General features: G+C 44.7%; 3 protein-coding genes across 4 annotated transcripts; 2 read left to right on the top strand and 1 right to left on the bottom strand.

The window, feature by feature from the left end:
• Window positions 1-16,754: 16,754 nt before the first annotated feature.
• On the top strand, window positions 16,755-32,018 carry VASH1 (vasohibin 1). Of its 2 annotated transcripts, XR_007509125.1 has the most exons (8): window positions 16,755-17,050; window positions 21,923-22,011; window positions 23,104-23,160; window positions 24,250-24,324; window positions 25,354-25,735; window positions 26,104-26,216; window positions 26,813-27,016; window positions 27,239-32,018. XR_007509125.1 is itself a non-coding variant. In XM_049825154.1 (7 exons), the coding sequence occupies exons 1-7, from the start codon at window positions 16,775-16,777 to the stop codon at window positions 26,883-26,885; spliced, it is 1,065 nt and encodes a 354-aa protein (XP_049681111.1). In that variant the 5' UTR covers window positions 16,755-16,774; the 3' UTR covers window positions 26,886-32,018. The 2 variants fall into 2 exon arrangements, 1 of the variants encoding a protein (XP_049681111.1); XM_049825154.1 differs by having other exon boundaries at window positions 26,813-32,018.
• Window positions 17,483-47,968, bottom strand: ANGEL1 (angel homolog 1). Its single transcript, XM_049825153.1, has 11 exons — window positions 47,796-47,968; window positions 45,450-46,049; window positions 44,692-44,918; window positions 44,034-44,103; window positions 43,188-43,621; window positions 42,367-42,493; window positions 41,383-41,493; window positions 40,532-40,601; window positions 39,928-40,091; window positions 38,899-39,063; window positions 17,483-17,876 (listed from the first exon to the last, which is right to left on the bottom strand). The coding sequence occupies exons 1-11, from the start codon at window positions 47,857-47,859 to the stop codon at window positions 17,866-17,868; spliced, it is 2,043 nt and encodes a 680-aa protein (XP_049681110.1). The 5' UTR covers window positions 47,860-47,968; the 3' UTR covers window positions 17,483-17,865.
• Window positions 47,969-48,798: 830 nt separating this feature from the next.
• On the top strand, window positions 48,799-69,154 carry LRRC74A (leucine rich repeat containing 74A). Its single transcript, XM_049825999.1, has 15 exons — window positions 48,799-48,879; window positions 50,527-50,623; window positions 54,396-54,506; window positions 55,739-55,914; window positions 56,487-56,594; window positions 57,322-57,418; window positions 57,850-57,899; window positions 58,694-58,775; window positions 60,393-60,478; window positions 60,822-61,016; window positions 62,685-62,780; window positions 65,662-65,805; window positions 66,955-67,062; window positions 67,687-67,772; window positions 69,070-69,154. The coding sequence occupies exons 1-15, from the start codon at window positions 48,799-48,801 to the stop codon at window positions 69,152-69,154; spliced, it is 1,602 nt and encodes a 533-aa protein (XP_049681956.1).
• The last annotated feature ends 1,536 nt before the right edge of the window (window positions 69,155-70,690 follow it).

The following is a 70,690-nucleotide window of genomic DNA, read 5'->3' as shown; positions in this document are numbered from 1 at the left end:
CGGAGATCAGTGACAAGTGGTGTCCCTCAGGCGTCTGTATCGGGACCAATACTGTTTGATATCTTCATCAAAGACATAGATAGACAGCGGGGTCAAGTGAACCCTCAGCAAGTTTGCAGATGACACAAAGCTGAGTGGTGCGGTTGACATGCCTGAGGTACCTGGACAAGCTCGAGAACTGGGCCCATGTGAACATCATAAGGTTCAACAAGGCCAAGCACAAGGTCCTGCACCTGGGTAGGGGCAACCCCCAGTATCAATACAGGCTGGGGGATGAAGGGATTGAGAGCAGCTGAGAAGGAGGACTTGAAGGTACTGGTGGATGAAAAGCTGGACATGAGCCGACAATGTGCGCTAGCAGCCCAGAAAGCCAATGGTATCCTGGGCTGCATAAAAAGAAGTGTGACCAGCAGGTTGAGGAAGGTGATTCTGCCCCTCCACTCTGGGGAGATCCCACCTGGAGTACTGCCTCCAGCTCAGGAGTCCTCAGCGCAAGAAAGACATGGACCTGTTGAAGTGGGTCCAGAGGAGGGCCACAAAAATTATCAGAGGAATTGAACACCTCCCCTATGAGGACAGGCTGAGGGAGTTGGGAATGTTCAACTTGGAGAAGACAAGGCTCCAGGGAGACCTTATCGTGGCCTTTCAATATTTAAAGGGGGTTTATAAGAAAGATGGGGACAGACTTTTTAGTAGGGCCTGTTGCAATAGGACAAGGGATAATGGTTTTTAAAAAAGGGTAGATTTAGACTAGAGTAAGGAAGACATTTTTTACGATGAGGGTGGTGAAACACAAACAGGTTGCCCAGAGAGGTGGTAGATGCCCCATCCCTGGAAACGTTCAAGGTCAGGTTGGATGGGGCTCTGAGCAACCTGATCTAGTTGAAGATGTCCCTGCTCATTGCAGGGGTGTTGGACTAGATGACCTCTCAAGGTCCCTTCCAACCCAAACTATTCTATGATTCTGTGCTTCCATGTTGCAAGTGTTCTCCATGGTTTGAGAGCCTTCTAGTGGTACAGGATTGTTCATGACACACTGGAGGGCTTTGCAGCAGTGAGAATGAATCTTCACTTCAGACTTTTGTGGCTCCTTCTGCATTGGATGCATCTGGTCCATACCTGGAATGAGAGCTTCTGGTTCCATTTTTTCCAAAGGATTTCATACATGGTTCACACATACCAGAATCACCCTGTATGATCAACTAGCATGCAGTAAATGAGAGCAACCAGATCTGCTTTAAAAGCACACTACTGCTCAGAAACAAAGCACTAAAGTAGATGCAGTCAATGTTTGTTTAAGGCTACTGTCTCTATCTCTGCAATCCTTTGTAGATCAAGTCTCATTGAGAGTGAAGACTGAATATCCATCTTTGAAGCATTCTGAAGCTCTACTCCCCTAGGACAATCCAGTTCACAAATATCAGGACAAGGAACTTGGAGAGTTCACAGCGTTCTTCCTACAGTATCTGCCTGGAAAACAGACTTCAGGAGATCAGGCAATTGCTGCATAACCTTCCAGGAAATGTGGTTGCCCTTTGAAATGCCTTGTCTATCACAGGAATCACATTAACAATACTGACACACTTGTCTATCCTTTAAAAAACAAGTTTTCCAACAAGGAAGATAACAAAATAAAAACAGTAAAAGCTAAAAAAACAACCAAAACCCACAACCACCAAGGAATTATTAGCCTATTAGCTCTGTCTATGCTACATAGATACCAGTGAGGAATTTTATTAACACTATCTATGCTACATGGAAGATGCTCAAGTAGCAGCGCATTTACTGTACGTGAAAAACTGCTCAAATCAATGGATGTTTCCATTTTCATTTCAATCAAAAATTTCCTTGTGTAGTGTCACTTCATAAAACCAAAATCCTAGAAAGACTGTATTTAAAAGATGCATAAATGTGACACCTCATGGAATTTGAAATATTTTATAGTTATTTTGTTGTTACAAAATTTTGATTTTTATGCTAATATTTATAAATATTAAAATGTGATTCTTTTTCACCAGTGTGACTCAGAAATTACTGGTTTGTTGTCAAAAGCCCAGGATTGGGGGTTTCCTCAAAATTTCTACTGTGCACAAGGAATCAACACCCAACAACATAACAGGAAAAACAAAGCTGAATGAATACTCCAAGTGCAGAGCTTCTGGCAGGAGGATTACACAGCAGAGGGAGCAGTTGCCCTGTGTTACTTTTTTCCTTCCAGCATTAGCATTGCTGTAGCTGCAAATTATTCTAAGATGAGTTTGTAGATCAGTGTAGTAGTTTTTATTAGACCAAACATGACAGTTGAAAAAAAGCCTTCAAGAACAGAAATCCTTTCTGAGTACAGCTGAGCATGTACTGAGAACAAGAACTCTGTAGTTACTTAGATAGGCATTGGTAAAGCATCCAAGAGAAAAAGCAGCTGGTACCTGTGAAGGAGGAATGTTGTGTGCTTCTGTTATGGGAAAAGAGAGAGATAATTGCTAGTGTGAAACAGCAAGAGTTTGTGGGAAGGAAGCCTATCATTCACTATAAAAACAGTATCTCCGCTGAGTCCACGGTTTATGGAGACAATTTTAGTTCCTAAAATTGTCTGTAGACAGTGTTTTGAGAACCAGAGATGAGACATCAGGGGTGAACCAACCATGTATGTGTTTGCTCTTCACTAGTTGTCTGTAAGAGTTTATTCTGGTATGTAGTCATTGCTTATTTTGACCTATGAAGTTTCCAGGACACCATCTGGTGCAAAGGATGGACAAGGTTACATTCTTGGCACTGAAAATGCAGCAGCTAGAGATGTGAAAGATTGACTCTGGGCAGTATCATTCTTACTAAGAGACAGGACGACACTCCAATACAGCATGTATCCAGAAAAAGTGCTGCAGGTTTCATAGCACTGTGTGTATAGAACCTGCAAGAGAAAATGTGCTCCATGCCTTACACAATGAGGGTCACTGCAACACAATACTGTTGTAGCTCACACTATTCCCACATGAATATGGCAAAATCAGCAATAAGATGAGAGTAGGTGGACACATTCAATGATTTTTATTAATATCTGAAAGCAACACTTGCCTTCATTCCATTTTTTAAATCTTTATTTTTCTAAAAGAGAACAACATATAGCAAATTTTCTGTTTGCAGTCTTCTGCTTACCAGACTATATAGTCATACATGTTTAGTTAGACAAAGTGTTAGTCTTGGGTATCTTTTCTTTTACACCCTTTAATTCTTACCAATATAATAAAATTAAACATTTCAGCCTTCCCTCCACTATCTAGTCAAATCAGTTAAAACTGAGAAAAGGGTCTGTGCTCAACATGGGTCCCAAAAAGAGCTACTCAGTCATCTATGAATGTAATAACTCATCAATTTCTGATTAAAAATAACATCTGCATTATTTTCAATAAACCAAGACAACTTAATCTGTAATAAGCTGCCAGAAGTCAAGAAAAGTAACATGTAAGAACCAGTTTTATCATAACCACACCACCTGAAGGTAACTTCCACCCTTTTTAGAGACCAGTGAGCTGATAAATGTTGACTGCAGCATCAACCTACTCCAAAGATCCACTTCTTAAGATGGAGGACATCAGTGTCCTGGCCAAAACCAGTGCAAGTGCTTTCACGTGTGGCTGCTACCTGTAACTGCCCTGCAGCTGGCTGCATTCTCACCATGGATATCATGTCACATACAGCAAGGGTACTAACTACCCAAGAGGTAAAAAATGACTCTACAGATTCAGTATTGAGACAGGCAAGAATCACCACAAAAAGTACAAACAGATGACTGGCCAGCACCGTAACCCAAGTGACCAGAAACTCCACATGCAAATAGTGAGGATCTGGCACTTTGTAACAGCTGGTTTCAGGCCAAGTAAAAGCTAGACGTCCATAGGGATGGCTGTGAATTGGCCAGTCTCCATCCACAAAGTCAGAAAGCTGCTGCAATTCAACCCACAAGTGTTCTTGGAATCTGCTTGCTACAGCTTTAAGAAGGTCAAATAGAAGGTGCTCAAAAAAATAGTTATGCTGTGATCACTCTGGCTGCTTTAATTGGGCAGCTAACTCTGCCTTGTGACAGACAGCTGGGAAATGCAGCTAGTGAGAGACTGATTTGTATCGACACAAGCATTTGTGTTTCATGCAAGCACATGAATTGTACAACAGGCATTTAAGGGATGGAGCAGCTGCATTACGAGCAGAGATTTCTCTCTTTAATTTGGAGACATGCAGGCTGAGTGGGATACAACTGAGAATTACATCATGAAGGTGATGGAGAAAGTGAGAGCATGACTGTTATTCACCTAAACTTGCAATATTACAATTATGGGCACTCACTCAAACTATGTGCAAGATAGGTTTAAAACAGACAAAAGCAATAACTTTTCTTTACAAACAGAGCAAGTAGTGAATGTCTGGTCATATGGGACTGAGGAGACCGATAATATCAGCAGGGTAGACAAAAAGAGCAGGCTATACAATCAGGATTAATTTATGGACAGCAGTTCCAAAACAGGTAAGGGAATGGGCACAAGTGTACCTCCTAACAATCCTAATCCAATGACTGTGGATGCTGGGAAAGAATGAGGGGAATGCACACATGAAAGGGTCAGGATTGTGTCCTAGCCCCATGTAGTATTGTCTGCTGTTACTGTCCAGGGCAGAAATACTAGACTAGGTAGGCCATAGGTTTGACACAATAAGGCATTTCTTACACTTTTATGCATGAAGCTGTGGCTGGAGAAAGGAGGCCTGACTCACTGCAGGAAAAGAAGCTGGTGTGGCTTCATCTGTAATTGCTGTCATATCACATAACATACTTGAAAAATATGTGCAGAAGTTATAATGCAATAGACATACATTTTGAAGAAGTTCAACCTGTTAGAGCATGGAAGCTAAATTCAGAATGGTTTCTGTCATATCCCAGTAGCTGTAACCACTGAAATTTGAGAAAAATTCCTTTGCTGTTTTCCCCTACATAGAGCTCCTGTTCATAACACTCCCCACTCCGGAAGAACTCGGTGATGGCACTGGGCTTTGTCCCTGTTGTAGTATGGACTTCTCCACAAAACATCCATCCAAACAAGCTCACCTTACAGCTTCATAAAGGAGGTAGCTAGCAATGACAAACCTGTCCTTTTCTCACAGTATGAGAGCACAGAGTTTTAAAGGAAAAAATCTGTCATTTGCTACCATTCAAACACATGCTGACTTCCTGTGAGCAAAAGAGATTTCACCTGTTTACTTCCTTCTTCTTTCAGACCCTGCAGCTGTGACGGATATGTTACTAACACACACAGCACATGTGCCACACATCCCTTTATCTTCCTCTCTCCATTTCTGTACCCCTGAAGTACTGAAAGGGAACAAAGCTGTGCAGAATCATCTGGATATCCAAGGCACAATCAAAGACTCATGAGACCCGACAGATTGACACAGCTACTGCTCCTCCCTGGTATTAAATGCCACCTCTTTTCCCAGAATTTTCCATAGCTACATATGTATTTATATATTATACATCCCAAAAGCCTTCTGGAGCACAGAATTTGCCATATTACTTTAATTACTGGCTCAACTGCAGTGGCCACTAATCTAAGTCGACCCAAAAACTTACCCAACTTCATACTACAATGAATGTGCAGGGGGATTTCTGAATATGCTTGTGACTTCCCAGGAAGCCAGATAAGAGAGATTGATCTAATTTCAGTGGATCCCGCTCCTTTCTCAAGTCTGAGGAAATGTCTGTTTCCATTCTCCCCGAAGCCTGCCAGGCCAGTTGGAAGACACAACATTTTTCATCAGTGAGATCTAAAAAATATGACCATACACTAGCTCATTTCTTGGGCGTTCCAAATTAAACCTGAAATCATAGTGTTGTATAATACAAGAAGCCAAGCACTGCCCTGGAGTGACAGACATTTTATCTAGCTCCTGCTTCAATGAGAACTGGACAGATGGAATTTTTTCATAAGTATTTGATGGCAAGATTAATTAACACTGGTCCAGTAGCCTAGAAAATGAGTCCTTGGAAATTACAACAGAAAAGAACCTATTAAAACCACCCATTTCCTCCACCAGGCATCATACAGGTGTAATACACTCTGTACTCTTAGAATCCATTCAACAAGGTTGCCTGAGCTAGCAGAGACCTGGGCTGGATGACGGAAGTCCAGTCCAGGACTAGAATCCGTCCCAGTGGAAGTAAACAGTGAACAGTGTCTCTCAACTCTTCTAACACTGAGAGCAATAAATGAGAAAGTTACATTCTCAACACAACAAAACAGTTGATCTTTGCCAAGCTCAGTTTCTTTTCAAATAATTTTTCTTTACAACTGAGCTATTCATGAGATGACCTCCCTCCAATACCCTAAAAAGAAATAAATCATAAAACCACATGATCCTAAAGTCATTCTGGTTGTGGGAAATGGATAGTCATGTAAAAATATTCCTAAAAACAAACAAACAAACAATGAAATGGAAAATAGAAAAAAGAAGACATTAGAGCATGCTGAGAGTAACCAGGCCTTGGCACCAGACATTAAACTCACTCCTTGGCATCAGTCATCAAGCAAGAAAGTTACTGCTTACCAGAGGCTGACAGCACACAGAAGAAGTTGCACTGATCAGAAATTATGTCTAAATTTCAAGTTTTATAAATTCTAAGTGAATCCCAGACCATTTATTAGGAATTGCTTTACTTTTCACTGTCCTGAGAGAAAAAAAATTAATTATGCACATTTTCATTACTAACCACTAGATGTCACTCCTCCCATTTTGTTCTCATGCCTACGACCCCCGTAACATTTTTACCCGGGAAAAAAACCCTAAATAATCACTGTACGGAGAAATAGACAAATTATTAACTACGGCACAAAGCTTTCACAAACACAGCCTCTTTGTAAGCCTGAAGTAAAAAAAAAAATAAATCTAGCTTTCAAATACTCACAGGTCAAGCTGAGACTTAGATTCAGCACCACTTCAGTTGGAGAGGGCAAAAAATATAATCTCCATAGTTCTAAGTATAGACTTATTAACTGTCCAACTAATTTCCAATTCAAACACTAACAAAGTGAACAATTAAGGGTGGAAAGCAACACCTCTTGAGCCTCTGCAGAGTCCATTGTACTCCCAGAGTGTGAGCCTTGAGCCCTGCAGTATATTCCTTATATTATAGTCCCTTGGAAAAGTCATCTTTTTAGTCCACAGCCAGCTAAAAAAAAAATCAGCTCTTTGTACTACACCTTAACTTCCATGTAAACCCAACCCTACCTCCAAAATCTGCAGTAACAAATTCTCTCCTCTGGATGAATAGAGGGCGCTGTGTGGCATCAAGCACATTCAATATGATACCTACAAAAAAAAAAAGTAATGCATTAGTGAATGCAATAGTATCATTACTAGGAGATTAGCAAGTTTCAGCAAACCAGGGCGATAGTGAAGAACTGCACTGTAAAATTCTTTAAGGATAGGGCTGGATTTGTCATGATTTGGCTGGGATTCTCTCCAGAATACTTCCTGTGCATTGCTTTCTGGTCCTTGTTTGGCATCCTAATGTGCCAGCTTTCCTCTAAGCAAGGAGACCTATACAGAAAGGAAGACAAGAGACATTGGTAAAATAAAAGCAGAGCTTTATTCTAGGCCACTTTCATATTGGAACAGGCATTTTCTTTTCTTAAAGGCCTATATGTTTTATTTCTGGGAAATACACTGGAGAAAGAAGCCAAGAATAAAGGTCTCGCTCACAAATCACCTTGTCTGAGCATCTCCAGCTTGAACAGTTAATTCTGTGGCTCTGCGTCAACCTGGTTAAATTTAGGTCTTCAAAACTCAGTATTTTTTAACAAACAGGAAGTGCACAAACACTTGAACTCAAGCGAAGTGCAAACTAGGACACTAGCGCAGCTTCTCTGGTCCTTTTCTTATGCAATGTATAACTCAAAAGTTTGCAGAGGCTTAGTTTGGAGGAGGAAATTATGCCAACTACTACAATACTTTTTGAAAAGTATTGTTCTCTCCACAAGCTTTTCCACTTTTCAGTCAGAGAATTGCTCCCCTCTCATGTGAATTTTAATGGAACATAATTTTTAAAATTGCATTTGGAGTTTTTTGGCCATTCTCTACATTTAGTGTTGATATTACTGCTAAGGCAAAGGGTGGGATGTGGCATCAGGAACACACTGCAGCTGCATCCACTAACACTCCAGTTTCCTCACACTTGCCATGCTTTCAAAGATGGCATAGAACACTACAGACTAATGCATTGTGCAAACAAGAAAATGGTTCCACACTGCAGAAAGCACAAAAAAATACCACCATCTTCACATTGTTGTCAGCTATTAAGTTGGGCACAATAGGACTATGAATTAGTAAACGGGGAGAGGTGGAGACAGAATCAAGAACCAGGAGATTAACACTGACAAAAAGAATGTACCATTTCCTTACTAGAGATAAACCCATTTTTTAATGAAACATTTTATTAATATTCTTCTAATACATTCCTCAATGTATAGCAATTCCTTTCAGTCTATGACAAAATAGGGCAAATCGATGCATTCCTACTCTAACTTCAATAAAGAAAAGCAAGATGGAAGTTTGATGCATCAAAATCTTATTTGCATTTCCAACAGTGAAAACCAAACTAAGCATTTCCTTAGCATAATTAATCCCATTCCAACCAATTCTCTCCAGTCCTCCAAACCTATCTTGTTACAGGAATTAACCCACTTTCCAAAAAATATTGAAGAAGTCTTTCCAGATGCACAGAATTTTTACTCACTATTTCTGTAGCCTAGAAACAAATTAAAGAAGGTTGTCTTGCTGCTTAGGAGAAAACTCACATTAAGTCCCTACTCTGCCAGTGTCTTCCCATGTGACCTTGGACAAGTCAATCAGGACAAGTTTACACCTCACAGCAGAGAATGATGCAGAGCTCTCTGAGCTGTGGGTTCCAAGCCAGGAACCACATGTAACACAGCAGTGCTGCACCAGTATGAACCAGAGTCAATGTTCAGATGTCATTGCGTGGAGGTGGTTCTAAACCAGTTACCTGGCTCACTCCACTGAGCATACTGCTCGAGGTCAGTGATCACAGTCTTTTCACCTACACTAAAAGCCCATGCTTAAGTTGTCTCACTTCTCCTTTTGCAAGAATGGGAAAAGTAGAACTGTCACGTTTTGCAAGGATGCTGTAGGCTTACAAACTAGAAAAATGGAGAAGCACAGACAGAACAGAGTACCAGAGAGAAAGTAAGGCAGCACAGGTCTCTAAAAGCCATGCAGCACTTGAAAGTTGCTTTGCTGCATAACTTCTCCCAGGCTTCAGGAAACAAACAAAAAAAATCTATTACCACTAAGTGACAAAGTTAAAACTGGAAACACTAAGGACCAAGCTGCGAACAAAAAAAATGTTCAGGACCAATTTGACTGAGAAAATAATCAAAAATTTCTTGAAGAAATACCTTTGCTCTTGGAAAATGCCAGTGTATTGAAATTTCTTGAAGAAAAATAAATTTCTGCTAAGAAAGGTTACTCAGGTTCAAGGAGGATTTTCTGATCAAACCAAAAGGGAGAGGTGTCAATTCCATAACATACTGACTATCTGCAGAATCAATGGTAAGACAGACTTAAGTTCAAATCACATACATGACGAGACTTGGCACAGGGAATTGAACCTAAAGCTCCATGTAAGTTCCTGACATGGCTAGTTTGGGAGTAGTGACTTTTGTATCTATAATTGAATGCGCACTCCAACCCATATAAAAAAAGACTCACATTATAGCCCAAGGTCAGAGTACCCATTTGTATGCAAGAAATCTACGTTTAAATTTCTATTTCACACAAAGAATTGCCAGGATTTGAAAGCAGTTCTTCCAAAAACCTAAACAAATATCCTGCGTGTTGTTGTATTCGTTATTCTGGTTCCAGTTAAATCTTCCAGAAGTGTCTGTTCTGTACCAGTGTAGAACAGGAAAAAGGTTTTATGGGATAGAAGCCTGTTTCCTCTCCACCTCTAGAAAAAATATCAGATGGACAGAAAGGAAATTAAGAATTTGATAATAAAAGAACCTTCTAGCTTTATCCAAAACCTCACTGGAGAAGATAATTAACTTCAAAATCAGGTGAACTTATTTTCAATTTATGTTCCACCATTTTTTTGCTAGTCTAACTTCAGGTTTTAACTGAGCTATATCTGTTTAGCACTCATATATAAGAAAGTTCTTTTAACTCTTTTGTGACTCCTAAAACTGGAGTTTTCCACTCTCTTCAGAAAACAAAGCCCCTTTTCCTTCCCAGCTAAGTAGAATACTTTATACCTGTTAGCTGTTCAACTTCCTTTCACTGAAGTTTGATGTGAAACCGTATCAGCCTATGGTCTTTCTCTGAAGGGGATAGTTGAACTTCAGAAAGCATTTCTACTTACAGTTCTTTCACTTAACTCCCAGGTACCACAGTGCTTTTTCTGTTCCCTATTTGGATGAACAAATCTTCAGATACCAGTTCTGCACACAACCCAAAACTCTAGCTTTTGGTCTCACACCCTGCCTCTAAGCTGGGGTGGCACAGAGCATGCAAGATGATAGGCTGTTTGCTTCCTTTCCCAACCCTGAAACTCCACACCCAAGCCCTCTCCAAGTCCCTGTCATCAAGCAGAGTTGTTATTATTAAGAACAAATTAGAAACTCCAAACAAAACAGTCCAGTTGTAAAGTTCTGATCACCATCTATAGTCCTCTCCTCATTCCAGCAAGTCCTAATCTTTCAGCCTTCTTGAGTCCCAGTGTGTGAATCTCCATGGGCTGGATGATGCATGGCTGGTGTATTGACCGTGCGACAGACAGGACAGAGAATGCCATGCCACAATGTGCTGGGTTATGTGAGCGACAGACAGGACAGAGAATGCCATGCCACAATGTGCTGGGTTATGTGACAGCTCAACAGGCCAATGATAAAGTAAGATAAATACAGACGTTTCACAAATATTTGCAGATATTTGATAACTTGATTGGATCTAAGCGTCCTCTCTCTTAGGTCTGACCTTCACAGGAAAAGTAATCATTATGACTGCACCTGAATAGGAAAATGTGTGGAGTCATTATATCAGTCTCTGATGAAGTCATTCTTAGCTGCCCACAGAATAGGTCTATTCTGGCACTGCTATGCCAGTCAATCTTCCAGGCAGACTAAAGGTTACATCAGCTTTGCAATCAAATCACAGAAGCTTTGCTGTTATCTTCAGAGATATTCTGATTAGAGCCAAAGCAAGAGCAGAATTAGGGGCAAAGGTAGAATTCCTGCTCTGGGCAAAGATCTACTGCAGCATACACATACTGCTCAGCAGTATACTGATCTCATCAGGGTTTTCTGCACAGCAGAGGATTTCATTGCACATAAAGACATTTGTATGAACAGGCTAAAGGCAGCACAGTTGTGAGCTGGAGAAAACTAAACACAGATAAAGGAAACACCACACAAACAAAAAACACCACTTAAGACATGAGTTTCAACACTCCAACTGAAAGCAGCTTTAAAAAAAAAAAAAAAAACGAACAACAAGCCAAACACTTTAAAAAGGTAGTTCACATAATGTGTAAAAAAGATATTACAAAGAAAACTTCCATTAAGCCACTCTGCTCTGCTGTTCCATCCTGATACACACTATTTCAGTCATTTAAGTGCAGTAACTGGAATCCAAGAGGCTGTTTGTATGAGCAAGGGTCATTCATGGAAGCAAGTTGACCTTACTTCACCATCCAGAGAGCCCTTCAAATTGGCAAAAACTCACCCCACCTTCAGTGGTCAATACATTAGGCTACTGATTTTCAGGCACAGAAGAAAGGGCCATAAGGGATTTTAACAGGTCATATAGGTTCTCTCCCCACCTCCCAAAGGCAGGATCAACTCTAATTAAATCATAGAATTATTTAGTTTGGAAAAGACCCTTAAGATTATCGAGTCCAACTGTAATAATTCCTGACTGATGGCTGATGAACAATACTTGAAACTTTTCAGTTCTATTGACTCCATATTTTGCTGAGGCCATGTCTTCCAGTCTTTCAATGTCCTTATGGAAAGTTTTTTCTAATGTATAATCTGAATCTTTCTCATTACATTTCAAACATGTATTAGTTCTTGTCCTATATACCCTAGAAGCATAAGACATGGCTTTTTTCAGGGACCTTTTATACATCTAAAGACTGTACCCTCTCAGGGTTCTATTCCCCTAGACTTAACAAATTCAGCTCCGCCACTTATTCCACAAAAAAAGCCAAGGTTCATGTAAATATGTTCACAGAACATAAGTACTGTGAATCCAAATTAGCACCATTATCTCATATAATGATTTTGCATAGAGAATTTGCAACTAAAAAACTATACGGGTTTCGTCCCCATCCCTTCAGTGAGCACAGCAGCTCTGCTAACCTGTCAGGTCAAGGCCATCCTGGACTCCACCATGACATCCCTCCCAGCCCATTCCTCTCTGCAGTGAGACTCAGCTAGACACTGTAGGGCCCAAGCATAGTCAGACAGCTGCAGACTTCGCTTCCTGCCCTTCGGCTCCTCACCTCTTCTCATAACTACCACCAGTAGACTCAAGCCTGGATGAAAATATGTGAATCTGCAGGAAGTTTCCTATGGGTGCAAAGGAATCTGTGATACATAGGAATACAGCTCTCAGGAGAAAAGCCCTCACAAAGTATGTTGCAAGCTATCCAGCATGATACAAAGGCACTGGGTGACTCAATTGCAAAGTTCTGAAAATCAGTTTAAACAAACTACAGGTACCTTTGAAAGAAGCATTCCAAACACACACAAAATTAAATAGAATTAGTATGTAAAAAACACTGATGGAAATTCAGTGGGTTTTGATAATAGCTTCAGAGCTAAATAAACTCTGGGAAATAGATTCAGAAAGATGCTGATTTGTCACATGAGGCTTTTCATCGAGCTCTTTCAGGAATACAGAAAAGGGAACCCACTCTGAAACAGTTACAAAAAAGGAAGTTAGTGGCATAGACAAGCTTAGGTCACAAAGAGTTAGGCCAAGACAGATAAAGACAGCACAACCCCTGCTCATGCTCTAAGCAACATTTAGTGTTATATAGAATCATAGAATCACTTAGGTTGGAAAAGAACTTTAAGACCATTGAGATCTTAAATGAAGGGTTCCAGTTCACACTAAGAAAATGTATGCTAACTAAACTATGGAAACAGTGGCCTAGAATCGCCATCGAGAACTAGAAATGTCTGGTGAGTGTTTTAATTGCTCCCATGCAAGTTCACAAAGACTTTGCTTAAAGAACAGTCCAGTGCTTTTGAAGATTTTTTAAAAAACAAAATGACATAATAATAATAAATGATTGGCAGAAATTAAAAAATAAAATATTAATCAAAATGTAAAAGACATTAAAAAACAGAAAGTCACCACTATCACAAAATATCCGTGTTTACAAAAACAAATTTTGGATCCCCTCCAACAGAGAAAAAACTCCCAATTCACCCAGAAGAGCAGAGGAGAGAAGAGGAGAGAGGCTCTCTACACCACTTGAATACTTTTATCAAGTATTTTATATCTTATGAAATAACTTCTTTATTCAGAGAAGTTCTGACTTAATTTCAATCCTTTATCAATGTTATTTATTCTTTCATTACCAGCAAATCTTAACTCTGTCTTAACACAACTTCACCCCTTTAAACCATTCTCAGGTGTGATTCACACAGAGCGTCTGCACAGTCTTCCTCTACAGAGCGTAGGTAAATGAAAGATTTATATTGTTATTAAAAAAAAATTGAATGGTCTTCTGGTGAGGGCATCATCCTAGCCACAAGAATCTGCTGCCAGAAATTAGAGGCAGTGTTTAATGTCCATTACACAGCTTGCACCACTGGTAACAACATTTGTGGATGAGGAAACACTAGCTGTGTGGAAGAGGCAACGAAGTCTCTGTCCTCTGTTGTCACCTTAGTTACGTTCAGTCCCCCCTGCAGGGACTCACTCAATATGTCTGTGCTTTACTCCTTCCACCTAAACAAAGTGTAGTACCATGTTATTACCTTAAAATACTGATCCCCTACTGCTGCCAAATTATTTAAAGTGATGGCCAGAAGGCAGGGACACTGCCTAATAATTAACTAATAGAAAATGAAGCAAAAATCCCCTGACAAGCCTTATTCTGAGGCCTACTGATGATTATCAGCTACATTTCCTCCAACCGATATTTCAGAATATATTTTAAGGCATTAAAGTTACAAGGATTGTATTTCACTTCTACTACAACACATTATTTTCATTTTTAGGAAATAATAATTCTTAATGTGCCAAAAATGCCAAATAATCTTCACAGAATCTCTGGCTGCAGGTCAGGGTTATTAGCATTTCCCTCTTCCAGATGGAAAAGCTGAGGGATAGAAGGCAATGTGAATTATCAGCCATGAATTAGTGCTGGAGCTCAAAATCAAACCCAGGATCCTTGCTTCTACAGACAGCTGTGCTCAGTTTCAGCTAGGGGAGGCAATACAGCTTTAAAAGAAGCATTTAAAGCCTTTGCACCCTGTGCTTTCCCCAGTGCTGTTACTGGAAATATACCTGACATTCAACCAAAATGCAGATGATGTCCCACAACGTGCCTGTGCACTGCCATCACATGACTGGCACACTTCCAGGCCTGTGTCTGTAGAGGAACTGGGGACCACTGGGGAAGAAAGGACCAAGGACATGGGAAGGTATGAACTATTCTTACAAAACGCATCCACTCAGGGGCCACAGACCAATTCCTGCCAGAGGCTTTGCCACCTCTTTAGATATAAGGAGTGAACCTCTGCCAGTTTCCACTTGCTCACACATAAAAGGCAAAGACAACCATAAGAACACTAAAAACCTTACTGAAGAGATAAATCAGCACTGCTCAAGAGATTCAAGAGAAAATCCTTATTCAGTGAAGAGGTATATGTTTAAGTATTACAGAAGTCCATGTAGGCTGCATGAAGCAGTGCTGGTGATTTGTTTGGAAGGCAGAAGGAAGAAGCAGGGATATGCATTCAGCTTAATTTTCCTGAAAGGAAATCGACCTTTCAACAATTTGGGCAATGTTGAGTATGTTCCAGTATATCTCAGAAATGATCTTATGTAAATATCTGCCCACAGAGAATTACAGGAGACAGTGGCATTTCTCACGGAAATCTTCTCCCAGACTCAGTACAGGTTATACCCAGTTCTCAGGACACATCAAATCCCATGGCAACCAGACCCAGGATGTGTTTTGCTCATTCCTCTCACTGATGCTGAACAACAGCCCTTTGTTTGGAGCGCTAAACGCAAGCATTTAGAGATGGCCTGCAGAAGGTTCCTCAACAGCTGACCTGTTAAATTGTACGCAGTTCTTTACCTGGTGCTTAAGTTACAGAGCACTTTTTTCTTATACTAGAGCTTTCAAAATGGATTAATATTACAGGGCGGTGAGAAAACACAGTCAGCAGGCTTGTGCACAGCAGGACATAGCCTGGTTCTTATGGATGAGGACACAACCGTTGTGCCAGGAACACACTGGAGAATGGGCTTCCACATCTCCTGCCTTGCTTGGAGAACCTCCTATCACAGCTGCACACTTCACAGTACTACAGGAGGGCCAAAATGGCGAACCAGACCATGAAACCAGAGCAAAGCTCTCAGCCTTTCACTTGTGGTGCATCTCCAGACTTCATATAAAGGTGCATTTTGCCTCTTTCCAGGCAGAAGAGCCCCGCTGAGCCCCTCCCATGAAGGGCACACTACATGTGGCACACCCCGGACCAGCCATGCAGTTCCCACCCGGGGAAAGTCCATCCTGCACGACCACTTTGTACCACTTCGAAAGTCAAAACAGGAGCACCCCAGTTACCTTCTCTGTGACTCACTGCTTTTTACCTGGGGATTCTACCCCAGCTCCTCTGCTTCTCGAAGCTACCTCTGCTTGGAAACCTGCCCCCACCTCCAGCGGGGCCACCTCCCCAGACCCTCCAGCCGCCCAACCCCGGCCCTGCTCACCCACCTAAACCCCCAGCGCAGACCGCTCGCTGCCGCCTGCTAACAGCCCCGCGCCCGGCCGCGAGCCGCCCCTCTCGGCGACCGTTAAACGGTCGGTTCGTGGCCCCGCCCCTCGTGGCCCCGCCCCTAGCACCCCCCCCGCCCCCGCCCAGCGGCTCGCTCCCGCCCCGCCCCGCCCCCTTATCACCCGGCCGCAGCCGCCTCCCGGCCTTATCGCCCGCGGGCAGCGGGACCCCCGCCCCCGCCAGCAGGCCGGCTCCGGGCACGGCGGCGAGCGCCCGCCGCGACCCGGGGCCTGCGAGGCCGCCCGGCCCGGCCCGGCCCTGCCCGGAGGGGAGCGGAGCGGCGTCCTGCCCGGCCCATTCCGGCCCCGCCCCGCCCCGCGCGGGGGCTTTGTTACCCCGCATGCAGCATCCGCCGGGGAGGCGGCTGTCCCCGCCCGCCCCCCCGAGCGCTCGGGAGGCGGCGCGGCGGGGGCGCCCCGGCGGCAGGCCCGCCCCGCCCCGCGCGGTGCCCGCCGTCACTGCCGCGGGCGGTTGGGCCGCCGGCGCCTCCCCTGCCGCGGCGGCCTGATGCGGCACCCGGCGCCGCCCCGCCTGGCTTTTTCTCCCCTTTTCCCCGAAAACCCTCCGCCTTGATATCTGCGGGGGCGAGGAGGGGGCGGTGACGCCCCGTGCCCGCTGCGCCGGCCATGCGGGGCGCGGCCCCCGGCGGCCCGGCGGCGGGCGGCGGGCGCTGAGCGCGGGCGGCGGCGATGCCGATGCCGACGCCGGGGGGCGGCGGGGCCGCGGCCGCCGCCAGGCACCCCCCGTCCGGCGAGGCGGCGGCGGCGGCGGCGCGGGACGAGGAGCAGCAGGAGGAGGAGGGCGAGGAGGACCTCCGCGACGGCGGCGTCCCCTTCTTCGTCAACCGCGGCGGGCTGCCCGTGGACGAGCCCACCTGGGAGCGGATGTGGCGGCATGTGGGCAGGATCCACCCCGAGGGGGAGCGGGTGGCGCAGAGGATCCGGGGCGCCGCCGACCTGCCCAAGGTGAGACACCCACACCCCCCCACCGCCCCCCGGGGCTGCTGCGGCGCGGGGTCCCGGCGGGAGCGCCCCGGCCGGGCCGGGCCGGGCCGTCCCCGGCGGGGCACGGGGCGGGAAGAGGGGAAACGGTGGCATCCCGCTAGGAGGGGTCCCTCGCCTGCCCCCCCCCCCCCCCCCGTGGAGGCCGGCCTCCCCGGCTTGGGAGCGATCCCTCGGGAAAAGGGCCCCTGGGGGAGCCCTTGCAGGAAGCAAAGCCACGCTCTGACTCGGAGTGCGGGAGGGTGCCTGCGGGGCTCGGCTCTGCTCTGCCCTGCCGCGCCCGCAGCACCCTCTTCTTCTGAGGCCCTGCTGGAAAACAAGACTTCAGATGGCTAATGGAGGTGGATTACCCGAAGGAGGAAGGCTGGATGAATGATGAAAAGGTGAGGGGAGTTAAATTAGAAGAGTCCGAATACTTGAGGTGGGAGGGTGAGACAGGCAGAGGCGAGTCTTTGAACCAGAAGAAATTAGATTTGGGTACAGTCTCCCACACTGAAAGGCATTCTTGCACAGAACGGTGTCCATCAGAAAAGAGGCTCCTCGTGCCAAAGAGTTTTAAGAGGAGTTAGCGAACGACTGCAGAGCTTGTTGCTGCTGTAGGGTCAGATGTTGCGATTTCGGAGCCCGTTCCTGGTCTTGCTGCAGAGAACTCTACGAAGTAAGGAGGAACTGGTGATCATTTCACTTAACCTTGTGCCATACTGAAACATTTGCATGTGAACTCCTGCGATTGTTGCTATATCTGTGTTGCACCTCAGCTGGAGAAAGATCTCCCCCTTTCATTGGCATCCTGTGAACAAAAGACACGGCAAACATTTGGTGTGTCACTCCATTGGCGAGTTATCAGAGTGTTCCCATCATGCAAACAGAGGAAATTCAAACACAAAAAGATGAAGTTTTTCCTGCCCGGGCTTTTTTAGCAAGGACCTAGCTCCTTGGGAAGGTAATTTGAAATATGCGAGAATATGCTATTATATAGTGCACAGGCAATCTGTAATGCTTTCCGTGAGGAACTCTGGAGAAGCGTGTGATGTAATAGCCTTTGTGCAGTGAAGAGTTATAGGCATCTGTGGCAGCAACCAGAACAAACCTTGAATCCTGATTACAGTCCCTATTCTAACCCCACTAGACTTTTCCTTCCTTTTCAGATTTCCTTCCTCACCTCTGACTTTGTCCTGAGCCTGGGTGAAGGCTGAAAACATGTTTCAGATCAATCAGGACACACACTACTTAATTTCCTGACCAAAAGGGCCGATTTGGCCAGGAGAGGTGAGGGAAATGGAAGAAAGAAGTTCACAAACAAGAGTCCGGTGCATGAAGGGAGGGAAATAACAGTGTTCAGTCTCTGGTTTTGGTCTTAATGTGAAGTACTTCCACTGTTCTCACTTTACAGTCTTGGTGCCAAAGGGTGATGGTTAGGGGACACAAGTGGTATGAGCTCTTGCAATAACAGGTGAAATTGGGCTATCCAGTTTTTTGGCATCTGCTAGCACCCTTGGAAACCAGATCTATAAACTCTATTCAGCACTCCGCAATCTGAGATCCCATTCCCAAGCTTACCAGCTATACAGCTGAGAGGATGCTGGGATGCAGGAAGCAGCAAGGATGAATGGGCTGTTTCCCTATTTCCCTTTTCCCTCTATGGATGTGTCTTTATTTTTGAGGGCTGCTTATATCACCACCTGTCTCCGTGCCATCAGGTTTCTTTGAATGGCTGATGCAACAGATGGGAATTAGGGCAATGAGTGTACTACTCTTCAGATCAGCTGCAGGGGCTGTGTCTTTTCACTGGCATGTGAGACCTCTAGTCGCCATTTCCTTCCAGTAGATTTGGGGTGAGTGGGCATCGAGTGAGCTGTGCCACTATGGCAGGATATAGTTGATTGGGCACGCATGCTAGGCTTGAAAGTGCCACCCTCCTGTAGATTGTTTCCTTTCTGGAAACAGGGTGGGGTGTTGCTTTGCTTGGAGCTGCCGGGACCATCAAATGGGTGCACGCTGGAAATACAAAGTGATGTGTGCTTGCCTCATTAAGAAATGATGGATTTTAAATGAGGTCATTATCAGGGCAAAGACAGGAAGAGTTGCATCTAATGAGCTCAAGAAGAGATGGGAAAAAAATAATTTCTTTAGTCAGGCTAATAACTGGGATTGGTATTGCTCCCATGTTGCTTGCAAAAGGAAGATTGGGGAGGAGCTTGGATACATATAAGCACCATAAAAGAAACTATTGCTAAACTAGGCTGGCCAAAAAAGCACCTCTGTGATATGGACAAGGGTGGAGCTTTGTCTGTGCCCCTCTCCCATCTGCCTTGTCTCATGTACAGCATGGCTCGCTGTACATTAACATCTCTGTTGTTCTCAGGATCCCCTTTCCAAAAGCAGAGTCCCAATCCCACACATATAGCCAGCCTGTGGGGGTGCATGAATCTAGGAGTGGGGTGATGCAACCTCTCCATACAAGTGGTGAGAGACCAAGGACGTGTTCAGTTAGTCTGCTAAGCCTGGCAGAGGTATGTGCTCTGGGAAATCTGGGCTCTCTTCCTGGCTCTCTCTCCAGCTTTCAGAATAACTAAAAGGAAAGCAAAATAGATCTGATTTCCTATCTTTTCTGTTACAAATAAATTCCTCTCTGCTTTCTGGAGGATTGTGAAGACTGCCTAATATTTATAGCCCTTCTAAGATGTGCAGTGGATGATGCTGGGTAAGAAGAAAGCATTAGGGTCTCTATGCTGTCAGTGTGTGATTGAGGAATGGAGACCTTATTCCTCTCCTCCGGCTTCTATTGCCCCATTAAAACACTATAGACCTGATGCAAAAGAAACTGTAGCCCAGTCTGGGCTGCAGGCCCAGATCTGAGAGAGAGAGCAAGCTGTACTTTCATCAGTTTAATTACTTGAGGTGCAGGAGGCTCTTCTGCATTAACTAGTCCACAGCTGAACTGGTTGCCATTACGCTGTCTCAGTGTTGCACAGTCCTTTGAGGAAAAGGGGATCTGGGGGTCTGTACTAGTAAAGGGAGGAGTAACTACCCAGAATCATTCATCTGTGCTGTCAACATGCACTTAATCTGTCTACCCTTAAAAAGCATGAAAGTCTCAATGCTGAAGGCATGAAACAAAGTTAAATAGTCAGACTGTCCTGGTTGTTACCTCTTTTCATTGTTTCTGCCTGGAAATGATTTCCTGTGACTCAGTGTGTCAGCTCACAACATCCAAACTGACTCAGCTTGTGCGGTTCCAGAGATGGCTCCATCCCTGTGCCGCTCTCTGGAGCCTTCCCTGCTCCTGCTGCGGCTAAACAAACCCAGTTTCACATCTGCTCCTGCCGCTCCTGTGCTGTCTCCTGCAAATGAGCCAGCCGGTGCCTCTGCTTGCTCCGCCCAGGGTATGGAAATGAAGCACTGGAGATGGCAATTGGCACCTCCAAGAGGCGCTAGGAAAATGGGTACCAGTGGCCAAATGGTGCTTCTTAGTTTTCAAAAAAAAAAGAAAAGAAAGATCAAAACAGGAGAGAAAATTGATAGAAACTGAGTTTAGCGCTGAAAAACACAGGTTATGGTTTCCAGAGGCAGCAACAGCCCATCTCTGAAGGCTAAGCAGTCTCTGGCCCCTGTGCTGTGTGGGCACAAGCAGAGTGCAACCATGTGGCAAACCAGGACAGGGAACTGATCTGACTGAAAACTACCCATGCTTGGTGGCTCGGCTTTCAGCTGTTTCAGGTGCCTGACCTGGTTCACCAGTCATTTGTGCCAACCCAGGGCAGAAGAAGGGGAGGTATGGAAATGAGGGGCCACAGAAATACATGTGGAGAGTGATGAGTGGCTAAGCAACACTGCTGGCTACAAAACCATGGCCAGCAGAGGCAGTTGTGCAGAGCAGAGTGGAAGGCCCAAGGGAAGATCTGGTTCTGACTCACTCTTTCTTAGCTGGGGATAGCCCAGCTCTGGGGGAAGTCTGAGGAGGAATTGAAATGCTAAAAACCAAACTGCTGTGAAAAGCTGCAGTCTGGTATCAGAGGGGGGTGTGCAAGGCATGAGCTATCCTTTAGAGGAAAAATGCTAGGCTGTTTCTCCAAGCCTGTCAGTCGCACCAAATTTGTGTCTTCTCCATTTATATTTGTCCTGTGGACAGGACCCTTTTCTTTCCTTAGACACATTTGCTCAGCTACTGACCATTTGGAGTTACCCCCTGTAGAACAAATGGTGAGAAAAATCTGACTGGACCCATAAGGCTGAGGCCTCAGAATGGGACAGAATGGTGAACTTTCAGACATCATTCCATGACCACGTAATTCAAAACAACAGACATTGCAGAGGGGGGAGTCATGATGCTGTCAAGCCTGTGTCCTAGTCAGTGCCAACTCACCCGAGATCCTAGGAGGCACTGAGGGACCTTTATACCCTTGCTTACAGGACTGTTCCATGCTCCGGTGTCCTTGGGGAAAGTCATTCTCTGTTTTTGCCTCTCTCTTCTTATTTTTGTTTTGTGTCTTCCAGTTTCCATACTCAAATTAGGCCAAGCTCCCTCAGGCGATAGCTTTCCTATCTCACACCTTGCCTCATCAGTTAATTTTATGTAATTCTTCCAATGTAATGTTGCCTAAATGCAGGACCCTTTCACACAGTTTCTCTTGCAGCTCTGTCATAGTGCTTCGTTCTGAGTCCCTTCCCAGTTATCAGTGTGGGAACAGAGGAGTGTTCCTGGCGTGGTCGCTTCGGGCAGCAAGAAGGGGCTTCTTTCAGAGGAACATGCTCCCTGTAGCTTTATGCCACTGAGTTCAGCAAGAAGCTGGAGAGGTTTGGAAGCAGTGATTTAAGTTCTGCTCCCCATTTCAGATTCCCATACCAAGTGTGCCTGCGTTCCAGCCATCCACCCCCATCCCTGAGCGCCTGGAAGCTGTACAGCGCTACATCAGGGAGCTTCAGTATCCTTTACCGTTACCTTAGCCACTGGTGTGATAACCCAGCAGGAGGGAGAAAGGAGACTTTCTTCCCTTCTGAAGAACAGAAAAGCTCATTCTGTTGTAGCTGGAGGGGAACTGAAACTTGCTCCCTGAAAACAGGAAGCTGGACTTGGGATGATGGTTTGTTTTGCAGCTGTGTTTCTCTTCTGCTAGAGCTACCTTCTGATTCTGTTCCCTCCATGTAACAAATGGGTGTGTTGTCAAGGCCCTTTCCCCACTACCCACCCTTCTAGGTCAGTGGCTTTACAGTGCCATTTTGTTAAAATTATGCATATTTGAGACCCTAACAGCTGGATATCAGCTGGACTACAAACTGTCACCTCACTGTTAAAGCATGGGTGAGCTGTGGTGGTGAGAAGACTGCCTCTCAGGTCATCCTACTCCAACACTCCTCTGTAGCTAAGGACAGTCAGCCACCCTGCTTTTGTGCATCTGTGGTATCCTGCCCCTTTATATGCAGAGCTGCCTGTGTGACTCTCTCCTGGGAATGAGATTTCTCCATCCCTGTTGTGCTGGACAGCAGGTATGTGCCATGCAAGCACAGTCTAATGTCACTGATGAGATGCAGAGCTAGCTCTGGCTTCAGCCCTAAAACAAGGTACGAAGGCAGACCTTTTGGCACCTCTCATCCATCTAAGGTGGTTGTGCTCGGGATTGGGTGCCAGTCAGTCTTAGAATAAGGTACCATGAATGTTTCAATGCTCCATGCATTCTGTGCAGACCGGAGCAGGCAGACATCAAACTTTGTTCTGCTCTGGTAACTGGAAAGCTGAGCAGACCATGTGCTGTCAGCATGGACATTTGGGAAATGGAGTGGAAACCTGTGTGTGGGGAGGAGAAAAGAAAAGAATTGACAAGAAGGAAATACAGTGGAAGTGAGGAGGGACTACAAATGGGAGAAATGCAGGAAAGGTAGGTGGGTCTTTCTTGCATTGCTTTTTTGTTTGTGAGATGATGACTTTGCTTTGAGAATAGTAACATGGAAGTTCTTCAGACAGGTTTTCTTCAAACTCTAGTTTCCAAGCTGCCAAGCCCTTAACTTCTTGCCTCCAGGTACAATCACACTGGGACACAATTCTTTGAAATTAAGAAGAGCAGACCTCTGACTGGGTAAGTGCTGGCAGCCCCTACAGCATTTAATCCTTGATTTAAGATGTTGGGGCCTTGCTATACCCACTGCTTTTCCTTCCACCCCCTGGCCAAGGTCTAGGTGGCACTCAGGGCTTTCACTACTGCAGCTTCATCCTACTTTAGGCGACTTTATTGTCTGTTGCCTGGGGCACGGCTGGGCAGAGCTGTGTCTGTCCTTTCTCAAGGACAAGAGTAGGTTTTTTTGTCGTGAATCAGTAAATACCCTAAAATAATGTAAATGTATTTCAAAGATGTGCAGATTCTGCCTGCTTCTAATTGGAATATAACTCTATGAACTTCTGATGGATTCTGAAATTAGGTCCTGCCCTAAACAAGCTCTGTAAAAGCCAAGTATCTTTACAGGTCTAACTTCATAGCTCCTGTGAATGCCTTTGCAGAATCCAGGCTCACTAAGCTTTTGGTGTCTCATACTTTGAAGGAAAAGGGGGATTCTCCTAACTGCAGATTTGGGGAAGAGCAGTGCCCCATAAGTTCCTGGAGATAAACACCTGATGTTCATTGACTTTCTTGGCCAGCATATTGAGAGTCTTCTAAGATTGGCTTCTTACTATTGGTCTAGTCCATAGACTCATGTGACCCCAAATGTCTTGTGTTATAATCAGTGGAATGTGTCCTCCACAGTATTTGTTGAACAGAGAGTAGGGTTGATGACAGAGGGCTTCACTGTCCTTGAACCTTGTGAGGCAAACATTGCTGGCTCTTGGTCCTTTGAGGCTTCTGCTTCTGGTCACATTGTTGTGCATCCAGAACTCACTGAGCCAAGTGCTGTGGTTTCCCCGAGAACAGAGGCTGGCCTAGTAGGAAGCTTTGCCGTAACTCACTGAAGGGAGTTCTTTGTAAGCAGCGATAGAGAGCATGTGATAGAGACCTGGATTGGATTTAGTACATTCCTAAAGAAGATATTTTCTTCTGTTCCCTGTCCACAGTGGGCCACCCACTCTCCTGGAAACCTACCTTACGTATATGGTGCAAAAGGGCTGAACTGGCTGTACTTGCATAGCACAAGCCCTCTAACTGTCCTCGTCTTTCCCTTGTCCCACTCTGCAGGCTGATGGACCTGGCCAAAGAAATGACCAAAGAGGCCCTGCCAATAAAATGCCTGGAAGCTGTGATCCTGGGAATGTATCCTTTCCTCTTGGAATTGTGCATGTCTGCCCATCCTTGTGTTTCTTCCTCTGCTTTCTCATGCTTTGAGGCTGCTGATAATATTGTCACCAAACCTCACATCCCACTGTTTTCCCTCCCCAGTTCTCCCAAAAAACCCACCATTAAAATCCAAATCCAAGTAATTCTCTGAAATATCAGAACTAGTTATTCGGAGTTGCTCCTCCTTACCCAAGAAGGGTGGTGCTGCTCTGGACAACTCTACAAGTGAGTAAAAGATAAAGGATCTAAGGAACATCTAAAGAGGGAAAAAATATTAGCTAGAGTTAGGTCAGGAAGTCCCTTCTGGATAACATTGTTCCCCTACTGCAACGTTGCCTGCGTGTGTTCTACATTAAAATAAGTTAGGGATCCTCCCCAGCTTCTAATTATGGTGTATGTCACTTTACTATTATGTCTAACACTGCCTGCCAGCTTAGGCAATACCTTTATTAATTCTAGACATGTGTCATCTTTAAGTACGCATCTTTCCTAGCTATCTTCCAGGCTTAGTCTATGTTACTCGGGCTATAGATTCTTGATGCACATTGGCAAAGCCACCTGGAGGCAGAGATGGCAAGTGAATGGTTCCAAAGGGTAGTCTGATGAGTATTTTGTCCTAAAGGTTCCTTGGTTTGTGTGTGAAGTAGTAGTTAGTAAAACAGACTAAAACAAACTGAGGAATAATGCTACAGTGTTAACAGTTTGAGAGCTATGGAATACAGTACACTTGAGGTGTTAGCATTGCAACTTCTGCATCACCAAACTGCCTTGAAATTAACTTCTCTTTGTTGACGGTCTTGTTGAAGAGGGCAAATCTGGTTTCCCCATGACCCACATGAAAGCAGGGCAGCTTGCAATGAGCTGCACTTTTGATCTGCACAACAAATCCTGCCTATATGATGCCTGAATTAGTGCTGCTGAGCAGGCTGGGAGGGTTTGGAGCAAGAAGAATGTTGTCAAGAAAATGGTATCACTGGTTGTTTCCTGAATAGTGGCTGCTGTCAGTTACCTCACCAACAACATGACCACGCTGGACCGTTTCCCCATCAGCTTCAAAACCCACTTCTCAGGGAACTACTTCCGACACATTGTGCTGGGGGTGAACTTTGGAGGCCGCTATGGGGCACTGGGCATCAGCCGACGTGAAGAGCTCATGTACAAAGCACCTGTCTTCCGCACACTGAGCGAACTCATCTTTGACTTTGAGGAGGCATATCGCCGCTGCTGGCACACTCTCAAAAAGGTGAAGCTGGGCCACTGTGTGTCCCATGACCCACACAGTGTGGAGCAGATTGAGTGGAAGCACTCCATCCTGGATCTAGACAAGCTAACCCGGGAAGACTTCCGCAAAGAGCTTGAGAGACATGCCCGTGATATGAGGCTGAAGGTAAGCCGCAAGGATGGAGAAGTTGTTTGCTGCTGCCTCTGCTGTCTTGCCTGTCTGATGGTGTGCTAGGGGAATGAAGTGGCAGGACACTCTCCAAGATGGTGCAGTAGAGGGTGAATTGGAGGCCAGGGACTCTTTTCCTTTGGTCCCCTAATGGAAACTGGTGCACTACTGCAGTTGCAATTAGCTTGGACTATATACAGTCCTTGGAGCCATAGCTGTTACTGGCTTTTGCATTTTCGGTGCACTTGTCTTGCCTTTTTGTCTTTTATTCCCATATAATTAATCGTTGTTAGGCTTTGTGTTTTCTGGTTACTTCTTGTATTGGTTTTCTGCTCATGTTGCTCTTACTTTAATTTTTCTGGCAGATTGGCAAAGGAACTGGGCCACCATCTCCCACCAAGGACAGAAAGAAAGATGTCTCGTCCCCACAAAGAGGTCAGGCCAGCCCCCATCGGCGCAACAGCCGTGGGGACCGACGGTGAGTGGGGCTGCTGGGCAGGAGACCTATCTAGAGCATCTCTGTTTTACTCATAGACTCCACCTTGCTGTCTGGTTTTGGATCCTTCTGATGTCTTACTGGGGTTCTTTATAATAGGGGTTACTTCTCTGACCTGCAGTAGCATTCTTCCCTAGTCTGTGTCTTTGTGAGTTTATCATTGCTTGGGGAGTGTGGGGACAGCTGGGGTTTTTTTGTTTTGGCAGGGAGGAGGAAGGCAGCTCAAATAGGCAGTGATCTTGGTAGCTGATATTTAACCTTACACAGGGGTCTGAGCTCTGGTGTCTCATAGACATGTGCCCCAAAGAGATTCCAAAAATTACTGCTGTCAGTGAGATTGTTTTCCTGAAACAGATCTGGGGTATCAGAGTGGACTTCCTACTCCTCCTAACCTGCGTTCTCTTCTGTGGAGATCATTGGGAGAGTTACTGGAGGTGGTAGAATAATCCTGCCCTCAGTGGCGTAGGATAAGTCTGAAGCTTTCCTGTACCTTTTCGTGTGCTGCCATCTCTATGTGCAGCACCTCCCAACTGAAAAAAAACCAGTTTCTGAATAGTTCTTACCCTCTTTGCTCACAGGCCATCTGGTGAGAAGAAGCCTGCCGATTCCAAAGCCATGCCAGACCTCAATGGGTACCAGATCCGGGTGTGAAGAGAGCTGTGCCTTGTGTGCCTGGCTCCACAGACTTCTTGCTGGCCACAGTTGGGACCTGGATCCACCTGCAGTGATTCTGACAAAGGGGACAGGGGAGCAGGAGCAGAAGAGAGTGCTGATCTTCCCAGGTACTTCCTAGTGGGCTAGTCCCAGAGCTGGATCCCATGGGTCCCAGAGGATTCACCTGCCTGTTTCTGGGAGAGGTGTCCATCTTAATTCACTGAAGCAAGTATTTTTTAAAAAAAAAAAAAAAAAAAAATAAAATCTCTACATTTGTGGGAGTTTGCAGCAGAAAGAATATGAAGTGAGTGGGGCCAGCAGACTTGCTATCAATTTTTTTGTGTTGACAGCAAGTAGATGAAGCATCTTGTCGACTGTACTTCTTCCCTGTCTGCAGAGAAGTCTTCAACCTATGCAAGGCCTGCAGGGCTGAGGGAGAAGTGATGCTGGAATGGGACAGACCCCGCATCTTGTGCAAAAACTCCTGGTTTTGTCATTATGAACACTTTGTTTAGCGTTGCTCTTGCGAGAGACAGGGCCGAATTTGCTCAGCCTGATAAATTGATCATACAAGGGCCTCTCATCCGGAGAAACCACATCTTGTGTGTTTAGTCCTGCCTATTTCAAAGCATTTCGTTGTCTCTGAGGGGGCAGACAGTGGGATGATGATCCTCTTTACCCACTGCGATGCTGGTGAGCTGTTGCTCTAAGTCCTTTTGTGGCTGAGTGGGTCAGGATGTGCCTATGCCATTGCCATATGAAAACAGGCACAGAGACCTCAATCATCTCAGCAGTGGACACAGGGGCAGGCAGCAGCTGGTGGGAAGCCTGAACTTTGAGTCACCTCTTCATCAGCCTTCTCTCTTAACTTCTAGTGACTGCTACTGTGAAAGCTTGCAGAAGGCACTTCAGTCGCTGAGGTATGAGTTTTAAGAGTAAAAGTTAAAGGAGGATTTAATGATGTGAACAGGTTTTACAAGCATTTTTCCTTTCTGCAAGGGTCTTGCTCCTTCCTCACTGTAGTGTTAGTGCTAGGGTTACAGACACCTGTTGCTGGGAAGCCCTGCTCGAAGAGATTGCAGCTGCTTTCCTGACAGCTCAGCCTGGAGCCTCCTGAAAGTAGTTCCCCACCCCAGTCCCAGAGCTGCGCTTGTGTTTTGGCTCTTCAGATAGCTGCAGTATTTAACAGCACCACTTATGCTAGCCTTCCCCAAAGGGCTGGGCTGGGCCTTTCTGCCTGCTTACAGCCGTGACTCTTCCTACACTTCTTTTCAGGGGAGTGTTGTACTACTGATTAAGCAGTGTAATGCTTGTCAGAAATCTGAAGTGTTGTACTACTGATTAAGCAGTGTAATGCTTGTCAGAAATCTGAAGTGTTGTCAGACATCTCTTTGAGGCCTAGGGCCTGGAAGCAGTGGGGTTGCCAGAAGTCAGAACAGCACGGCCTTCAAGTGATCTGGATGGGTGGATTTAGAGGATGCAAAAACTGAGCTTGGGAGCGGGAGTATCCTTAAGAGAAACTGAGTCTTGTTTTATCACAGCACTGACAAAGAGCTAAACTTTCTGAAATACTACATTTAATTTTGTTAGAAGTGGGTTTATTCTTTCCTGTGAACCTGTTAGAAAGATGATGGAGCTTAGCTCTACCAGGTTTTTTGTTGCAGTATTGCTTTGCCACACCCTCATATAAGCAGTGCTATTTCGGTGGCAGAGAATGGGTTCTTATCCCTGAACAAATCAGCTCTTCTGTCCAGTTAAAGCAGTGTTAATCCTTGAAGCACCACCCACAAGCGATTTAACTCAAGCTTTACAGGTTCCTAATTGTACATCCTTAACTGTGATGTAACTTGCAAGGCGCTATATCCATACCACTATAGTCTGTCCTTCCAAGCTCTCTTTGTACTTTTCTGCTATGCTGTATGACCAGGAGGACAATCCATAGGGAGGCAGCAGAACTTGCTGCTGATCCAAGATAAGGTTAATCCAGAACAGGATGCCAGTTTCCACAGTGCAGTTGTACACCTGTCCCCTCCCTTGCACTCCAGCTACAGGCAACACTTTGAAATCAGACAGCAGTAGCAAGCCAAGCACCCATTTGAATGTGGCCTCTGGTCAGTTTTGTGTAGCTGTAAATTAACATATTTAGTGTCTGGATGCTAACGATGATGTTAGCTGTAAAGGTACAAGGGTTACCTGTAAATAATACGGGTCACTTGGAAGCCACACACTGCCTTTGCATAATGTTTGCTATGCAGCGGACTGACAGTTCAGGTGCCACTGTGAATCATACGATAAATACAAGCAGCAGTCAGCAAGGGAGACAATGTCAGGTTTTATTAAAGTGGATGAAATCCAGAAAACAAATTATAAAAGCCCCTTAGATAAAACTAGGATGCATCCTCATCATGACTTTGGTTGCTTGGTTTGTTAGTTAATTGAGAGTAACTGGGAAGCTCTTGAGAATAATTAGTAGCTTCATACAGAGCACATTCAATAGCTGGACAGACTTGAGCCTTCTTAGGTGGAAAGGAGGGGAAGTGTGTTGGAAGGAGGAAGACTTCAAAACAGATGGGGCAAGTGAGGGGTCAGCTGCAAGCTAATGATGCATTCTTGAGAGCAGGGTAAAAGGGATGCTCAGCAGTTAGATCACCAGGGCAGAATGGCTTAAAACAAAATGCTTTGTGTGACCTGGTAATTAAGTGCTTTCCTGCAGGATGTAACCAAGGCCAATAGCTTAGAAAACCAAAGGAAGTGGATGTTTAAGGAATGAATGACAGGTAGAGTTCAAGGTCTCTTAATCCTCAGCTGTAGCCAGACAAGAATATGCTCTTTCAAGATTTAGTTGCACAATTATGTAAATCAGGAGGCATTTAATTCTTCTTATATATCTAATGTTGATGACTTCCCAAGATGGACACAGGAGCAGACATGAGCCCTCTGCTAGGGTTACTATTCCAAGCCTTCTACTATGTTTCTCTGTGTGGTAGAATTCCTGCCCCTTACTATTGGTGAATCTCCAGTTTAGCAGATGGTGCAAGAAACTAGAAAATGACCAAACAATTGCCCCTTCTTGCTCCCCCATCTTAGTAACAAGATGAATCACTTAAATACAAATCTTAGCTTCCTTGCTAACAAACAAGACAGTGTCTCCCTGTGACAGAGAGGATTAGTGCAACCAGTTTCATGCCGTATGAAACCTGAGGGTACAATGAAAGACAAACTTTTACACTTCCACTTCTTTCCTCCCTCATCCACCTGCTCTGGCTTCTGGTCTGTCTGCCTTTAACTATAAGGGAAAAAAAAGGCTGGAGATGAGTCTCTTTCACTTCTGCAGTCTTTAGAGCTACAGAGAAGGGATGAAAATAAGGAACTAGACAGTAACTCATACTCCCTGGTGCCTGCAGAGCAAAAAAGATAGATCTTGAGGAGTTCTGTTAATTATGTTAAATATTAATATGATTGCTCATGTAGCTCTGGGGTGTAAATTTCATTGTTCAGTAGGTCTCATCTGATGTCTGTTCTGCAGTACAAGTCCTTCTGAACTCTGTGGAAGGGGAACTGTGTCCATACACTAGGAATGGATAGACACTGCCTATGTTGTATGTGAAGTCTAGGTGAGCTTTGAAAGACTTGAGCAAATGCTGACCTACTAGTAGCAAAACTATTTTAGATGTAATGAAATAAGAGTTCCTCTTTATACTTCTATGTACACAAGTCCCTTGATACCTGGCAAACTGCAGGTTTTTTAATGGGTGAATGGATTAGTGAGCAAAACTTTCTGCTACAGTGTCATTCTGACAGAAACTTCATATACTAAAGAGCAGGGTTGGGTGTCCATCAGTCTGTGACACACTAGCCTTTTTTTTTTTAACTCTGAGGTGATAAGATAAATGAGCCTTTAGGAACTTAAGGTATGTTAGCAAGTGTTTTAGCTGGGAGTGGAGTGCTTTTTTCAGTTGACTATTTTACCTGTATGGCACTGTATGGGTCAGTACATGGTATGCTTGGATCTAGCAGAATAAATTACTCCAGAACTGTGGTTGAGACATAGTTTCTGTTCATGCAGTGGCTGTATTGCTGTTATTAGATCTGCTTAACATGAAGAAATTTTCTTTTAGTATTTCAGGTGAAAGCCTTAATCAGGTGCCTGCCCCTTAAGGTAGGCTCATATATGGTGGTGTATAGACTGAAACATGACTGTCCTTAATTGCAGAGTTTAAGAAACCATAATGAACAGAAGAATGCGCCTGTTGCCAAAGGGCAAGAGTCTGGATTAGATGGGCTTGACCTTGCTCCAGGGGCTCTGGCTAATCACTTCAAGTGGTTGCTTTAGCTACTTTCTCCTTCTAAGTAAGTGAAGTATTTCAAGTGGTCTTGATGATCAGGCACTAGATATAAGCAGGTGGTGCCCTGGGTCCCATGCGTACTGTGTGTGCAAGTCTGGCTGAAATAACACCGCATATTCCAGTCGTCTTGCACTGTTGTCCTGTCAAGATTAAGACATGCATTATGGATTTATAACTTAACCTAAGAAAGCAAGTGCTATTCTGGCTTGGTGTTTGCTCTGCCAGAGCAAGGTGGAGGTGGTCCCTCTACAGCCAAGCTGAACTCCTTAGGGGAATTTAGTATTTTTGTCTGTTTTCTGAGCAGGTGTTTACTTATATCACAACCACTCTCCTTCAGTGGTGCCCTGGCCCTGTCTGCTCAAGAGCAACTCAACTTAGGCCCAGAAGGCTACTGAATCCCCCGTAATCTCTGCAGAGCAGAGTTTCCCTCCAGGTCAGGGCTGAGATGGTGCTAGTGGGACCAGAATGGTCCCCTTCCATGCACATCAGTATTCTACTCTAGCACTGATAGGGTGCTCCAAAACCATTTACATCTTTATCACTGGTACAGCTCAGAACTAAGAAATGGAAGGTTTCTTTCTTTAAGAAAAATATCACATGTGTCTTTTTGTAATTAATCAGTGTGGTTCTGCGTTCTTATGTAGCCAGCACAGAACTTGTATTTAGATTTAGTTCTTACTGCACTTCCCGTAGCCCTCATGTTGATACTTCTTCCTGCTTCCTTTGACACTTAGACAATAAAATTGCCTCTGTACTGCTCTCAGCTTGTGCAGAGAAAACAAGATGTCTGTACTGTCTTTCCTTCCAATTTCAACTTTCCTGTTGTCAGTCAGCTGAGAAATCAAAAGCACAGCTTTGACTGATGGTATCAGACAGATTATGTATAGATGCCCTGTACTTGCAACACTATGGACATGGAAGAACCTTCATTCTCCTTCAGTCATCTGAACAGGTGAGCATGTCTGTACAGACCGAGGCAGCTGCCAGAGAGTAAGTATGTGGCTGTGTAGCAAAGGCTAAAACTCATCTTTTCCTCTTGAACTGCCATCAGTCAGGCTGGATGGAAAACAAAAGTCAGTGGATGCAGCAACAGACATTTCAGTCTTGAAACAATACTGTAAGGGTTAACACAAGCCTCTGCTTCCACTGCTCTACACTTTAACATATGATCCAGTCTCCCTTCCTGGCCTGAAAAGCAATTCTGCTTAAGGTCTGTAGTTTAGTGGCCTTCCAGACTACTGACCTCACCCTGACTTCTCAAGACAAATGCTGGGTTAATAAAGGACAGTCAGCTGCAAGATTCAGTGCATTTCCCCAGCAAGGGGGATCCAACTTTATTCAGACCCTTTCTCTCTAGGGAAATGAGTAATAGCTGGGACCAGGGCCAGGATGTAGGCAAGCCTACAGTGTGCAGAGGAGAGGAATAAGCATCCCCTAACCTGTTACTCCAAAGAGAATGGCACATGCAATAGTCCCTCGTAGCTAAGTTAATCATAAGAACAACTTTTGTCCTGAGGGGAAGTAATTGCACAGCACCTGCTATATAGTATGGAGACACAAAAGAAGTAGCCATTTCATAAGTCTGCATGGCCTGTGCTCAAGCCCAGGAGTTAACAACAGACTTCAGCAGCAGTTGAAGGCTTCTTGCTCCCCTATTAAATACTTAAAAAGATTAATAATATTAGCAAAAAAAGACTAAAATGCTGTGACTTCTATAAACCTCTACTTCAGATGCTTGCTTGAAAATACCCTCTGCCTCATGTCTTACAGGTTTTGCTAAAAATCAGGTAACTCTATAAACCCCCTATAGATGTATATGTCAGGGTGATTGCTAGACAATGGAGTGAGAACAGTGACTTGGCCACTGCTGAGATTAAAAACAAGACCTTCTGCTCCCTCTTAGATAAGGCTTTCCTGCTACTGATAGTTCATGCAGTTTTAGGTTTTTAAGTCAGTTAGACATTATGCTACTTGGACCTTAGTGAAAAACCTTTATTGTGGAAAGGATACACAACTCAATGAAGCAGTAATTAAAAAAGAAAAAAAAAATTACAAAAAAGAAACCCAGTCAGCTACTACGCTTAGAAGCCCAAGACTGCAAAACTTAAGGCTCTCACATGCCTTAAAAGCATATAGAAATCCATTCATAAGACCGAGACTGAGCCTTAAGAGCACCATTCATGCAGACTGCAGGATTACGGAAGGCAAAGGCGTATGACATGCTGTGGCTAGCAGGCCATTACAGACTTCACTTAACTCAGCTGAGTTGGCTTTCCTGGATTATATTTTTACTTTGGCAAACAGTGACTGCCATCCTATCTCCAAACTCACTCTGGGGGAGGAAGGAAAGAGAGGAATAGCATTAGAATAACTACTGCATTCATCTGCCCCCAGTTCAGAAATGGCTCCTAAAAGTGACCAATAACTGAATAAACTTAAGACTGCTGTAGGCGGCTTTCCATCCAGAAAGAAAAGGCTAAAAAACTAAGTAACATTGCTAAGGCTTGAAGCCAAGTCTTTTTGGTGTATAAAAGGAAAGATTGGATGGAACAAATGCATCTTTTGTTGTAGCACATGCCAGCATCTAGCCTAGTCCTTCTCCCATTTGCCACCTCAGCACCTTGAAAGCTGCTGTGTTTGTCTAACCAAAGTTAGGAAAAATTTTCCAGCTCTACTATACAGCATTCCTATTCACTTAGAGCACAAGAATGTGCAGTCTAGATCTGAAATAAAATAAATTTAAAAATAAATAAAAGGAAAAAGAGCTTCAAGACTAGAATGACATTTTCAGTGGAAGTTAGAGGATAACTTGGCTTGACAGAAGCCAAACTTGTACACCTGACAAAAGGAAGGAGCTTGAGGCATGCCAGCTCTTAAATCAGTCATCTTGATTATCATTATAGCAGGTGAGTTCTCTACAGAAACTCAGTATCATACTTTGAAACACGATGCAGTACATTCAATGGTAGTGATCATGCAGCTTGCACATTTCAGTGTGACAGCACTAAGGAAAGCACTACAGGCCAGGCAGTTACAGTCTGGTAAGGAACAGGTTATAGCCAGCAATTCAATTAACTTGCACAACAGGAAACCTACTGAAAGAAGATGGTATCCCACTAAGGCTTGTGTGCTCCTCCTTTAGATGAGCCACCTAAGGCTTCATCTGCATTTGTATGAACCATGGACATGTCTGCAAGGAGAAATTGCAGCGTAGCAACACCCTGCTTTGCAGACTGTTTGCCAACATCACTCTCAAATACCATTAGAGGCAGGACACATACCTTGATAAGCTCTTAAAAGAGATTCCCTCTGAGATGCTGAACTGTTCTTAGAGCCTCTAAGAGACTGCTCAGAGAAGAGGAACTAAGGTCAAGTATAGTTCAGAGTTCTGTGTTTCACAAAGCAGGTGGTATACATGGCACTAATGATAAATCTTAACCTTTTTTTTTGTTTTATATAACAAGAGTTATTCCCATCTAAGTGTTGGTTTCAGAGCTCCCACCCCTCCCACTTAACTCTTCAGGGGTGAGGGAACCCACTATCTTATGGCTTGACACTATTTAAATGTTAAGTTTATAATAAGACTTAGTCCTAAAGAATTCCACCCGTAGCTTTTAACTGAACAAATACAGCTGCAGAAAAAAATAAACATCAGTAACTCAGATAACTGGATATGGCAGTCATGGGAAAACAGCTGCTGCAGACATATCTTGTAAGGAAAAGGCATGGAGAAAGAAGACCTCAAGCAGCAGCCAAGTTTCATTTATTTAGAAAAGGAAAGAAACTAGAGCAATTATATTGTTTACCACTCCTCCCATCCCATGTAATTGGGAAAACTGATTATAAAGGGCATCTTCCTGAAGTGATGAACTTAAAACTCTGAGAAAGTGAAGGAACTCCAACTGCTGTCTAAATAGTGTAACTAAGTAGAGCCTAGCAGCTGTGGGGCAATCTAAGCTGTTGTCTAGCAAAAATACTTCATCAAATACGTGTTTGCCTCTACAGCTACATGCTCCTGCAGTTTAGGATACTGGTAACAGGGTATGTATACACACTGCCAGTGGTCTCTGCCATCCCTTTCCCTAAGCACCAGTCTTCCTGAGCTCTATATCACTACTAAGATGATGTAGATGATCGTACCTCTGTAATACCTTCCCTTTCTGAGTATAGCAGATATTCCTGTGCTCCACTGCCATAACTATTTACAGACCCCTCTGTAATTCATCAGAAAGCTGTGCTAATGACAACTAGTCATGCATTTAGGTCAGGAAACAGTGTTAAGAGCTACATCTGCAATCTTAGTTCTGCATTCCACCAAGACTTGCTTATTACCACTGCCTCTTATTATATTACTGTGTGCTATTCTTAAAGCATCACAGAACACATTATTTTCTCCCTACAACTATATACTAGTTACTATTTTACAGGTAGAGACTCTTTCCATCCACCCCACCTCCAAACTTCTGCTATAGTCCCCGACAGCCAGAGGCATTCACACATCTCCAGTTCCATTTAATGTTAACTCCAAATTGCTCTAGGACACAGGTTTTCTTTCCTGAAACAGGCCAACTCTGTAGGGGTCTATACCAGAGCTTCAGGGACAGTGGTCAAAACAACCACAGCGATCAACTCTTCAACTCTGCCTTTGTGAATCTGTACACAGTCACTAGCAATGGTCCTGCATTTCTGCAATAGTTTCACCTATGAATGCCCAAGAAAGCGTGTGTGAGCCACAGCTTTGGGAGCTGCAGGTCCCTCTGAAGGAGCTTTCTAAACTTCAGAAAGAAGAATTAGAAGACTTGCAGGCATTGTCCTGGGGTTTTTCAGCACATGACTCCATATCCAGTGTTCTACAACTTAACCATTTCAAGTTCATACCGTACTATTTCATGTATCAAAAGGGAAAGCATTAGCTTGACCTGCAGAACATTAGATCTTCCAACAAAATGTAGCTGGAACCTTAAAACCTCTCTGAGAGATGCAAGTTACCCAAAAGAAAAGTCAAGTCTTTGGTTTAAATAAAATGGAAGAAGCACTTGTGATGTTGAAGCAGAGCTCCTACACCTCAGTTACATCACAGGACTGGCAGGGTGTTTCGGCCAGTGCAGGGGCAACCAGTTCATCTGATGGTGTACTGTGCACACCTTATGGGTCTCAACAGGTGGGGCAGGAGGGCTGCTTTCACACAAACACACACACACCTCGTCAGTTGACCATCAGACCTAGCCAGCAATTACAACTGAATCAGATAGCCAAAGTTTTAAGTGCCAACACTATGTGTCACAGTGTTCCATGGTTTGCTTTTGGTTGATTGTTTTTAAATCTTCAGTGTCTTCCAGGTTTCCTATTACCATGTTACCAGCTGGTGAAAACTATTACCATGAAACCAGGCTGCTTTCTGGCAACCTCTTTTCAAGCCTGGCAGAAAATAAAGCTCTCGGTTCACTGATTTCCCTTTCCTCCCCTCTCTTTACAAAAACAACCAACTAAAAAATCAGAATAAGAGTACTTGCAGAAATTAGTGCAACTGTCAGATAAACAGCCATAGAAATACACAGCTCTGCATCCCTCCCCAGATACAAATGCCAGTGCCATGCCAGAACCATTACCTGTGAAACTAAAGGCAAACAAAGCTGTGAACTTATTCACCCACAGATTGCTGTTCACTTATATGGACTCCTACATGTTATCCCAACTGGGGTAGCAAAAGCCATCCACACATCACCAGGCAAATACCACACCATCTGGTAGGGACAAGAAGGGAATACACAGTCCTTACACCATCATATGGGCACAGAACACAATCCACACACACACCCCTCATTTCTGTACAGTTTACACAAGTGAGCTGTAAAAGATCACCAGTACTTGCTTTCCTTGGGAGGAGGGGAAGTGTTCCTAAATGCAAACCATTTCCTAAGACAAGCCCGATGCCAAATAAACCACCTCTGGGATTTGGGGATGTGCTGGAATACAACAGATAGGGCCACTTCTTCCCTCCCTTCAACCCTCACTACTAGTGTCCTGTGTAGCTAATTTGTCCTCTTTCACATCCCAGCCAGGAAAGCCTTGTTGAACAAGTCCTCAGAGGGTTCAGCTGCCAGGAGCACAAGGTGCTGCAGTTACTTTGTGGTTTTTTCTTAGATTAAAAAAAAAAATTTTTTTCAATAAACAAAATAACATTTAAAATATGAAAGCCCTCCAATATAACCCAAGAAGAGAGAACAGTATTTCAAGTCTCTTACCTTCCCACAAAAACCTGAGATGGGACCAGATTTCCCTGCCTCATTTGTGAAGAGAAGACCGATACTGTTCCTGCCAATATTGCTCTGACCTCTCATGGAAAAACTGAGCACCAAATGTCAGGCTAAACTGGGGAATCTGCCCTAGGAACAGGTACAGTTCTACTGTTTTTGTCAGCAGTGGCTTGGCCAGTACAAAAGTACACTGATAGGACACCAAAGGTACACTGGCATCCAAGCGATTCACAATCTGGCTCCAAGTTACAGAGCCTTCCCCTCCCTCCCAACACCTGTCAAGACCCAGGAGCCAGTCCTACAGGTTCTACCTACCTAAACATGGCTGGCTCCAGAAGAAGGCAGCAGCATGAACTTCAGTCTGGCACAGGAGGATGCTACAGGTTGGCTATCTGACCCCTGGCAGGCTGAATGGAATAGGGAGGGCACAGAGAAAGAGTACGGCAAGTGACAAATACCAGCTCTTCTGTCTGATGGTTCTGCTGTCTCTAACATGCCTTCCTTTTCCATCACTCTTTTGGGACCTCCCAGAGCTATACCCTCCTGGGGTTGTCATGCCTAGCAGGATGATTTTTCCCACCTGATATTCACTGTGAGGATCGTAAATATTTTTCCTACAAGTGCCAAACTAGGTACCATTCTGAGACTGGTAGAAAGGAAGGGAGCCTTCCCCAAGGCCTCTAGGCTTTTGCTGCAGTTCTTGCGCTCCTGCGGGTGGCTCTGTAGAACCCCTGGCTCCATTCCTAGCAATTCCATTCCCTGGTCCATTAGTCACAGCAGGCAGCTTTTTGTAGAAACTGTTCAACTGCACAAAACCTTCTGCCAGGAAGACAGTCCTTACACATTAAGTGAAAGCCATTTCCAAGCAGTTAGCAGAGCCAACACTCTCAAAGGCAACATGGCGACTAGTCCTGGAAGGACCATACTTCATAAACTATCACTGAGAAATTAAAAGAACCATTGTTTTGGTATGAAAGAATATTGATGTATACATCTCCTACTCCTTGGTAGCAATTAACTAACCAGAAGTAGGGAGTGTTGCCCCTCTTTCCCAGCTCCTTGAAGATCTCACACAGGGACAAATATGTGAGTTATATTGATTCCTGCAGCACTGTAACATCTGCTAAACAAAGCACTGGAACAAGGACCCCTTTTAGAGATGGTAATGCCTGAATACAACTGGAAGCCCACTGGGAACACAGCTCAGGTTTGCAGAGACCCACAAAATACCAATGCAAAAAGTGCTCCAACTCTCCCATCCCTGCTTTTTGTGAGCATGTGAGGGAAGAAAGGGACTTTTAGGGCATGACAAAAAAAAGAGTTTTCTTATAAGCAGGTTTTGCAATCCAGAGCCTCAACTGCTGTGTTCAGAATGGCTTTCTTCAGGGAAAGGGAACCAACACTAACCCTCCTTGAGGCTGGAGATCTCCAAGCCAAAGCTAGCCAGCAGGCAGAGATGATCAGATGAACAAAAAGGATTTGGTAAGCCATTTGCCAGCAACAGGACATCTTCAGAGAGAAGGGAAAGGCGGCCAAGCAGCTTCAAAGCTCCATCCCGGTACAGCCTGCGACCTGACAAAGAAAATGGAAAGAAACATCAGCCAGAGACTGGTGCTGTAGATTAACTCCATACACTCACAAAGGGATGCTTGTCAATGCTTTCCTATTCTTGCCCTGATGAACACAGACAGCCTGCACAAACACTGCATGCACCTTTGAGCCTAGATGTGAAAGCAGTGAGCATCCTGTTTAATTAATACCACCGTTCAATGGTTTCATATACTTGCAGGCACAGGAATCAAGTATATACTTAATTCACCAAGCAGCTGCTTTCTTGGGAAGTTCCTTTCATGGTACTAATTCCTAGCAATAGTTTCAGATTCTCCCTTGAGGAGGAATTCATCTCTTCATTCCTAACCTCCTCCCCAGAGTTGATTTTGACATGATCCAAACCAGCTCAGAGACAGTTCCTGGATGCATTTACATGCTATCTTTCATCAACATAACTCCTGTTTCAGGTAGCAGAGAGATGGTACCATTGTAAGGTAACCAGAGTCACCGCCTTCTAAGGCCAGTGTGTGGTCTCAGTCAGACCAGAAGTCCAAGCCCTGAACTTAGGACCCAGCACTGCCTGTTATCAGGAGCACAAATAAGATGCTTATACAAAAGAACAGACTCTATTCTGTTCTAGCTTCCTCAAAAGTCTACATGAACCTAAGCTAAGCAGCTTCAGTTTCTCCACAGCAAAGATAAACAGCATCTTCTCATACCTGAGCAAATGTTGCTTCCACTTTGTGCATCATTTCAGTCAAAGTCACACCCTGTAGATCCACCCCAGCTCAACGAAATGCACCGCCCAACACCAAGCTGCATTCTAGCATGCCTCACAGCCCTCTCCCAACATCACCGGGGTAAGCCCCGCACTGCCACACTCACTGCCCCTGCTCCCATTCTCCACGGGTTCTGCTGAGTAGAAGATATAATCAACAGTGGCTCCAAGCCCCATGGGCATTGTTGTGACCTCTGGGCGTCCCCTCTGTGGCAGGAAGTGGCTGTAGACAGAGGTCAGGTTGAGGCCATGCTGGATAATGCCTGAAGACCTGCACATGAACAGCCACCATTTACCAAGGAAGGAAAGAGAATGATGCAGTGTTCCATACTGCGGTCAGAGCTGAAGTTGGATGTTCCTTTGGTGATGTAACTGTCCAAACTATTTCTACTTTGGGAACACATAAAAAACAGTCCTTCAGAATTATTCACTCCACTTACACCAAAGACAAAGCGGACTACGAACTTCCTTTGTCTCCAATACCCAGTCCTGTCTATGCCCTTCATTCTCGACCTCATCAACACAATGCTGACAGAACAGCGCCCAGCTGCTGGGACAACCCTCTGTGTATCTGGCTCTTCCAGACAGCCCTCCTTCACTCTCTCTTCCACCGTCACCTCTATTTCTATCTTTACTGCAGCCAGATTTACAGTGCTCAAGAAAATGAGACCAGGCTTGAAGAGTGGGGCCATTGAAGATGCACCAAATTACCTTGGGACAAATGGCTGGGGATCAGGGTCTTTCACCATGGCAGCAGGCTTGGGCCAATGTGCAGGGCGGTCTGCAAAGGAGCAAAGAGATTCCAGCCAGACCTACACAGATCCTGGCACAGGCTGCTCATCCCAAGTCTGAGAGGCTTGTCCTGAGACCAAACGAAACTTTTTGCCCAAGAAGAGCAGATAGCGTCCAGTCACAGGCACCTTAAAGAAAAATATTCAGAGGAAACCCCAGCTCTAAGACTAACAGGAACATCCTGAGAGAAGATCAGTGTAAACAACTAAGAAGTCATATTCTGTCCTGCTAAGGATACGTCCTTAAAGCATTCAATATTATCAAAGCTCGGCATACCTCAACCTTTGCTCTCAAAGAAAGTTCATTTGCCTTAGCCTACAGCTTACTCAAAGGGTGTCTATAAAGGCAGAACAGAAATGGAGAGAGGAGAATCAGCCATGCCACAAGGCACAGAGGTGAGGCAGTGTCTGCTGGGTACCAGCATCCAGAAACTGGATCCATCTATGTTGTGGCCACTGCGACATCACAGTCTCCAGGTTTGTTCTCCCCCTACCAAAAATCTTGAAGCAGAAAAAAAGAAATATAAATATATTTCACTTTCTAAGAAACAGCCTCCAAAAGAGGCTGAATCTCAGTGCATCTCAAGGAATACAGTGTGTTTGAGGGTGGTAAGACTGTACTCCTCTGACCTCTTATGGAATCCATTAGTAATCACACAGCCACAAAAGGCACCCTTCTGCCTTCCCCTTTTCTCAGCAGGCATTACCACATGATGTTTTCATCAAAATCGAGCTAGGAGAGTCACAAGCTGAAAAATCACCCATTAATACCTGGTTTAGCATCTGTCACACCTTCCAAGAGGACCAGCTGCGGTGGTCGTTCACAGGCAACATCGCAAAAATGAAACTGGAGCAGGAAGTCCCGGCTGTACTTACGTCTGCCTGCAGAGAAAAATACAAGTTAAAAGAAAAAAATAACTGCAGCAAAGTCACATCTACAGGGAACATCTGCAAACTCTTTAGATCTTTAGACCTCTTTAGTTTGAGAGAGATTTTTGTGCCCAAGCACTCTGATACCACAAGAATGGGAATCACTTAATAACCTAAACGTAGAACAGAACAAACACGTAAATGTCAAGAACAGAGCACAGTTATTTCTATCCCTTTAGCTAATGCAACAGCCATGGTCAGCATCTTGATGAAACAAATTAAGAAATGTCCCCTGAGACACCGTAAGTTCAAGGGACTTCTAAGCAGATCAGTTAGTGTGCAACTCAAGGAAATGTCTGCTGAAAAAGAAAAAACAATTCTGGAGATCGGGTTGAATACAAGTTCCACATCCAAGATTCCAACAAAAGCTGTTTAGTGTGGGCTCCTTCTCTTTTTTAATTCTCTCTAAGGACAGTAGAGTACAGTCATGATTGTAACTGGGCTCTTAGGAATGATTTCCTAACAGTGGTGTGCAAATACTGCCCAAAACCACTCCCACAAACACCTGCAGCTGAAAGCTGTGGCTGCTGAACATGGTTTACAACTGCACAAAACTAAGTCTGGGAATATTAGATACGTAAAGCAATGGTTACTGGTAGGGACCATTCCACTCCTGACTAGAGAAAGAAAACAGCAGAAATTGGTCTACAGCAATGGACTCTAGAAAAATTAAATTTAATTCACGTACCAAGGAAATGGATAGAAGAAGAGAATCTTTGCTGAGTGCCTCATGCAACACATGCCAAAGCTACTGAGAGAGACAGCAAGGCCCACAAACTGTCCATCCTCAGCAGACTCATATTCTCAGTGGACACTGGAACTCACCTGATTTCTTTGGTTGGCAGAAAGTGACATATTGGCAGTTGTCCGTTATACCCAGCGAGCTCGGCCACAGTGGGGCCAGCAGTTTCCGTGAATACAACTGCTGGGAAAAGTCTTCCTGACCAGACACCTGCAAGGAGGACAGAAACAGGAGAGGAAACATCAGCAACACAGAGCAGAACTTCAGCAAGCTATAGACAATATACGTATACACACTTGCCAAGAGCAAGACAGGAGAATGCCCTCAAAGAAAGACATGAACTAAGCTATTCAGAATACGGCGCAGATATAATAAACCTTCAACTGTGGGGGACGGATACAGTTAGCTAAAAGTCACCTGACAAGATACTTTGCAGGCATCTATTATTGAACTGATGATTTAGCTTGAAAGCCAATGACATATCTGATCATGGATACACAGTAACAGGTAACCACAACAGACTCTAGCACAGGTGCCTGCTTCAACCTGTTTTCAGATCAAACATCCACATAAAATTTCGGTAAGTCTTGATGGAGTTGTACTCCCCTACACTTCCAGTCACCCAGGCATAAAAATCCCACAGCAAGGGAGAACCAGGACCTGAAATTAAGTGGTCTATTATCACTGGTCTGCCTCAAGAGAAACCAGAAAAGCAGTGGTGGAAACAACACGCACACATTCGTCTGCTTCTTTCCCCAGCAGCGCTGGAGGCATTGGGGAAGACTGCTGAATAACTGAACTCGATATTTGGACTACTTCCTCACAAGAGAAAGAATGCAGCCATGCATTTCTCTAGCAGCATGCAATAAGGAGTTACCCAATGCCAGCTCTGGCTGGCACCTACCTTCCAGGCTGGCATCCCATGGTAGGAAAGTTCACCATTCCGGATGAATTTGTAAAGTGGAGAATCAGGTACAGAGTTCAGGTCTCCACACAAGATGACAGGATAGTAGCTGCCTTCAGTAGTTTTTGCAATCTTGTCAATCTCTGCTAAGAGCAAGGCCATCTGGGCCAGTTTGATATCTCCCCGCCGGGGATTGAACAATACATGAGTGTTGGCCACACACAACGGACTGACTGCCTTCAGATCTAGGCCCTCTGGGAGCAGAGGCTGTAGCAGCAGCACCAAGCCCACATTATCCCGATTGAGGATGTCCAGGCCAGGCCGGAAGTATTCTATCGGGCTGAGGCTGATCAGCTGGAACCTGCTGTGCTTATAGCACACTGCACAGCCATCTGTCTTCGTCCCAGTTCTCCGTTTATAGAAGCATGCAAAGCCTGAAAAGAAACCATCACCTATTAAAAGGTTTATCCAGTCACCACTTCACTCTCCCCCCATCAGTTGGGGAGTTCAGCAAGTCTGTGCAGCAGAAGAGGTTTCTACTACACTTGGGTACAGCATTATACCCAATTCTGTTCCACTAATCAGTTTATCATTGAGGCTATTTTCTCTCTTCTTGTCCTTCTAGGACCCCCTCAGTTTTGTTACTCTGATCTGTCAACTCTCTGAAAGATCAATTACAAATGAAAGGGTAAAGGTCTAGGCAGACAGTTCAGAAGCAGGGCCAGCAGCCACCTGACAAACAGGAACAGCTCTCTTAAGGCCGAGTGCCTTGAAGACATTAAGCAGGAAGCAATGCTAGGCCAGTCCCACGAGCTGGAGGTATAGACACACAAAAGCAGGACATACCCATCTCCTTGAATGTCGGTTCCAGCTGCTCCCAGTAATGGTTCTCTTGCACCTCCTGGAGACACAGAACCTGGAAGGAAGGCAGAGACCTCACTTGCTCCACCAGTATTTGCTAGTTACCTTGTTTGGGGGAAGAAAGAAAGCGGAAAAGTGCACTCACATACCAACCCTGCAACCAGAAGGGTCATTACTGCAACTCTGTCCTGTACTTTCCAGATAGAGAGCAATAACTTTCTGGGTCACATTAGCTTATCACTCAGATTTCCAGTGCCGAGGCAGAAGATCCTTTATCACACAAAGAGGACTCAAGGAATAGCGTAAGTCTTCTATGCAGGCTTCCCCTCTTGTGCTGCCTTACAAACCTGGTCCTTTCCTCCCCAAACACACATTATCTCTTCTTCCTCTTCTACTGCTGTTTAAAGAAGTCCTGCTATCAAAGTATGACTAGTTTCTACAGTAACATAACCAAAGCAAGACAGACACCAAAAAAAGTATGCACAAGGCCTCAGTGAGGAATCAGTGTTCAGTTACGAAGCAGGTAGTATCTTCCTAGGACCTCCCCTCTATCTTTTTTTTTTTTTTTTTTTTCTTTAAATGCTGTTAGATCAAACAAGGAATTCAAATTCTGTTGACACTGATGTGGCTCAGTCATACTCACATCAGGATCCCAGTGCTGGATCTCCTGCAAAAGGTTTGGAAGGCGGTAGTTCCAGTTCAGGATGTCTGGATGGCAGTGTAGATACAGATCAAGGCCCTGTTCCACCAGGTCCTGGGCAAGGATGTTGTAAGACATGACTCGAAATTCAAAGAGAGGAGAGTTTCTCGAGACCTGCTCTAGCACACAGGGTTGGACAGAAAGATCCTCCCAGTCTCTCCATAAAATCTCTATATGCAAGAGACAAAAAGCCAAGTTACAGCCATGCTGGTTATCCTGCTGATGCTTTTGCTCCCCCAGGACCCAGAACATAGCCATTGTCATTCTCCAGGCTAGGATGTTCTTGCCTCTGAGCAAACCCTCACCCACTGTGGTTTTCAGGTGGTCTTTTTGGATGCCTTTGGATAGTTGTCAATGGGGATGGCTTAAAAGAAGACCAGAGTCAAGCATACTGAAACACTCAACCAGCCTTTGGCTGCTTTTTATATTATAAAGCCAGCACCTGGGAACAGTTCCTAGGAAATGAACATGTACTGATGCTCAGACCAGACAGTCTAACAGCACAGAGACTACTAGCTGTGACCAGCCCTCCCTCAGCAAAAACTCACTTTATAGTTTTCACTAGCAGATCCTGCCAATTCTGCATGGACAGATGCGCTCAATGTCTTACTGACAGCAAGCCCAGACACAATAACCTGACCACATTCACTACAAATGCAAGTCCCAAACCAAATATTAGATTCAGAGCTGTTACTACTGACCATGGTAGGGTACCTCTGCTGCAAGTGGACAAAATTGTACCGTATCCTGAATGGGCCAGGCTGGAGGCTCCGTTGGCGCTGTCTCTGCACCATGCGCTAAGCTCCAGGCCAGCACAGCTGGGTCTTCATTCTGCACTTCTACATCGATAGTGGCACAGCCAGCTATCTGATGATCCATCTGTGGCACCACAGCTGCCCAAGGGGCACTGCCTGCTACAGCCACTGTTTCCTCTGCTGGTAATTTTGCCAGTTCTGTCACTTCATGATCTTGCGGTTCTGAAGAAGCCAAGGCATGTAGCTCTGTGAGCTGTTGACCAGCACACCAGGTGACTTCTGGAGCTGAATTCAGGTCGCTGAGGCTAGTCATCAATAGCTCTGAACCTTCTAACCACTCACTAGTGAGTGTAACTGATGCTTTCCCCACTGCTGGAGCACCCTCACTGGCTGACAAATTCCCTGCTCCTTCCTCCAGCCACTGTTGGAGAAGGGCTTCTTGCTCTTCTGAGACCGACTTTCCTCTGGTCGCAGCAAAGATGCCTTCTATCTGGGTGGACGTGCTCTTCGCCAGAAGCACATTCTTTCGACAGGTGAAGAAAGCATCTGCCATTTAAAAACAAATAAAACCAACATAAGACAGACAGAAATAATTTCTCACTCACTCTTTTCTTTTTCGTATGCATTTGCTGTAACTCTGTACAATACAACCAACCATTCAGTATAGCAACCCAAACAAATTACTTCTCTGAAGAAAAACAGTTACAGTCTGAATAACCTACCCTGCCTCCTCCTGAATGCTAGGCCACAGACTAATTCTAGTTCCGTTAGTCAAAGTCACTGAAACTGTACGGGATGGCAATGGCTTCACCAACTCTAGGGAATGCAATTCTAACTTATACAGCGCCACAGCCAGTCAGCCAAGCCAAAAGGCCTTGTGGAAACTATAAGCTCTCAGCAACACATGTAAAGGCACAATCTGTAGAAGTTAGCTAATGGGATGCATGGGTTGAGAAGCCAAGCTCTTGCAGATCACCACTTGGAGCAAGGTTTTTTTCAGGGGTTGAGTAAGAAAGCAGTGCTCAGCTAAGAGGATCAAACATATCACAAGAATGTGTTGTAGAAGAAAAACTGTTCTGTTATTAAGAGATGAAAAATAAAGACACAGAGGGACCAACATGTGCAGTTAAAAGCCTTATTAGAGAGAATATATGCAGAAGTAGTCCTGGTAAGAACTACAGATCACCTGATGACTGACATCTGTGGTAAAAAATTTAAAAAAACCCTGCTGTTAATGTAAAAGTTGACTATACTAATATTGGTGGATTAAAGTAGAAAAAGATGGGGACTCTTTTCACTTGTGTCTATATAAGAGATGACAGCATTTACCTTTTGCTATGAATTCTGCACAGATGCTAGTCCCTACCATTGACTAGAAATTTCTGTTTTCTACAAATCACTTTTTCTCCACTGTATCCCTGTAACAGTCAGTCAGCCAAAGCAGTAACATACAGGAGTCAGCAACATCCGTGTATGCTTTTACTGTACCTTTCACATCAAAGCTTTCTGTACATGTCAGAAATGGAGCTTTAAGAACCATACTTCTCTCTGTAGTTTTGTAATTAAGTTCATAAACATCAGAAACACCAATGCACCAAGGTAATATTTTCACACACCACTAGCCAGGCATGGCTGTTACAAGAGCCTGTTCCTACAGGATAGTCGCTGAATTTGAGAGGAGTCAGCTAGCTGCTCACTACAACCACAGCGTGCCAGCAGCTGCTAGAGGCCTGGGGACAGGTTCAGGCAGAAGGGCGGCTTTCGATCAGCGCAGCCACCAGGAACTGCAAAGCAGCATCTAGGAAACTAGGTGAAACAGTGATGCACCCAAAGCAAGCGTCCACCCACGAGTCACCTGCAGGTCCTTGAGGAGTAACGGGCCGAAGAGCAGCCCATCTCCAAAGACCTCCCTAGACCTGCAGCGGGAGGCTCGGGCCTCCACGCAGGCTGCAATCTGCCACTGCGGCACAACAGTCGGCGACTGTTCCCTCCAAAAACCCAGCCCCCCGCGCTGCCCCGGGGGTGAGCAGCCCCGGGGGTGAGCAGCCCCGGCCCGGCACAGGCGCCCACGCCACCTCGGGCAGCAGCCCCAGGCCCCCCACCAGCCCGCCTCCCCCGCCGCCCAGGGCGAGGGACTCGGGGGTGGGCTACGAGGCAGCCGGCACGACCCTGGCTCCCCGCCGCCGGGGCCCCTCCGGCCGCTCCCGCCTCGGGCCGGGGCGGGGGGAGGCGAGGGGCTCCCGCACCCCGCCCCTGCTGGCCCCCGCCGCCGCCCGCCCGGGGCCGGGTTACCTCGCAGGGCCCGGAGGAGCCGCGCCGCCGGCAGCAGCACGTAGCAGAGCACGGTGCCGATCATACCGCCCGGCGCGGCCTGGCCTCCACCGCCCCCGGCTCCGGCCCGGCCCCAGCGAAGCGAAGCGAGGCGAGGCGAGGCGAGGCGACGCGCCGGCCCCGCCTCAGCAACGACCTTACGGCGCGGCCTCGGCCCGAGCCCCGGCGCCGCGCAGGCACTCACCGCGCCGGGCCGGCACCGCGCTGGGCTGGAGGCCGGATCGGGCCCGGCCCTCCTCCCGCGCCGCTCCCGGGCCGCCCGCCCCCGGCAGACCGCGGCCGGCGGGCGGGACGGCCCCAGCTGCGCGGCCCCGGCCGGGGTGGGGCCGTGCCCGCCTCGCTGTGGGGCAGGAGCGCAGCCGGGGCCCGGGCCTAGGCCCGGCCCCGCGGGGAGCCCGCAGCCGGCCGGTCCCTGCGGCGCGGCCGGGGCCGGTAGCACTGCTGTGCCCGGGGGGTCAGGAGTTGTGACCTTAAGCTGTCTGACGGCAGCTTTCTGGCCCCGCCATCCCGAAATTTGTGTTTTCAAACAGAAGTTTTCGCCCCCCCATTCTCTGGAAATCCAAACAGAACGAAAAATTCCCAGGAATTTTTTTTCCCCTGGAAAGCCACCAAGCAAATAAAGTCCCTTTTGCTCAGACGAGTTAATAATGACACAGGCTTTGCAAACACAGTTGATGATAGTCAAGGTTTTGCAGAGCGCAACCTTCACGTGTACAAATGCCATCGGGGTGGGTGAAATACCGGTGCGGGAGCATGCTCTCCCTCTGTGTGCTGCTCACCATCACATGTTGAACCCAGACAGTCTCATAGGAAAAGAGAAGTCCTGGTTGAAGTCCATGCTTTTAATGTTTTGTTTCATTCCACATTTGAATGTGTACACCATCTTAAACACAAACGATCGAACTGAGCACCGCTATCAAATGCACCCTTCTAATGTGTGTAGCCTTCTTCCAAACTCTTCAAGATGGGCACTTGCAATGAAGTCAAGACTCGGTTCATGCCTGCCTTTTGCGCTGACAAGTGCTGCCAAACTGCTCCCTTGATGGTGACCAGCTGCCGTCTCATGGGTTATACTTAGACAAAACACTTTTTGAGGGACAACCTGCCTCTTACCCTTTTTGTGTATGGTGATTATCACAATGGGTGTCCATGGCTAGGATCTGAGCTGATGTTATAATTTATATAAATAATAATCCCAACAGTCTCATTTTCAAATCCCCGGTTATAAAACATCACAGACCACAGATGCAGTGACTTGTCTGAAATCCCACAGATGTCTCTGGCAAAGTGCAGAACTGGACTGTGGTCTCCCATATCCCGCTGCAGTAAGCAAACTCCGGAAACCATCTTTGGTTTCTAATCAGAAAATGGAGGGTGTTCTCCAGAGTAAGGATCTGCAACATTAAGGGCTGATGACTGGGACATTTAAAATAAGGCTGTTCTTTAAAAGGAAAGATCTAAGAAAGTATCTTCAGACACAACCCACATCAGGATAATCAGACTGAAATCAGAGAAGAATGTTAGCTGATGCCACAAACAAGCAAGTATCTGGACAGCCGCAGTTGTTTGGCCTACACTAGAAAAAAATATTTACAAACTTTGGCAATAAAATCAAAGCTGACAATGGTCATCTGCTTCAGGGTCAAAACTTCCACTGGCTTTTGCGGCATTTTGTTCTGTATCCAAATATAACCCTACCATGGTCTTGAATGACTGGACTACTTGAGAGATTTTTGTAGAACCTAGGGGAATAAAACCACTAAAAGTACCCTATCCTTGGGGAAATGGACTTTTTCTTCTTGTCTGTATAGCCCATATTACACTGCGTAGGCTACCTAAACTTCAAAATCTGTACGAGTGATTATGTTCACTGAGCATCAGCCATAATGGTAAGATTTCTAAGTGTATATATTAGTTCTGCTCAACCTTTATCAGAAAGCCTCTTCTGTTATGGTTTTGGTTAAAAGCCCCTCCCCTTCAGAAAGGTCACAAAATCCTTGGTATAAATTATGTAAAATAATAAGCACTGAACCAATTTGGGCACCACCATCAGTAATTGGTGGGATGAATGAGTACTTGATTTGAGGCCCCATTAAGTGCTGACCTGTTTACAAGCCACACTTTATTACCAAACATACTGGGAATTTGGCAGTAGGGAAGTCTGAATCTGTTCAGGACTAGTAAGGCGAATACACTCTTTCTATCCTTGTCTCCTTTAAGACTACAACTGCCGCAGTCTGGCTTTCTCATGAAATTGTACAAACTGGAATACAAACTCGGAGGAGAGGAGGACTCTTACCAGCAGCCTGGCACGGCTCTCTGATATGTGGGGGGGAGGGTTTCACAGCCACAAGTGCAGCTGTTCTCTTCTCAGTTATCAGGACACAATTGGATCCCACAGCAACAGGGTTTCCAGCACTGAATGTCACCCCTTGGAGTCAGAAGGTGCAGGTGAGGTCACAGAAGGGTAGTGGTGGTAGGTCGGGGGGACAGGGTAGCCACAGGCTCCACAGGGCTTTTTCATGACATCTGGCCAGCCCCTGCAAACGGGAAAAGGGATTCTCCCATTCATAAGCAGTATAAATCAAGAACACAGATCTTACAAGTAGCACCATTCCTCCTGGAGACGTTTTAATCATAGCCAAGCAGCTGCGCTTTTTCCGTGTAGGTTTGAGGAACTTACAGGGTCTAGGAGGTGGCCGTGAACTCCTCATTTACAGAAGAGAAAAAGCAAATGAACCCACTGCTTGCTGATGGTGACATGGAGAATGAGTCTGAGGAGGATGCAGGTGCGGTGTTTAGCTAATAGCAAACTCACTTCAAAAATAGTCAGAAATGGCCACAGGAAAATTGCCAGCGCCCAAGAGGGACTACTGTCGCAGCCCGCTGATCACCAGGTGGGAAGGCTTCCCTTCCCGAGGCCGGGCAGCAATAAGGAGACCGGCAGTGAACGGGGATCCAGGGTGCCAGTGCCCACAGACAGGAACTGCCACCCAGGAGCAGCTTGGAAAAAACAAAACGTGTCAGAAGAGGGCTTGCCAGTACCAGCTTCCAGGCAGCTCCACCCAGCTGCCCCTAATGCCCGCAGGAGATGTCAGAGCTCAGCACCTTGTGAGACCAGACCCTGTTTGAGCCCTCCGTCACCCAGAAGGACAGGCAGGACGTGAAGGGCAGAAGAGTTTTCTGAACCTGCTGCTGTCAGGCTGTGCTCGTACACAGCACAGTCAGGCACCGGGTCTGCTCGCAGCATTTTGGCCTGACTTGCTAGCTTAGCGTAACGGTTCCTCTTAAAGTTCAAAGACTACTTTGGCCTGTCACTTAGTCATTAGAAATTAATTTCTTATTTTCCTTCATAATGCAATTACTGTAAGGTTCAGATATGTGGGACAACTTCTCTCCTTGGTTCTTGTTTTTCTGTATTTAAGTAGAGTATAATGCAATTTATGAAGTGTTACATAAAAATTTCCCCTAATGGTTGCTCTAATAGATGAGATCCTTTATCAAATATTTTCCATTGCTTCAAAATAACATTTGTCTAAATATCCTTTCTTATTTTTCTGTAAAGGTAGCTCTGGGGGATTTTCTGATCCAGCAGTAATAATTTATTGCCTATTTGGGAGTAGTCCCTTTTAGCTAGCTTCTCTGTAAACAAGGTTGCTGTTCTCAGCTATGAAGTCTTGAAACTTTCACTCCTTAAGTGGGATCTGAAAAAAATTAATTACCTGCTATCAAGCCCAAATGATTATATTAAAATTAGTATTTCTCATGAGGTTTTGACAGTATTAACTTAAAAAATATTATCACTAGGAAATACCTGGTCAGTTAATAGTTGGTTGCCATTTTTCTTTACATATTGGCTTAAATAATTGTGGCTAAAATGCTGGTTGAATTTGACTGACAGTAGCAGCAAGGAGAATGGTATAATTGTTAATCCTACCCTATTTCAGAGGCAAAATGTTGTCAAAATGTCTGGTTGTTTTGCTTTTTTCTTGGTTTAAATAATTTATATTAGGATGGAGAAAAAAATCTCTATTTTATTTATATATTTTTATTTATTTTTTTATAATTTCTCTAGAAGTCTTTTGATATCCACAGTGGCATGACTTAAAACAGGAGATAAAGATTTGATACCTTTGACTAGATGACCAAGCTAAGGCACACACATTTTTTTCCAAACCACAATAAAATTAATTTCTCAATATTTCAATAAATGACAACATTTAAAATATTAATTCCTAAATACTTTGCTTAGACTTTGCTTAGATACAAAATCACGTGTCTCGTAGCTGTTTCCTCATAAATTCCTTCAACACTTAATACTCCCAAGTTAGTATAATTATATAGTTTGACACATCACCAAATTAACTAATTCCTTACAGAATGTAAAAAAAATGCTTATATCTGAGCATTCACATTAGTATCATTTTGTCTCCATACTGCAAAATTCTATGTTCCATTTTATGAGTTGCCCCAGTTGAGCTGTTACTCTGATGTATGTCTTATGTCAGACATTCACAATGAAAGAAGTGAGGACAACCTTGGTAGCTTCCTTTCACAGCTGAAATTCCTTAGTATATATCAATTAGATTTTATCCTGGCAGAGAAGGAGAACAATTTATTAAAATCTTCATCTGACCTTTACATCCATCACTGGTGATTCTAAGAGAGACCACTTCATTATTTTAGCGTCACGAACTAGGACCTTGTTACAATGCCAGGGAAAAAATAAACATTTTCTCTGATCCAGAGACCTATTGAAGTATAAATTGCTAGTGTGATTTATTGAATATTTGTACAACATAAATGAGGGGAGAATGTAAAGCAACGTCCCCAGAGAATAGGCATTGTTAACCTAGCATGAGAGAAGGGATTTGCAGTTATCTGGATGCATTCCCTCACAAGTCATACAGCAAACCATGGACTCAACTCCCCTCTTAGCTCCTGGTTTGTGACTGGTACCAGCTGTGCATGAGGCAGGCTGACCAGAAAGCTGTGTCTGCAGCCCCAACACCTGGGGAAAGGTGATAAAGGAGTCCCCAGACCCATCACTTTCCATTGCATTGGTTTTAACACCAATAATCATGATTCAATGCTTTTCAAATTTCTGCTTGAATACCAGTATTATCATCTGTATCAGTGCTAACTTCTATAGCTCCACAGGGATGCAGGGACCACTTCTGGATCTACCTCAGAAGGCTCAGTCCACACACTGCAGGACTGGCTGAGGTACTGGGCACATGACAGCCATGTTATCGGGGAATGATGCAGCCTGGATGGGTTTTGTATAACATAGACAGTCTGTCCCACAGAGTGGGAAGTTTATTTTTATCAGAATGTCTAGCATTGTAGAGCCATTAGGCAAAGAGGATCAGTGGGTACTGTCATAATGTCCCAAATCTGTGGTTCTACTTGCCTCGTGAGTTCTTTATGTGGAATTTAGACCTATTTTTACCCTTTCCTTTGTCTTTCTTGCACTAAAGTAATGCAAGTAAACCCATCATTTGAACAAATAAAGTCTGGCAGAAGGAAAAGGTCTTAATGAAGGAGCTGCAGCTGCAGGGCTGGTTGAAATGCAGTGATGTGGGTGCCAGCTGGCCAGTCTTTCCCTCACATAGGTCTGAATGAACAGGCAAACTGCAAGCTCCACGTCACACATCGATGCTAAGTGACACCCAAGAAAGGTATAAAATTACAGGTCGATACCCTGGAGCTCTAAAGGGAAATAAGGAGTAAGGGAAGAAGGTAGTAAAAGCAGTGACAGGGAATGAAAAGCAAGATTCAGAGTAGGAAAAAATATGTATTATATTATTAGCCAGAAATTATTTTGGCAAAATTACTCTTTTTATTTTTTATGCATTTATTCCTCTTAAAAAGGAATTTTCCAAATTCTCTTTCTCTCTAACTATAAAATAAACTATGAATTGTGGGCAAGAGAAGCTGTTTCACTTCCAGTGGGTCTAGTTACACTCAGTCCCAATATACAATAGCATTCAAATGCTTTCTTTTCTGCCATGCTTGAAGAGTACTACCAAGCATTCCCAGTCTGATCGCAAAGTCAGTCAACAGTGTCCTGCCTGTGCCTGGGGACGTGTGAATCAGTTCAGGAGAGCTAGGAAGAACTGGCATGGGTTTGGCTTGTAGGTTTGTGGGGAAATGGGATTTAAGAGGGGGAAATTCACTTTGCCTGGTGGGCTCAGAAATTGAGAAAGGGGAGAAAGGCAGCTCATGAGGGAACGAAGACCTAATGCGGGAGAACTGTGAGTCCCCCGCACAGGGGCTACAGAATTTGGGGAGGGCTCTTTCCAAAAGCTGCCAAGCCACAGCTGGTCTGTAGATCTGCAGCCCCAGAGTGAGCTTATCCCCACACCAGCGCCAGCACTGCATGCGTACAATGCACAGAGAGCGGTGGGCACGAAGCAGGGCCGGGGAGGGAGTACCTCCGCAGCATGTTGAAGAGGGGTGCAGGCTTCAGTGAGAGCAGTGGGAGGTCTATCACATCCAAGGAGTCACATCTCTGCTGGGCTTGCACTGACAAAATGAATCTTTTTGGTTTCATGGCAGACCAGAATGAAGAGACGTCCAAAATCAGTGAGTCTCCGCAGTCAGTGTCGCTGGCTGATGCCTCAGCAGAGAAGGCCACACAAGGCTCTGACACTGACCTAGAGGTTGAAGGTGAGTGTTTTCTGACCATCTGCTCTCACTAGCCTTTCCCCTTACAGAACTGTACCTACCAACTGGTATGTATCCGAAATAGAGACCATGGACACAAACCTGCCAGGGTCCTGACAACCACATGTAATCTGGGAATTGATAAAGCCGGGGGTGGGGGTGAATTTCCCTCTAAGAGCTCTCCCTTTGATGTCAAGCATTTCCTTCACCTGCTTTCTAACCACCATGGCTATTCCTTTGTTCTTCTTCTCTCCTCTAGTCCTTAATAATCAACACCACTGGAACAGCCCACCGCTTAGGCAGCAGGAGCAGCTAGCAGAAACCAGGGATGGGACTGAGGCCCTGTTTGTGTGCTCCTGATGAAACACTGCGTAGCTATTGCAGTCTGTGTACCATAGGTTTGCCACAACTGTCCTAGACTTTTCTGGTGGCTCTCCTACCATCTTCTTCCTGATGAAGTCAGTCCTCTGGCTAAACAAGTCTCGCACTCATTTTTTGTAAGAGTAGGATTCGTCCATAATTTAGGATGAGAACTTTTTAACTTGTTATAAATGGAAGGAAAATCAAAAGCCATAAGAATGCAAGAACAAAAGACTGTTTTGTTAGAGGCCTCAGATTGAACTGGAAAATGGCTTTGATGAGAGGGGAATTTGTCTTGAGGTCAGACCATTGAATGCATATAAGAACATGGAGAAATATGAGCTCTAAGTATGGGGTTTGATGAAGGAATTCCAAATGACAGGTTTTTGTGGAAATACAGCCGCCAGCTGCACTGGTATGTCTCACTGCAGCTGTGTCAACAACACCCAATGGCCAAGATGAGAATGCTGGGATTCTTTCTGCTGGTTGTAAGCCAAAATGTTCTGAGCTGCCCCAGCTCTGCTGGCAATATCAGCTGCATGCTTCAATTAAAATTAAAAGAAAAAAAAAAGGATGAAAATGTTTTTGCCTGATGTCAAGAATTCTCAATTACACCAAGAAAGGTTTAGTCACATTGCAGACTGGTGAGAGCTGCAGCAAGTCACTGGATGCCAGATGGAGAAGCAAGGAGGATACATTAACCCTTGGATGTCTGGGATAAAGGGATGGGGAGAACCAAGGGACGATAACCCTTTAATAGTAAAACCCTACTGTCATTGCATAGTGTTACTTAATTTTATTAAGTTACTTAATTTATTTAAAAGAGGAGGGAGAACACTGAATGCACCACTCATCAATATACTTTTTCTCTGTAGATCCTGAGAAGGCCTTTGTGGGCATTACAGGCGCAGAGCTGTACTTGGAAGCATGCAGGCTGATGGAGGTGGTGCCTGTCTCACACTTTATTCAGAACTTGGCCAAACCTTACATGAACCTGAACCACCATGGTCTAGGACCCAAAGGTGTCAAAGCCATTGCTATTGCTTTGGTGGTGAGTAGCCAGTAAGAGTGGGGCCACTGTTCTCAAGAACAATAGACATTTTAGGCCTCTCTCAGGCCTGGAAGCCATCACTGAATACACAGTGTGGGAGAAGAAGTCATGTATCTTCCCCACAGGAGCTCTGAGCATCCCTAATGTTTCTAATCCCCTGCACAGGAAAGTCTTGTGTGGCAACTGCTGGCCTTTGCTGGAGTTACCCCCAAGAGCAAACTGTTGCTCTTCCATGGGACACAAGTCCCCAGTGCTCCTAATCCCTACAGGGCCAGAGGTAGGGCTGGAGGGATTGGTATCCCCTACTCTGGGTTCTGCATAGGGATGTGCTACACTCAGCAATGGATAGGCTGAAGATGCCTGAATTGGAGCTTAGATCTGAACCTGAGTCTCCAGGCTGGCAGAAAGCAACAGAAAGTCCTACCTGCTCAGAACATCTCCAAAAAACCATCTCTTTTGTATGCCGATTCCTAGTGTCTGTGTCCAGTGTCTGTTGAACTGAGGAAACTATCCCCTTCATTAACTTTTCAGCAGTTTTTTGTGTGTCTTTGTTTACCTTTGTGTCTTCCCAGTCCAACGCAACCATCACCCATCTAGAGTTGGAAGACAACTGCATTCTGGCAGAAGGAGCCATATGCATAACAGAGATGCTACGAGAGAATTCCTCCCTTCAAGAACTGGTACCCAATCTGGCGTAGTTTGTAGCTAAAATTAGTGCTCACCAAGTTCAATCATCTGAAAGAAAAACAATTCATTCCGTTATGATTTTAACCAAGTAATCATTGTTCCCATGCAAAATAATTCACATTCTGAAAGTCATGATATTTTATGCTGCTCTACTTTTAAAAAGTACAAGCTTCTGAAATGCAGAAGTGTGCTTGTGATGGCAGTCTGGTGAGTCTGGAACTGTTCTCTTCATTAGCAGATGTGACAATAATTACCATAACTAAGTCTTTCCAGTTCATGCTTAGCCAATGGAAAAAATGTTTTGGTCAGGAACTTTCATTCTCCGATATGACATGGGGAAACATTTCTAAAGAGCATAAGGGAATAATGCAAAACCTTCAGATATGAACTGGTTCCTTCATTTGAAACTGGGGTATACAAAATGCATTTTGATAGGCCATGAGATCTGTGTTACACTGGAATAAAAGATTCTTGGCCAAATGCTTCTTGGTTCACTGAAGACAAAGACCCATGTGAAACTGATGGCTCTAGGGCTTTATTCCTGTTAGGAAGGATACAGGGTTAAACCCACCTATAAATCACATGTTAATTACTGTCTGGCTGACATTTCTCATATTGCTCATCTTGCATTATTCCCTTGATATCCTGGGAATTAAGAAGACAATAGAGCTGGTTCATTCTTTGCACTCATCCTTCTTAACCTCCCTTCTGTCCTTCCAGAACATGTCCAATAACCACCTAGACATAGCAGGAGCTGAAGCCTTTGCCAGTTTGCTTTTGGATAACATGTCCTACCTCCACACTCTTCAGCTCTCAGGTGGGCTGTGTGCACCCAAACAACAATGGCAGTGAAAGTGAAATAACAAATGTTTCATTCTGGTCTCTCATCCTGAGAATATTAGTCAGACTATGGGCAAAATCAATCTCTCAGCTATGTCTCTGACAGGAACCCAGAGTAACAGTGGAAATCTAGATTTATAGTGATGTGATTAAATATTTGGCCTGCTCAACCTCCAGCACCTCTGAAAACCAGTCCTTTATGAGAAACTTAGATAATTGCTGGAGTGGCTCCCACATCTTGGAGTAACTCTACTCTATGGAGCAAAGTGGAATAGTGACTAACTTCTTTACAGCCAGATACGGGCCATGATTAACTGCAGGTTCCACCTAAAAGCACAGCTTCCTGCAGACCCCAGCACAGCACCAAGGGAGAGATCAGCACACTGTTAATACACTTTTCTTCCCCAGGAAACAACTTTGGAGACGAGACTGCAGCATACTTTGCTGAGGCATTAATGGTGAGTTACCTGAAATCCAAGGTCATTTGCAGCCCTGGCTGTGTAACAGACTCTCCTCATCTTGAAGCTGCTACTCACTTGGCATGATTTCACTTGGCAATGCCCATATGATTTCCTGGCATAATTCTGCCAATTGCCTCTTGCTTACTTCAGAAATGACAGAGGCTGGGAGGATGCAGAGCAGGATGGACTGTGTTAACATTTTCTCAGGACAGCTGTGCGAGTCTGGCTGAGAAACAAACCTTCAGGACTGTGTAACAGAACAACAGAACAACATCTGGGTGACAAAAAATTTTCAAGAAGCATAAGTAATTCAACTTCATATCATTTTTCAAATCTCCAGTAAAAATAAGACACATGACTTCTCTGATTAGTTCCTGTCTCAAAGCCTTTGCATCATCTGGCACCACCAGAAGCTGCCGTGAAGCAAGGCCTTGGCCTGATATCAGAAAGTGCTCTTGGTCAGGCTACAATGGTGGGAGTGAAACAGGGGCAGGAACAGAATTGCAGGATGTGTTGCAGGCCAGACATGAACTGTGTGAGGGAAGTTTGCACAACCCAAAGTCCCATTGCTTTTGCTGTTTTAGGATAATCACTGTGATGTTATATGCCTGACAAAGCTTTGTTTTGGGACACGCAGTGCTGCAATCTCCATGCTGATGATCTCCCATGCACTGAAGATTTCAGTGTGTCTGATATCCCTCTGTTTCATCCTCATGTGGGGGCCTTGGCATGGCATCTGGTTGCAGCTGGCTGGAAGATCTCATTGTCTCTGCACATTTGTCTCTCTGCAGGGCAATTACCAAGTGAAGGAGTTGGACCTCAGCCACAATGAGTTCTCTGAGAAGGGAGGACAGCTCCTGGGACAGATGCTTGGTAACTTAATTTATTACTCCCACAAAGCGAGGATGGTGTCAGCACAGTGAACACGTATTTCCTTCTCCAGCAAATATGCCCTATAACCTGGTGGGTAGTACAAAAGACAGGGCGCCCAGATTTAGAGCTTCCTGCATGGTCCACCAGCTCACCCTCATCACCACAGGTGACTGGCAACTATGACTAATGTATAAGAACACAAACACAGGGTAAGAAACCACAGTGACAGCAGTCCGTGTCAGAGGGAAGGGAGCTGAAAGAGAGGTCGCTCAGGGAGTATAAAGCAGAAAATGGCATTTTACTAAAATCTAATAGGATCACAACTGTTGTTTGTTTTAAGCTTTTGATTACAAAGTTCAGGAGTGATTTCAATTTTTCTTAATGGTTTGAGCCATTGCACAACAAGCAGTGAGGGAAACAGATTAGGAAGAAATAAAATTCAGCTGCCTAATTTATCTGTTCAGACAAAGTGAGATCCAGCATGTGCTAGGAGAGAGAAAGCAAACAAAACAGTTACAGTCTTTCAGTAATCTCAGGTGCTATTAGTGCACTGGGAAAGACTTGCATGAAGATCTGACAGCTCTTCTTCCCTCAGTATGTCCAACATGCCTGCTACCATAATGGCCACAAGCATGTGCTATGAGCATCCAGTGTTCCTTGAGCATTTCAGTAACACAATGCCTTCAGTTTAATTAACTCTTTCCTTCTCCTGGTTGACTATTTCCACTGATATGTTTCTCTTTCTAATTACAGTCCATGTCTTTACAAGATGGATCAATTAAAACTGCAGTGAGGACAAGGCACTGTGCCCCTGGCTTGGACAAGCCTGCAGGCAACAGAGAGATCAGTACTAAAACTTGTGACTTTCCTAGCCCAGAAAAAAGCCTCTCCAAAATCAAAGTTCTTACAGCTCTTCTCTCCTTCCAGCTCACTTGAGGCAGGAGCAGCAGAGATTACTGCAGAATCTGTTACTTTTCTGTTTTGTTTCTTAAAGGAATATTTTTAAGTCAGCTAAACTCACCATCTGCCTCCATCCAACCTCCATCCATGACAAATCTGGATGAGAAATTCTTTCTGAGAATGAGAATCAAGTGTTGGCAGCAAGTCCTACACCTCCCAGTGTCACAGTAGACACAGATGAATTCGCACATACCCTGCTCTAAGTAGAACTTACACCATGAGGTGTGCTATGCATGTGAATTGGCACTGGCACATATACAGCTGGGCACATTCCTCTCTTCTGCTAATCAAACATAGGCAGAGTGAATCTTGATATTTTAGATGTGGCAAGGAGAAGCCAGCCATTTTTCACAGTGAGAAAAACAGTGTCTATTAATATAAGAAATCCTCCCTCTCTCTATCTTCCTCCTTCATAACTTATTCTTTGATTAAGCCAGAAAAAAAAACTGTGCTCCCTTTCTGCTTGTGATCAACAGCCCATTCTCTGTTCTTTGGGTGCTCTGGACAGCAAAGGCTTTGTAGGTACAGGTTCCTCCTACTGCAATCAGTGAAGGCTGTTGCTGAACCCCCAGGAAACTTTCCCTTAGTCCCTAAGTGAGTCAGCAGCTGTGTCCAGACCACTCTTCATGAGCTCACATCTCTGTTTCTCTCTCCTAGCCAGCAACACAGCACTGGAGATTCTGGACCTGAGCTGGAACCACCTGAGGAGGAAGGGGACAGTAGCACTGGGCACAGGTCTCAGGGTAGGAACGCCCCTGTTTTGTGATACCCTTCACAGTGATTATTACCAGAAGCTCTTTGAAACACTGGGAACTCACATCCCTGAGGTCTGAGCAGGATTCAGTAGCTCTAGCAAGGTTCATTCTACTGACAGTGGCAGTCAGTGCCAGGAGAAAGACTAAAGCAGTGAGTAGGTCTGGTGACTTACGTGGATGGAGAGACCCTGGTGACATTGCAGAGATGTTGGATTCATTGGGGCTCCTGAGTGTGACTTGAGAGATGCTCCTGTCTCAACCAGGCAAGAAAGGGCAGAGTGGTACAAAAGATGGGCATGCAGTAGCTAAGATCCCTCTTCTCTCCCTGGAGGGCAATGGTGCACTGAAAATACTCAACCTTGCTTGGAATGGCATTGGCAACGAGGGAGCACTGGCCCTAGGAGAAGCTCTCAAAGTCAATAACGTGCTGGTTCACCTGGACATCAGCAACAACCAGATCAACGACGAGGGAGCCAAGAAGCTCTGCAGGGGCCTTGAAGTCAATGGAAAACTCAAAATCCTAAAGGTAAAATAAAGCCAAGGCAGGGCTGGAGGAATAAATGGAGGGAGTAGAAAAATCTGAGTCAGGAGGGGCAGAAGACAGAGGTGAACTGTCTGAGCTAGAACTGGAGGAAATTAGTATTGCTGTGGGTTGAAGGTGAGCAGAGCAGAAGGAAATTCTATCCCATTAATTCCTTCCAGGGCAACTAAATTGCACTGTTTCCCCAAAAAAATCCCCCAGGGGGCTGGCGTGGCATAACTTCACACCCATTATCACCTCAAAGTGGTTGATTGTTGTCATGTCTAGTCTCAGTCAAGTGAGAACCTAGGCATTCAACGTGTCTAGCAGAGAGCCTAGGAATTCAACAGGTCTGCATATATACATAAAATGTAGTTGTGAAGGTACACAGGTAGATGTAATATGCATTTCAACCTAAGGCAGAGGTTCACACTGAAGTTGCAGGTGGACAAGAGTATGCCTTTCTCAGTGTGTTAATAATTTGCTAAAAATTTATTCAAACATGGGATAAACTGTCATTGCCACATCAGGGCAATGCCACAGCACTACCTAAAGGAGAGGAGTATTATCAAGCCCTAGAAAAAGAAAGCCCAAACTGCCTTCTAGTAAGCTAGAGATCAATAATCCTGGAAAGGGCAAAACTGAATGACCAGTCAAGCTGGCTTCAGAGGTTATGGTTGAGAGCTAGCATGTCTTCTCAATCCACGATCATTCTCTAGGAATTCAGCTCAGAAAAGTCAGCTTGCATACAAGCTGCATTCTCAGCTAGATCTAACATAACTATCCTGAGAGCCTGCAAATGGCAGCACGGTGGTTGAGGGGCATCTTTAAAGCTGTTCATGTAGGCCTATCTTTGGACACCTCTGACCTTGTAAATCACTGCAACCACACAAGTCTTTATGACTGCTACTTTAGATGATGTAAATAAATGTGTCTGTCTGCCTTGCTCTTAACCTGGCTTGAGGTAAGGTCACTAGCTAACACCAAGGCATTCCTCTCTCTGTAGCTGCACAGATTGTATTAGGAGTTGATAACATAAAGGACTTAAAGGAGGACATGTCTTCTGCTGGCCAGTGTTAACCAAGAAAGTTTTCTTTCAAATAGCAGGAGTGGGGACTGCACATGAAGTCGAAGGTGGGGGAGAGGTGGTGTTCATGCACTAACAGATGCACATGGCAATGCCAACCCCATAATGCCAGATACCTGGACCTTGTAGGCCAGAGGCAGCCGATCAGCCTGAGCTCTGATCTGCTGTGCTGCCAAGAGGAGTCAAGGGTATGGGAAATGTCCCGAGGGACACACCCCCATCCAGAGGGATCCTATGAGCAAGCACACATTCAAATGCAGCCCATTGCCTCAGCCTCTCCCCATCACATGACTGAACATGATCCACACCACATACTCCTGCATGACAGACGTAAGGGACCTGATATGTAGAATTTCACAGAGAAGCTGAGAAGGCAACTCCACTGGGAAGTTGCATTGCAGAGTTTAGTGGGACAGAGGCAAGAGATGGTGAGATAACAGACAAACCCATAGAAAGGGACCACAGTTACTCTACAGTCCTGATGAAAAATGGGAAGAAAGGGTCATCCTTGAGGTTTCAGCATGCCTTCTGCCAGGCATGAAATCCTCATTCTCACCAAGTCTGGATCTATGTCTCTTCTTCCACAGATGGCCAGTAACCCCCTGACCATGGAAGGTGCCACTGCACTACTCACATCTGTCAGAAAGAACCCGAAATCCATGATGGAGGAGATCAACATTTCAGTAAGAGCTTATGTGCTGGAAAGCCTCCAGGACCATACACTACACATTTTTAGGAACTGGGTGGATCACAGAGCTGCCCCCTTCCAAAACTGTTTTGAGACTTGCTGTTTGTATCATTTATGCACAGCCATTAATAAAAAGAGGCTGCTATTTGACATCCCTTCTAGAAGCCACATGGAAATTATAGCACTTTGGTTTAGCTCTTGAGAGGTGCCTGTAGTATCATCACATGTCACTGCCTTCCATTTTGCAACAGCAGAACAAGAACAAGGAGTGAATTCCCACTGGTGGATAAATTCTCTTCATCCCTGGAGCTGTCTCGCTCCAGGGTAGCCTAAGATGCTAGATACTGTGAAGTGCTTTGATACCTTGTCAGTAAGTATGAGAAGTAGAAAAAGATGGATGCTTCAAAGCATTGAAAGCAAAGCAATGTTATTTAAAAAAAAAAAACCAAAAAACAAAAAACAAACAACCAAACAAAAAAAACCAAAACCAAACCCCACCATTAAAAGGCTGGTGTGGAAGGAAAACAAAATCAAAGAGGCCAAATCTTAGTATGCCAGGAGCACAACACATATTGTTGTAACCTCATGTGCTGCTTCTAAAATGGGAGACGCAGAAATGCTTCTGAGCTCCTGCATGAGGGCAGGGATTGCATTGCAGACCAACACTGGGGAGAGACCTGGGCACACAACAGTCCACTCCTGGCCCTCCTATCAATGCACTGGTGCTTCATGGGAGCAGTTGCAGAAGGTGTCAGTGGCCTCAGGGCCCTCTGTCCACTTTTGGGAGCACTGTGATTAAAGGAAAGAGCATTTTCACAAAGATTAGTTTTGGGACTTGGAACATAAGTAATATGTTCACACTTGAAACAAGCTAAAAAAAAAGTTCATGGGCAGTTTTGGAGACTCAGCATAATGGGTTGTATCTAAGTTACATCTGCATGTGTGTCTTTGTCCATTGGTTACTGTATTAAAGAAAGAAACTAAACCAAAGCAGAATAAATAATATTCATCTATAGTCTTTCCTGAGAGTATTGAGGGCTTTCAACAGAGATCATCTAAAGAACAGGCGTTCCTCTAGGGCAGACAATTTTTCCTGCATAAATTAAGATCAAAGAGAATTATTTGCCCAGTCTGCAAGGAGTCAGGCCTCATTTTGCAAAGGAAAACTAAAATGGGCCATGTGGGAGTAAGGGACTTCATTACAGTATATGTGATTCTGCTAGTTTTATTACTAATAATCTAAACAATTCATAACTTGGAAAGAGTAATGTATTTTAGCTAAATTCTGAGAAATTAAAGAAATTATTGAAATGCATTTATTTAAAAGGAGGCACTCAAGAAATTCTGAGGCAAGGAGTTAATTAACATTAAGAATCTCCAATCCAACCTAAATCTCACTATGAATTTCTGCTTTTTAGGGTTAACAGATGCTCTCTTCACCTCACCCTTCAAAAAGTCTAAATTACCTGGCACTTCACAAGATAAATGGTCAATGGCATAAATTTACCATGACATTTTGGTATCCCAATCAAATGGTTGTAGGCAAACATGTAATCTGTCTGACAGACTTCATTCCACATGTAATGTAGGGAGTCTTGCATTTCAGTTCAGAGTATTTGCAAATATATAGCTCCAAAGATCTTACACTGTCTTAAACCTTTAAAAATTAGTAAAGATTTTAATCTTTTACAGGAAACTAAAGGGAAGACATAAACAAAAGCTTCTTCTGCCCCTTTTCCCAGTGGTAAATGCTTATCTTGACTTTTAAAGAATGAACGGTGGATCTTAAGCTTCTAAAAAGAAGCTATAAGAATGCATTGGGAGACTTTGTAAATAAACTTTGAGAAAAATTATGGTGCTTGATGCCTTGGGAACTTCCCACAATGACAGAAAACAGAAGCTTTCCTGAATTTCCTGAACTGCCTTGAAATTTCCAGCAATTAAGTATATTATAAACTAACATAATACATGAACAATTCCCCTGTCATCATGGGTATGAACAAAACCATACTCATGTTTCTAAAAGATCAGTCAAGGCAAAGGCAAATCTGTCATAACTTAAATTTAGAAGAATAAATTACAGTGACATCAATAATAGTTGCATTGATAGCTTACTTTCTAATATCCCAAAACCCTAAATCAGGATGCTGTGCTGCTGCCCATTCTGTAAGTGCTAAAACAGAAAACTCACAGTGTGAGCTCTGAAATCCTGAGCTGTCACTACCTGGTTTGAAATTCTTAGGAAAACACAAACGTCAGGTCTTGTACTGCTGACTGGAGCATCCTATTAGCATTACACAATGAAACAGAGCTTTACCAAAAGTTCTCTTCATCTGGAGACACCCAGACCTTTCCCAGATAGGTGCATCTTTCTTGTCTGGGCTATAAAGCTACATTGATGGAGATACTAATCCTTTTAGGCCTTGGATGATTTTTTTTTTCCCCCCATTTTTGCAGAACTCTATGGCACATTTTGGCCATTAACTGTTCAACTTGCAGTCTGCACCTTCACTGAGTGGAGAGGAGACCCATCTAGAACTGTCCCAGGGATGAACATGAATCACTTGAATCACCTAACATAAGAGGTCTTTGGTGTAGACATTTACCTGATGAATATCTACCTTGCATTAAGCTAATTTCTACATAAATTCGTACACCCTTTTCTGTCTCAGACATGGGAAAAGAGAAAGAAGAACACTTATTTAGGGTCAGGCCTCCACAGAATTCCTGAAAGTGAAGAGCAGGGATAGGAGAAAGCACGACCCTTAGGAGAGAATAGTTAATGTTGACTTTAGATGGATTTGTGAATACAAACAAGTCTTTCTTGTTCTTTGGGTATCCACACTGGCTGCACTTTCCTTCCTCCCATGTACCAGAATGTGTTGGTGAATGAAACTTTCAGCAAGTTGCTGGATTTGGTGTGTCAAATGCATCCTGAACTAGATGTCATCTATGGTGGGGTCGAAGGCTGTATCACCAAGATCCCCAAGCAGCATCCAAATCCAATGAAAGTGATCCAGGTGAGCTACTGAATCTGGGTCCATAGCTCCACTGTACGTGGTACACATGCTCCAAGCACTGGGAAGGATGGTGGTTAGAAGGGGTAAGCTTTCTTCCAAGTGGGAAATTCAGCCAAGTTCCTTCAGGAAAGTATATTCAAAAGAATGTCACAATCTTCACATATCTCAGTCCATGCAGACTGACTAACCCAATGCTTTGATTTTAAGAAGCTAATGCCTTAGGATCTGAGAGCACTGGGGAAAAAAAGAATCTGAATAGATGTTGCTCGCTGTGTAAAACAAACTGGTTGATTTCAGGTCTGATCCAAATGAGTGTCCATCCTTATCACAAGCCCACTGCGATAGCTGACTTTCATAGAACGCTTCACTGACAACTGTGCTTCAGAAAAGTAGTATATGATATTACAAGCAAATATTTTCCTAAATATAAATTACTTAGCTTTTCAAGGTCTGTAATTTCTATGCATAGCAGCAGATGGTGCTGTCCTCCTTGCTGGAAGGCAACACAAGCACTTGAGCATTGCTGAGTTTAGTAACACTTTTGCACTAGCAGCTTCACTGTGTTTCTTAGCTGCTGTGCAGGTTTTCAGCTAATTGGGTGACACTTTGCTGTAGATATGGATTCAGATGAACTTAAGCAAAAGCTTGGGCTGTTAGCTCATATCAAACAGTGCTGCTGTGCTTCACAGCAAGTGACGCTCACACTAGCATGCTTTGCAGTTTTTAACAGCTATTATGGTACTCAGATATGACCTCCTTCAAACAGACGGGAATTCAGAGAAGAGTGACTAAAGTGATCAGAGATCTGGGGGAGAGGAGTGTCTCTGGATTTTACAGCCCAGCCAAGCAGTGGCTGCTGGGATGAGGACTAAATAACCACATGGAATTATCAGAAGAAACAGGTTTACTACTGAGTCTTATTTCAAGGTAGGGCGAGAAGGAGGTATAACTGAGAAGAATGGGATTAACCTGAACAAAAGGATTTTATGCTGACAATAGGGTGGCTGCAGAAGGAGTTAAGGACTCATATATCACAGTGATGGGCTTAGTAAAGGCAGGGTGACAGATGGAAGAATAAGGGGAGAGCTGGAGGCAGGTATCAGTGGCTGTTTCATGGTTACGCCCATGTTTTATCTCTGCTTCTTTTAGAACTATTTGAAAGAGCACAACCTACGACTCTGGGACTTTTTTAGGAATATTGACAAAGACGGAAACATGAAGATCCCTGTGGCAGTCTTCCGGAGAGCCATGATGCAGGTGTGCCTCTGAAAGCATGGCCAGGGTGCTCTTCTGGCAGGGTACTGCTCCAGGGACACTTCTCTGCTGCAGCACAGCCACCAGCCAGCCTTGCTGGTGATGTCACTCAGGCTAAAAGGCTAAATTCACCCATCACAAAAGTTGAGCCCTGAATGAGACCAACAGAAATGCTATGATATCCAGTAAATACTGCAGATGGCATCAGTGATAAAGGATCAACTTTAGAATATCACAGAGGTCCGCTGTTGTATAGGACATACAGGATCTTGATAGATACTTATCTCTTACTGCTATGGGAAAGTGAAAAAGAAGCATTTAAACCCTTGCCTCTACACACTGAGTAGACAGTTCTCTTCCTGCCAAAACCACCATGGTGCTTGGGATCAGTAGCAATGGTCAGCCAGCCATGATGCTTTTTTCCAAAAAAATTTTTTAAAAAGTCTTATTTTAATCCTAAAAGAGTGGACTTGGCTCCCCACCACCAGTCTGGATTTTTTCCATCCCTTTCTCTGTGCACGAGGCCATCTGTTCATCTATTAAAAGATGGCCAGGCCCCAGTCTGATATGGAGGATTTTTCTGCTTAAAAATACGCAGGTTTGCTAGCATTTCTCTTCTCCTCTTAGCAACCAAGCATCCCACTGGATCAAGTCCAAATTGGAGAACTAGTGTGCAAGCTAGACCGGAATCGGACAGGGATTGTGGACTATAGGTGAGTGAATGATTCCACTTACTGTCCTGGCTTGTCTTTCTTTTTTTAATTTGGCTCAACACCAAATAAACATAACCTTATTCAGCTTTAGAGATGAAGGGACATATGTTTTTGGCCAGTCTATTGGTTACCAAAGTAAAAGGTAGACGAAAGAACACCTTGTATTCTTAGAAGCTCTGTTGAGTCAAACTAGAAGTCAGTCTTACTCTTCTGTTTGATAAAATTGCTATGAGAGTGCAGGGATCTCAGATCTGAATGGCATTTTCATTCATTCTCGTAAGCCTGTATGAGAAGCATCACCTCAATGCTGTCCTTCCCCTGAAGTCAGGGTAAGATTTGCAAAGACAGAGTATCTGTGCCTTCAGACCTTTTCCTCTATCCTCAGGGACTCTCAGGTTTTTTCCTGCTCTCTGATCCTTCTTCTTAGGAGACCTAGTTTTCCCTGGAAACCTGCCTTCAAACTACAGAACTTTTCATTCTCTTGAAAGTGCCTTTTCCTTAGTGCCTGTAGCAATCATGTCCAAGTTCTGAAAGCCTCAGCAGTCAGCAGCAAACTCCTTGGAGGTTGTCAGTCGCTGCAGGCTAAACCGCTTGTCATTGGACCCAGAATTCCCCCTAGATTTTCAGTCAGTTCTGACATGTGACTCATCAGCTGAAAGCCCTACTAATCATGCCCAAATAGTCCCATCCCTCAGCACATACTGAAGGGTTTAAATGTATGCTGTAGTCCAGGTTTAATGCTAGAAGCAATGGGTCAGTTTTGCAAATCTCTTCCCCTCTTAGCCTCCTAATGTTTTCAAAGAGAAGCTAATTGCTTTGTTAGGTCTGGTCTTTATTCCTTCGCATACATCGATGCTGTACTAAAAGCATCCATACTCAGATGCTAGCTGGGCCTTAGCCTGGTTAATCTTGAATCAGAGGTTACATGGGGTTCCCAAGTACTTTAGGCACAAATTACAGAACTGTGGTTAAGTAGCAAGCAGATTAGGAAATGTTGAAACACAACAGCCAGCAAAGACTTAATTTGGTGCCATTAATGTGACTGAGTTGGTATGTGGGGAAAAGTAAATGGAGATATCTACTCCTTATCTAGCTTCCTAATGCATGCACTGTAGCATGTGTGGTAGTGTTACTATTCTCCTAGTAGACAAGAGTCAGAAGAGTTGTGACCTTTTCTGTCCTTATCATTCCCACCTTGGGCTGTTTCCTCAAGGTCCTCTCAGCACCTTTAAGATACCTGACAGGGAAGGTTCACTTTACTAGAATAATAGTTGTTCACCTCCTTCTTTTGAATCAGTCACTTAAAAGAATGGAAGCCAGCACAGAAAGCTGTGGAAGGGGAAATCAAGGAGGAAGAGGAGGAAGAGAAGGAAGAGCCATAAAAATGAAGCAAGGAGGCAGGTCAGGCAACGAAAGATTGTATGAAAAACACTGGAAGAAAGCTCAGAGTGGCCCTGGGCTTGGGGAGGCCCAACACGGGGGAGCTCTGATAGTCTAAGTTGTTGAATGTTGAAATAAAGTTGATGTTCTACTACACAGTAGGTGTCTATGTAGTCTGGTCCTTTTGGTTAGGGAAAGATTGGTCCTTTGGACCTGGTTACCAAATCTGTCTTACTCTGTATGCTGACAATGCTGAACTTATTTGCAAAGATGGAGACAAAAAGTGGAAATTAGGAAACTAAGGCCTTTTAAGGGAGAGCACATGGACAAAGACTGAAGCAAGTGCCCTGTGGACAACCCCTACCAGACTTAGCAGTTCTGACACAGGGACCTTTGCAAGAGGAGAAAAATAAATTTAACGAGAAACTACAGCTCATGTTGCTTAAAAAGTTATGGGTAACAGGAATTTTATTTATTATCTTCATGGGAAAAAACATGCTAGAAGGATGGAAGCCATAACAGATTTTAAATGGCTTAGATACTGAACTGCTTTTTTAAAACCAAGATTAAAAAAAAAAAAATTCAACAACTCTTAAGAAGGAATGAAAGCCTTGCATATATCAATATTTATAAATAAACAGAATTTAGAAAATGTAAGCACATACAGATGACCAGATCTACAGGAAGTACATTTTACCACGTGAGCAACTGCCAATGTAGACTTCACCAAGAACCTTGGGGAACTGGGAAATGTTGGCGACTTTGGGATTACCAGCCTTCAGTAGAAAGGAAAAGAAGCAGTCGGTTACCATCTGGTAAGTCTCTCTTTCCTAGCAGAATTCACACATGGAAAAAAAATCTTTGAATTAGAGTTCAGGTAGCTCCAGTGCCTCGTCAGAGGTCCACATGACTGTTGACATGGATGGCATCGGTATGACTGCTCGGTAGTCATCTTCAGTAGGCTTTACCTCATTACCCCAGCAGGTCTGTGTCCTCCGATGCCTGTGATTCTTCCAGAATCTCCTTGCGATTGCAGTCAGTGCTCTCTTCACACAGGGAATACGCGGGGTTTGAGATGAAGAATCAGAGCAGCAGAGAGCATTTGAGAGGTTGGGTAGTTTGCACGCACAGGGGCATAACCCTGGTGTTTTCTGTCCCAATCATTCCTAGAACGTAATTAGCTTTTCTTGACTGTTCCTAAACACGGGGGTATGTTTCCAGGGAAGCGTACACCAAACCTGCAGGATCTTACTCCTGAATGCCAGGGGAGGGCGGGGAGTGGCCCGTGCCCCTCGTGGCACAGTTCGAGCTCGCTTCCTCCGAAGGCAGACCTACTCTTCCTCCGAAGGCACACCTACTATTCCTCTGAAGGTGGACCTACTATTCCTCCGAAGGCGGACCTACTCTTCCTCCGAAGGCACACCTACTATTCCTCCGAATGTGGACCTACTATTCCTCCGAAGGCGGACCTACTCTTCCTCCAAAGGCACACCTACTATTCCTCCGAAGGTGGACCTACTATTCCTCCGAAGGCGGAC

This window comes from Accipiter gentilis, chromosome 22 (assembly GCF_929443795.1).
Source record: "Accipiter gentilis chromosome 22, bAccGen1.1, whole genome shotgun sequence".
Taxonomy (NCBI): Eukaryota; Metazoa; Chordata; class Aves; order Accipitriformes; family Accipitridae; genus Astur; species Astur gentilis.
The sequence above is the reverse complement of the archived record's forward strand: the minus strand, read 5'-3'. Positions and strand labels throughout refer to the sequence as shown.

What these genes read in the sequence shown, in the direction of transcription:
- LRRC74A (XM_049825999.1), top strand. Translation starts at nt 48,799, where the DNA reads ATGGGCACTTGCAATGAAGTCAAGACTCGGTTCATGCCTGCCTTTTGC. An exon ending in TGAGTCTGAGGAGGATGCAG is followed by an intron (nt 50,624 to 54,395) that starts GTGCGGTGTTTA and finishes GTTTCATGGCAG; the next exon opens with ACCAGAATGAAGAGACGTCC. An exon ending in TGGAGGAGATCAACATTTCA is followed by an intron (nt 62,781 to 65,661) that starts GTAAGAGCTTAT and finishes CCCATGTACCAG; the next exon opens with AATGTGTTGGTGAATGAAAC.
- VASH1 (XM_049825154.1), top strand. Translation starts at nt 16,775, where the DNA reads ATGCCGATGCCGACGCCGGGGGGCGGCGGGGCCGCGGCCGCCGCCAGG. An exon ending in CGCTACATCAGGGAGCTTCA is followed by an intron (nt 22,012 to 23,103) that starts GTATCCTTTACC and finishes TCTTGCCTCCAG; the next exon opens with GTACAATCACACTGGGACAC. An exon ending in AACAGCCGTGGGGACCGACG is followed by an intron (nt 26,217 to 26,812) that starts GTGAGTGGGGCT and finishes CTTTGCTCACAG; the next exon opens with GCCATCTGGTGAGAAGAAGC.
- ANGEL1 (XM_049825153.1), bottom strand. Translation starts at nt 47,859, where the DNA reads ATGATCGGCACCGTGCTCTGCTACGTGCTGCTGCCGGCGGCGCGGCTC. An exon ending in GCTCCTCCGGGCCCTGCGAG is followed by an intron (nt 46,050 to 47,795) that starts GTAACCCGGCCC and finishes TTTAAATGGCAG; the next exon opens with ATGCTTTCTTCACCTGTCGA. An exon ending in ACCGACATTCAAGGAGATGG is followed by an intron (nt 43,622 to 44,033) that starts GTATGTCCTGCT and finishes GTTTCTTTTCAG; the next exon opens with GCTTTGCATGCTTCTATAAA.